The following is a 71,490-nucleotide window of genomic DNA, read 5'->3' as shown; positions in this document are numbered from 1 at the left end:
AGTGGAAACATCTAGGAGCAACAACGGCTCAGCCGCGAAGTGTTAGGCCACACAAGCTAACAGAATGGGACCGCCGAGTGCTGAAGCGTATAGCACGTAAAAATCGTCTGTCCTCGGTTGAAACACTCTACTGAGTTCCAAACTGCCTCTGGAAGCAAAGTCAGCACAATAACTGTTCGTCAGGGGAGCTTCATGAAATGAGTTTCCATGGCCGAGCAGCTGCACACAAGCCTAAGATCACCATATGGAATGCCAAGCGCTGGCTGGAGTGGTGTAAAGCTCACTGCCATTGGACCATGGAGCAGTGGAAACACGTTCTCTGGAGTGATGAATCACGCTTCACCATCTGGCAGTCAAACGGACAAATCTGGGTTTGGCGGATGCCAAGAGAATGCATAGTGCCAACTGTAAAGTTTAGTGGAGGAGGAATAATGGTCTGGGGCTGTTTTTCATGGTTCGGGCTAGGCCCCTTAGTTCCAGTGAAGGGAAATCTTAACTCTACAGCATACAATGACATTCTAGACGATTCTGTGCTTCTAACTTTGTGGCAACAGTTTGGAGAAGGCCCTTTCCTGTTTCAGCATGACAATGCCCCCGTGCACAAAGCGAGGTCCATACAGAAATGGTTTGTTGAGATTGGTGTGGAAGAACTTGACTGGCCTGCACAGAGCCCCAACCTCAACCCCATCGCACAACTTTGGGATGAATTGGATCGAGCCAGGCCTAATCGCCCAACATCAGTGCCCGACCTCACTAATGCTCTTGTGGCTGAATGGAAGCAAGTCCCCGCAGCAATGTTCCAACATCTAGTGGAAAGCCTTCCCAGAAGAGTGGAGGCTGTTATAGCAGCAAAGGGGGGACTAACTCCATATTAATGCCCATGATTTTAGAATGAGATGTTTGACGAGCAGGTGTCCACATACTTTTGGTCATGTAGTGTATGTTGTATGTAACATGTATGTATATATGTAACAAAAAAGCTATTTTTGTCCTCCGAAGAGGTGGGGTGGTGGATGGGTTAAACAAAATATTTTAAAACCCTTTCTCAACAGGCACCTACCACTCCCGGAAGTCTGAAGCCAATAGCCGCCGCTGCCTCCGGAGACAACCCGACTCGGTCGACTCCATCTTGTCCACTGCCGCCTCCTCGCTCTCCTCCTCCCCCAACTACCGCTTCCGGTCCTCCTCCTCCGGCCCCCTACTCTCCTCCTGCTCCTTGGGCCTTGGAGCCCCCTTAGTGGAGTCCGAGGGGGACCCGAGGGGCACTGTGGGGGTGAAGAGTCGCCACCGCATCCGGCTGAGTAGGAGCTCGCCGCGCGAAGCCCCCGAGGGCCACAGGAGGGAGTCGGACTTCAGCTCACTGCCCCAACAGCTGGTTCTGTATGGCAGTAACGAGTTTATGGTGTGAGGGAGAGTTGCGGGGAGACAAGACGTCTGAACCGCCTTCTATCCCCCGATAGTGTGGGGGGAGGGAGGGAGGGAGGAAGGGCTCCACCTCTATCCTCCTTCCCTGTGCCAGGAGGAACGCCGTCGTCCCACGATGCAGTTGGGCGCCATCCTCTCGGCCGGAGAGAGCTGAGAGTGAAGTGAAAGGTGATGGAGAAAGAAAAGGATAGAAAGAGAGATGGAATGATGAATAGATGAAAGAAGTAGAAAGCCTCAGAACTGAGATGGAGGACTGGCAAGAGGCTGTAATGGAATAAAAGAGTGACTGAAAGCGAGAAAGAGAGTGAGCAAAGGATGAGGGTGGCCGTCTTGACTCACCTGACCTTTGAACTTTGACCTCCAAGCCCCTTGACCCCTGCTGGAGCCTCGGGGGCACAGGGGGGCTAGAGATAAGAAAAGAGAGAAGCCAGTAGACAGCGTCCTCTTTTGAACGGAGGTCTACGGTGGCTTGAGCCAGAGTCACTGACTGACAGAGGACTATCGGCCATTTTGATCCCAACCAATCAGCTACTTTCACGTCCGCTTTCAAGTTTACACAATACAGCCTGTCCATGAGGCCGCATGCTCCTTCATTACAATTGTTTCCTATGCCAGTTAAAGAGACTGTGTTATAAATATGTATAATGTGACCTAATTATTATGTTATTAAAATATATAAATGGAAGGAACTCCAGTGCTGCTGGGGTCATCCAATGTATATAATAACCATCTCTTGTCTGGAGTCTTTTGCAAAGGGAAGTGAGATTCAGGTTATGGTTTAGTTTTTCATTTGTTTGTTTGTGTTTTGTTGATTTTAACATTGCAAAATGTTTTAAAGCGTTTTCTGTCGTATACCCTAATGAACATGACCAAGTGTTCCGTTGGTGCCACTCCTTCTCTTGTGAAATAATACAATTCAACAACAAGAGACTGACATCATTCCATTCAGTCACTTAAGTTATGATCATCACGACACTGTTGCCATTGTTGTTGATACGGCGACTCTGGTGTTCAATGTTTATCAGATATAATGTATTGTTATGCCTTTTCCATCTTTGGTCTGTGTTCCCCCACAATCCTAAGTTGATGTTACAATGATCCTACATTTGTTCTGAAACATCCATGTTAAGAGTAACCAAGAGTAACCAAATCAGGGCTTGAACATTCTTTTGTGCGTTATTATTGTTGCTGTTGTTATAGTTACCATTGACGCTATTGTCATTTGTATCGCCTATTTGTATCGCCTATCTCAACCAAGAGGTGTGTGTGTGTGTGTGTGTGTGTGTGTGTGTGTGTGGTTGGGTCTCCTACGCACACATACGGTCCTCTGCCATGTATATGTCCCATACATCCTTTGTGCCAGCCAGATCCTTCACCTCTGACCCTTCCTAGGTGTTTACATTGGTTCAAATATGAGTGAACCTTTCCATCCATTTACTCTGAGCTCAATGTGTATTTAAACGCCTCACATAGAAAAGGCCATCAGTTTCAACCGTCCAGTGTGTTTAAACAGACAACGACTATCTCTGGTACTCTGAAAAATACTTCTATACTCTCTCCGTCACTCTCTACACCGTGCAATATCCTGTGTGTCCTCTAGGGAGTCTGTATGTTCTCACCAGTGCTTAACCTGGGGTTAAATCAGTATTCTATTATCTTGCCGTTACTGTACTGTACTTGCCATCCCATGCTTTACAACAAGTACACATTTGAAACAACATAATCACGGTCTTGTCATGGGCAAGGGGTAGGACTTAAATGCAGAATAGTCATCATAATGAATAAGGAATATCATGTTGCCTATGTTTTTGTCACAAGCTTGCCTCTTCTTAAATGTGCCATCCGGATTGCCCACTCTGTCCGAAACAGGTAGACTGGACTTGCTGCTTGTGGTCTACTATTAGGGTGGAGCAGCGGAAATTTCCGAATCATGGTGGTGTTTTAGGGAGAGGCACCTTAACCATTCACAACCAAACTGTTTAGTATCAGACTGAAGAAAACATCCTGAAACAGGGAGGGACTACCTGAACTGACTACCAACCGCTTGTTTTTGTTTCTACGTTGCCAAGCATTTTGCTACGGTGTGCCTTAATGAATTCGACCCTGGTTATCAGAAACTCAGAAGTTCAGTTTGAGAGAGGTGCACTGGGGGTTGTTGAGCAGCATGGGAGAAAAATAACTATTCCTACTGGTCAAATACCCACAAGCTAAACTAAGACGGTATTTGTACACCCTGTAAGGCTACTATTGGCCAATGGTGTCCTGCTAAAGTGAATGTACCTATCACTGGAAGGCAATTCTCTGCTTTCTCTTGTCGTTTTCTTGTGTTTTATATACAGTATGTATGTTGTATTTATGATCATGCTTATGAGTGTACATTGTGTAAATGCCTGTTATAAAAAATATTGTCCTGTGTATGACTCCTTATATAATATTAATCATGTTCAGTTGTTTTTACAGGCTAAAAAAAAAAGACTCATGTTTGTGCTACAGAAAAAAATCCTACTTTAGCAATTGTATCTCTTTTTTGTGTGTGCTACTCTGGACACATTTGTTTGTATATAAGGGGCAGTTTGTGTAATATTTCTTCGTTTTTAAGATACAAATATATGTCTATGATTGTTAACTAAAATCATGGGCTTATTAAAAAAAGCGAAACTGGAGCCAAACTGGTGTGGATTGTGTCAATAAATTGTTGTCCTACAAAATGAGTTAGTTGCGTTTTCCAAGTCACTCAATTATTAAAATCGCAGGAATATGGTTGAATATATCAGACAAGTATTATGATTCGTTGTCATATGAAAACCTATAATTTGGATATGGACTACTGTGTTTTCTTTGTATGGTAAAACATGCATCACGAGTCATTCCAGCCAGGAGAATGAAACCAGGCGAACGGTGTGTGGAATATTCTACATTTGTTCGTTGTATTGACGAAATTCTTTTGAAAATAGTCATCTGACCGGTTGTTATTCTTCACTTCCTACTATCCCTTTTCTGTAGCAATGCCAGGGTGATTCAACAACGGAACGCATTTCTTTAAAATGGTTTAATGTTGAGAAGCGATGTCTGAAACGAAAGTAACGTTGTTTAAGTATCGGTTCGCGCTTACCGCTTGCCCCATCTCTTGTGGCCACACCTGTATTAACTATTATTTATGAGACTGCAATATAAAAGGGAACGTTACTTACTTCGACGGCAAACGGCATGATTTGAGAGACTACTTAGGATTTTGACAGTTTCGACGTCGTTATGCAGTCCTCTTCGGTAAAATGATATTCCATTGACCAGTTGTTGATTTTAATATCATTGACACATGATTGTTTTTAAAACGGTTTCGTGTTTAAAACAGAAACGGAAAATATTGCTATTATTTTAAACACTGAACGCCAAGTCATTCATTTATAATGACGATATCATACATGTTTGACTGACTGTACTTTGCTTATCCAGGGTATTGGAGCGGTGTCTGGTGATCACACCATAGTATTCTTTGACTTGGAGACTACCGGATTAGGTATTGTACAAAATATATGCTCTTGTGTTTAATATTGTTAGGTTGATAGAGTACTTTACCGTTTTGTGTTAAAAGCCTCTATAATAAAAAGAAAGTAGTAGACTTACAGTAGAATGAGGGTAATAACCGTTGGTGGAAAAAGTACCCAATCGTTATACTTGAGTAAAAGTAAAGATACCTTAATAAAAAATGGCTCAAGTAAAAGATAGTCACCCAGTAAAATACTACTTGAGTAAAAGTCTTAAGTATTTGGTTTTAAATACAGTATACTTAAATATCAAAAGTAAATGTAATTGCTAAAATATACTTAAGTATCAAAAGTAAAGTATAAATCATTTAAAATTCCTTATATTAAGCAAACCAGACGGCACAATCCTGATTTTTTTAAATTTACGGATAGCCAAGGACACACTCCAACACCCAGACATAATTTACAAATGAAGCGTTTGTGTTTAGTGAGTCCTCAAGATCAGAGGCAGTAGAGATGACCAGGGATGCTCTTTTGATAAGTGTGTGAATTGGACCATTTTCCTGTAAGAGTACTTTTGGGTGTCAGGGAGAATGTATGGAGTAAAAAGCCCATTATTTTCTTTAGGAATGTAGTGAAGAAATTTTTAAAAAATATATAAATAGTAAAGTAAGGTGCAGATACCACAAAAGACAACTTAAGTAGTGCTTTAAAGTATTTTTCTTAAGTACTTTACCACTGGAAATAACCGTTTTGTTGTTGTTGCATTTCCCCATTTAGTAGTAGACTAGACACAAAGTATTGTAAATGTTAGCTCTAAGAAACCCTGTATACAATTCAATAACTTTTTAAGAATTATGTATATACAGTATATGTGTGACAAAGATGTGCGTGGGTGTTTATAGCGTGACAGTTTGATCCCTGCTCTCTCTGAGGAAGTGGTGTGTGAAAACAAGTTACGCAATGTCTACTGGCTCACTTACATTTTTACATTTACATTTTAGTCATTTAGCAGACGCTCTTAGCCAGAGCGACTTACAGGAGCAATTAGGGTTAAGTGCCTTGCTTAAGGGCACATCGACAGATTTGTCACCTAGTCGGCTCGGGGATTAGAACCAGCGACCTTTCGGTTACTGGCACAACGCTCTTACCCACTAAGCTACCTGCCGCCCCTTGATGGACCAGGATAGCTATGTTCTTGTATTTATCGTTAATAAACCAATTCAGACTTAGAAAATGTACGCCTTTCCTACGCACTTCTCAGTAGCTGGTATTCAGACTTACCTTATGTAGGTGCGTAACGGGTTGCAGGCGTGGTTCCCTTGCGTGCGCTGATAAAATGTAATTCAGCAGCTGAAAACCCTCCCACTTGCTGGTCATCAGATTTTCTCATGGAGTTTTCATTCAGTAGGGTTATAAGTACATTTATCTAAAGCCATCCCTTTAAATTTGGTGTACCTTTTAATTTGAATTTTCTCAACAGACTCGTATACTAGAATATATGGAATGGGTCCGAATATTAGGGATCAATTAAAGAAAGGCATATAAAATCACGCATATTCGTAATCTTTTCGGCACCAATTGGTAGATAAAAAAATACTCTGATCTTGTATATTATTTAGGGTTCGGAAAGTATTTATGAATAATAATAAAACAGATTTGGAGAGCCTTTACAAACAAAATATAATGGTGAATCAAAAATAGTGGTTTGATTCATTCTGAATGTTGTTGCCATATTCAATTGTTCAACCCATGAAATATTGGAAGGTGAGAAAAGTGTACAATAAAAGTTGAACAGTATAATAAATAATGGAACTGTGATAATGGTCCAATAGTCATGGATCTTGCCCCAGGCTACATGATCTGCTTTCCATAATGATTCAAATAGGCTACATGTCCCAAATTATTGCACAACTTGTAATACGTTAGCCTTATATGATACACTATTGCTAGCGATCCCCAGGAACAACCACAGGAACGTGACAGAGGAAAGAAAGGTAAACTAACGATGTATTGGAATGATGCAAAATGTGACAGTTATAAATGTACTGTATATATAACTGACGGTGGCTACCGATAGTGGCTAATATTTAACATTATTCAAATTGGGAAAAAAAGATACTGTGAAAAGTCCTGACATTTAATAATACTGAAACAAAATATAAATGCAACATTTAACATGTGCTGAAATAAAAGATCACTGACATTTCCCATACACACAAAAGCGTATTTCTCTCAAATGTTGTGCACAGATGTGAGCATTTCTCCTTTGCCAAGATAATCCATCCACCTCACAGGTGTGGCATATCAAGAAGCTGATTAAACAATATGCTCATAACACAGGTGCACCTTGTGCTGGGGACAATAAAAGGCCACTGTAAAATGTGCAGTTTTGTCACACAACACGATGCCACAGATGTTTCAAGTTTTGAGGGAGCATGCAATTGGCATGCTGACTGCAGGAATGTCCACCAGAGATGTCTACCATAAGCTGCCTCCAACGTCGTTTTAGAGAATTTGGCAGTACGTCCAACCGGCCTCACAACCGCAGACCACGTGTAACGACGCAAGCCCAGGACATCCACATCCGGCTTCTTCACCTGCGGGATCGTCTGAGACCAGCCACTCAGACAGCTGATGAAACTGTGGGTTTGCACAACCAAAGAATTTCTGCACAGTCAGAAACCGTCTCAGGGAATCTCATCTGCGTGCTCGTCTTCCTAACCAGGGTCTTGACCTGACTGCAGTTCGGCATCGTAACTGAATTCAGTGGGCAAATGCTCACCTTTGATGGCCACTGGCACGCTGGAGAAATGTGCTCTTCACGGATGAATCCCTGTTTCAACTGTACCAGGCAGATGGCAGACTGCGTGTATGGCATTGTGTGGACGAGCGGTTTGCTGATGTCAATGTTGTGAACAGAATGCCCCATGGTGGGGTTATGGTATGGGCAGGCATAAGCTATGGACAACGAACACAATTGCATTTTATCGATGCCAATTTGAATGCACAGAGATACCGTGACGAGATCCTGAGGCCCATTGTCGTGCCATTCATCCGTGGCGGAATGTTTCAGCATGATAATGCACGGCCCCATATCGCAAGGATCTGTACACAATTCCTGGAAGCTGAAAATGTCCCAGTTCTTCCATTACCTGCATACTCACCAGACATGCCCCCATTGAGCATGTTTGGGATGCTCTGGATCGACATGTATGACAGCGTGTTCCAATATCCAGCAACTTTGCACAGCCATTGAAGAGGAGTGGGACAACATTCCACAGGCCACAGTCAACAGCCTGATCAACTATGCAAAGGAGATTTGCCGCAATGCATGAGGCGAATGGTGGTCACACCAGATACTGACTGGTTTTCTGATCCACGCCCCTACTTTTTTTTAAAGTTATCTGTGACCAACAGATGCATATCTATATTCCTATTCATGTGAACTCCATAGATTAGGGCCTAATTTATTTATTTCAATTGACTGATTTCCTTATGAACTGTAACTCGGTAAAATCGTAGGAATTATTGCATGTTGCGTTTTTTTGTTCAGAGTAAAACATTCTAGAAATCATAAAACAACTGTAGGTTTGGCGCTATACTGTCATTTGTGCATGGCTACAGAAGCTTATAGCTTGGATCTCCAAATTTCATCCTTGAAAGTTACAAGGCCAGAATTTCATAAACTTCACTGTGGAAAAGGTGATATGTTGGACCACCCATACACAAAAAATTTATGCACGTATGACTGTAAGTCGCTTTGGATAAAAATGTCTGCTAAATGGCATATTATTATTATTATATTATATGTTGATATGCTTTTGTTTGCTGCCATATGACTGGTTTCACATTTGTCTCCACATTTGTGTCCAGCAATCATAAGGTCATATTTACAATCCCCTTATCCAAATGGCTTACTCATTTATCTAGCTCTTATCAATAGCTCTCATCAATTGGTAAATTACAGTGCATGGAGAATGGTGTTATTGCTATCGGAAAAAAATAAAGTAGATGTTGTTCCACTTGGAACCGACAGGTTGCTTGCCTTTATAAAGGTGGTGGAATTATGAGGGAATTAAGTCAAGGTCAGAATGCGGTGTATCTGGAGACACCTCTGCCACACCTTCATTTATTTTATCTCCACCCCAAATGAATAGCTGATGAATAGCATGATATTCTCATGCTTAAGTTCGAGGTCAGAATAAGTGTAGAGAGAAAAGTGCATAAAAAGGGAATTAGGTTCCATTTATGTGCGCTTAACTCAGGTCAGAATTCCCCCCTTATTAGAATACAGGTGCTACGTTAATCATAAAGGGTTTCACATGGAACCAAAATGGGTTCTCCTACAGGAACAGCCGAGGCACACTTTAATTGTTCTAGGAAGCACCTTTTTTTCTAAGAGTGTATCGTTCATATCATCCATGTGAATCCAGCCTTGTCACAATACGGGCACGTATTAACCCTACTAACCCATAACCCTAACCCAACTGTGATAGAGTTTAACAGGGCAAAAGGATAAACAGTACTGTCCTTTAAATGTGACGGTATCTCTCATCTACCTCCATAGACACATCTGTGTGTGACATCATCCAGCTGTCTGCCATCAGCGGGGAGAGGATGTTCAACGTGTACGCTCTTCCTCACTGCAGCATGACGAACCAGGCCTCCATTGTCACAGGGTTCACCGTCAGGGACCACCAGACCCTGCTCCTACACGGTCAACCGGTGGACACCATCCCCCTCAGAGAGGCCCTCACCTCCTTCATCACCTTCCTCCGCTCCTTCCACAAGCCCCTACTGGCGGCCCACAATGCCCGGCGTTTCGACTGCCCCGTGCTGGCCAGGGCTCTGGGGGAATGCTCCCTGTTGCACGAGTTCCAGGAAGTAGTGTCTGGTTTCCTAGACACCTTCTTGATTAGTAAGGAGATGTTTTCATCCAGACTGACCAGGTACTCTCAGGAGCACCTGGTCAGTGTGTTCCTCCATAAAACGTACGAGGCTCACAACGCCTTGGAGGATGTCAAGGCCCTGCAGGAGCTCTATCAGAAATGGAGTCCCAGCCAGTTGGTGGTGCACCGTCAAACGTTTCCCCTGCAACACGCCTCTAACCCTAGAAGGGCTTTCTGATCGAGGGAAGCATCTGTGCAATTTATTTTATTTTATTACACACGCAGGTTGTGCTGTTTTTAAGTGTGTTTTCACGGTTACTTGTAGCTCTTCAATCTAGAGAAAGACATTAGGAAGTCCTTTGAATTTGCGGCATATCTGTGTGCCCTGGTCTTTCCCGTGCATATAGTACTTTTGTGGATAGTACTTTTGTGGATGATCATGTCCGCAGTATAAAAATAAAATAAAAACTTGTAACTGTAAATATTGTAATGTACAATTTTAGCAAACAATAATCATGTGGTAGTGTGTGAAAAATAAAAAACATGGTTTATAAAATTGTTACATTTGAAAATGTTTATTAATGAAAGAAACATGATATTTGTTTTCTTCTTGGCTGAAGAAATGAGAAACTGATGACTTTATTAAGTTGGATGGAAACTGGGGATAAAATCTAAAGAAATCTAAAGGGATTCTGTGCTTCTCAATAACGTTAATAGTGCTATATGAGAATCTCGGGGAAACGTTTTGGTTGGACAACTAATTAGTGGACTGCGCTTTTCAGGTCGAGAGGGGTCCAGCTTCTATATCATCTCCCAGTGCACCTCTCAGGAAAATGGGGGTTTCGAAAGGAGTGGTCGTTTTGAAAGGAACCATGTAAGGACGTGGGGGTTTCTAAAGTTGCCACTCAAGACGTAGTTTGGGTTATCGGATGTTAGTTAGATCTGCAGAGATGACGGTAAGGAATGTCAGTTATGAAAAAATATCTATTCACTCACTGCGAGCTGTGTCTTTGAACGGTACCTACCGGTAGTCATGTATGTACCTTTAAGTTTTTCGTAAATTAGCTACCTTAACTTATATTTTAAAAAAAAGCATGCATTATTTATTATTGAATATTTGAAATAATAATAATAATTGAAATATCAAGTCATGGCGGTTCTAGTTGTTATGGGATTCCAGCGCTCCTGACGTCTCCTCACATGGTTCCTTTCTAAACCCACACTTCTTATATGGTTCCTTTCGAAACCCACACTTCTTATATGGTTCCTTTCGAAACCCACACTTCTTATATGGTTCCTTTCGAAACCCACACTTCTTATATGGTTCCTTTCGAAACCCACACTTCTTATATGGTTCCTTTCGAAACGCACACTTCTTATATGGTTCCTTTCGAAACCCACACTTCTTATATGGTTCCTTTCGAAACCCACACTTCTTATATGGTTCCTTTCTAAACGCACACTTCTTATATGGTTCCTTTCGAAACCCACACTTCTTATATGGTTCCTTTCGAAACCCACACTTCTTATATGGTTCCTTTCGAAACCCACACTTCTTATATGGTTCCTTTCGAAACCCACACTTCTTATATGGTTCCTTTCTAAACCCACACTTCTTAGATGGTTCCTTTCTAAACCCACACTTCTTATATGGTTCCTTTCGAAATGCAGACTAAATTAGTCCTAAAATAGTGTATAAGAGATAATACATATGTGGATGATGTAAAGAATATTTGTTGATCTGATGTGATTAATAAGGAGCATCCAGACGCTGCACTTGATGAATTTATGAAATTGCTTCTTCCAATTATTGATAAACATGCACCTGTTAAGAAATTGACTGTTAGAACTGTTAAGACTCCATGGATTGTTGAGGAATTGAAAAATTGTATGGTTGAAAGAGATGGGGCAAAAGTAGTGGCTAATAAGTCTGGCTGCACATCTGACTGGTTGACTTACTGCAAATTGAGAAATGATGTCACTAAACTCAACAAAAAGAAGAAGAAACTGTATTATGAAGCCAAGATCAATGATATAAAGAATGATGGAAAAAAACTTTGGAGTACTTTAAATGAAATTGTGGGCAGAAAGACAAATTCAACTCCATCTTTCATTGAATCAGATGACCACAGCTAATGAAGTCACTGAAACCATTAACAAAGAGTTGCAGTCTGTTTTGGAATGGGTGGCCAGTAATAAACTGGTCCTGAACATCTCTAAAACAAAGAGCATTGTATTTGGTACAAATCATTCCCTAAGTTCTAGACCTCAGCTGAATCTGATAATGAATGGTGTGGCTGTTGAACAAGTTGAGGATACTAAATTACTTGGCGTTACCTTAGATTGTAAACTGTCATGGTCAAAACATATAGATTCAATGGTTGTAAAGATGGGGAGAGGTCTGTCCGTAATAAAGAGATGCTCTGCTTTTTTGACACCACACTCCAAAAAGCAAGTTCTGCAGGCTCTAGTTGAGTCTAATCTTGATTATTGTCCAGTCGTGTGGTCGAGTGCTGCAAGGAAAGACCTAGTTAAGCTGCAGCTGGCCCAGAACAGAGCGGGACCTAGTTAAGCTGCAGCTGGCCCAGAACAGAGCAGGACCTAGTTAAGCTGCAGCTGGCCCAGAACAGAGCAGGACCTAGTTAAGCTGCAGCTGGCCCAGAACAGAGCAGGACCTAGTTAAGCTGCAGCTGGCCCAGAACAGAGCGGGACCTAGTTAAGCTGCAGCTGGCCCAGAACAGAGCAGGACCTAATTAAGCTGCAGCTGGCCCAGAACAGAGCAGGACCTAGTTAAGCTGCAGCTGGCCCAGAACAGAGCAGGACCTAGTTAAGCTGCAGCTGGCCCAGAACAGAGCAGGACCTAGTTAAGCTGCAGCTGGCCCAGAACAGAGCGGCACATCTTGCTCTTCATTGTAATCAGAGGGCTGATATACAGTTAGTCGGAAGTTTACATACACCTTAGCCAAATACATTTAAACTCAGTTTTTCACAATTCCTGACATTTAATCGTAGTAAAAATTCCCTGTCTTAGGTCAGTTAGGATAACCACTTTATTTTATGAATGTGAAATGTCAGAATAATAGTAGCGAGAATTATTTATTTCAGCTTTTATTTATTTCATCACATTCCCAGTGGGTCAGAAGTTTACATACAGTGGGGAAAAAAAGTATTTAGTCAGCCACCAATTGTGCAAGTTCTCCCACTTAAAAAGATGAGAGAGGCCTGTAATTTTCATCATAGGTACACGTCAACTATGACAGACAAAATGAGACATTTTTTTCCAGAAAATCACATTGTAGGATTTTTCATGAATTTATTTGCAAATTATGGTGGAAAATAAGTATTTGGTCAATAACAAAAGTTTCTCAATACTTTGTTATATACCCTTTGTTGGCAATGACACAGGTCAAACGTTTTCTGTAAGTCTTCACAAGGTTTTCACACACTGTTGCTGGTATTTTGGCCCATTCCTCCATGCAGATCTCCTCTAGAGCAGTGATATTTTGGGGCTGTCACTGGGCAACACACTTTCAACTCCCTCCAAAGATTTTCTATGGGGTTGAGATCTGGAGACTGGCTAGGCCACTCCAGGACCTTGAAATGCTTCTTACGAAGCCACTCCTTCGTTGCCCGGGCGGTGTGTTTGGGATCATTGTCATGCTGAAAGACCCAGCCACGTTTAATCTTCAATGCCCTTGCTGATGGAAGGAGGTTTTCACTCAAAATCTCACGATACATGGCCCCATTCATTCTTTCCTTTACACGGATCAGTCGTCCTGGTCCCTTTGCAGAAAAACAGCCCCAAAGCATGATGTTTCCACCCCCATGCTTCACAGTAGGTATGGTGTTCTTTGGATGCAACTCAGCATTCTTTGTCCTCCAAACACGACGAGTTGAGTTTTTACCAAAAAGTTCTATTTTGGTGACATCTGACAATATGACATTCTCCCAATCCTCTTCTGGATCATCCAAATGCACTCTAGCAAACTTCAGACGGGCCTGGACATGTACTGGCTTAAGCAGGGGGACACGTCTGGCACTGCAGGATTTGAGTCCCTGGCGGCGTAGTGTGTTACTGATGGTAGGCTTTGTTACTTTGGTCCCAGCTCTCTGCAGGTCATTCACTAGGTCCCCCCGTGTGGTTCTGGAATTTTTGCTCACCGTTCTTGTGATCATTTTGACCCCACGGGGTGAGATCTTGCGTGGAGCCCCAGATCGAGGGAGATTATCAGTGGTCTTGTATGTCTTCCATTTCCTAATAATTGCTCCCACAGTTGATTTCTTCAAACCAAGCTGCTTACCTATTGCAGATTCAGTCTTCCCAGCTTGGTGCAGGTCTACAATTTTGTTTCTGGTGTCCTTTGACAGCTCTTTGGTCTTGGCCATAGTGGAGTTTGGAGTGTGACTGTTTGAGGTTGTGGACAGGTGTCTTTTATACTGATAACAAGTTCAAACAGGTGCCATTAATACAGGTAACGAGTGGAGGACAGAGGAGCCTCTTAAAGAAGAAGTTACAGGTCTGTGAGAGCCAGAAATCTTGCTTGTTTGTAGGTGACCAAATACTTATTTTCCACCATAATTTGCAAATAAATTCATTAAAAATCCTACAATGTGATTTTCTGGATTTTTTTTTCTTCGTTTTCTCTGTCATAGTTGACGTGGACCTATGATGAAAATTACAGGCCTCTCTCGTCTTTTTAAGTGGGAGAACTTGCACAATTGGTGGCTGACTAAATACTTTTTCCCCCCACTGTATATACAGGGGGGTACCGGTGCAGAGTCAATGTGCGGGGCACCGGCTAGTTGAGGTAGTTTAAGTAATATGTACATGTGGGTAGAGTTAAAGTGACTATGCATAAATTCGACCATGAAGGCCTGATTCACACAGTCTCCTCTGAAATGTGTCTTACTTGAACTCTGTGAAGCATTTATTTGGGCTGCAATTTCTGAAGCTGGTAACTCTAATGAACTTATCCTCTGCAGCAGAGGTAACTCTGGGTCTTCCATTCCTGTGGCGGTCCTCATGAGAGCCAGTTTCATCATAGCGCTTGATGGTTTTTGCGACTGCACTTGAAGAAACTTTCAAAGTTCTTGAAATTTTTTATTTAACTAGGCAAGTCAGTTAAGAACAAATTCTTATTTATAATGACCGCCTACACCGGCCAAACCCGGACGACGCTGGGACAATTGTGCGCCGCCCTATGGGGCTCCCAATCACGGTCGGTTGTGATACAGCCTGGAATCGTTGTGATACAGCCAGGGGGTCTGTAGTGACGCCTCAAGCACTGAGATGCAGTGCCTTAGACCGCTGCGCCACTCAGGAGCCACGTTCCATATTGACTGACGTTCATGTCTTAAAGTAATGATGGACTGTCGTTTATCTTTGCTTATTTGAGCTGTTCTTGCCATAATATAGACTTGCTCTTTTGCCAAATAGGGCTATCTTCTGTATACCCCCCCTACCTTGTCACAACACAACTGATTGGCTCAAACGCATTAAGAAGGAAAGAAATTCCACAAATTAACTTTTAAGAAGGCACACCTGTTAATTGAAATGCATTCCAGGTGACTACCTCATGAAGCTGGTTGAGAGAATGCCAAGAAGAAGAAAACTGACTACTTTAAAATGGAGATAGCCTCAATGACACTGCCCATGCTGTCACAGACGCTATAAAGATACAAAGACGAGTCCTCTATCTATCTCTATGGCCTGTTGTTCACACGCGTATCTGCCCTCTAGAATGGTCCCACCTGATCTCGCCTGCCTTCCATCTTTGAGAACATGTATTTCCATTGTTAGAGCGGTCACTTGACAGTCTTGTCAATATAATAGACAATCTTTGATAGTAGTCTCACTAGAGAAAGTGTCTGCAGAAGGGAAAAGCCTAGATGTCCATGTTGTGGAAGAGATCATCTCATGTGTTGTAAAAGTGAGGAGAATGTGAAGTGTTGCAATTGTGGTGGGAACCGTGAAGCGACATTTTTGGAATGTCCGACTAGGGCTCCCTGCCATCCAGGACCGCTATACCAGGCGGTGTCAGAGAAAGGCCCTAAAAATTGTCAAAGACTCCAGCCACCCAGGTCATAGGCTGTTCTCTCTGCTCTCTTGCTTCGTTATATATAACAACCCATACACCCTGTGCCATGGAACCAGCTATTTTGCAATCTGTATGGCACAGCTGTCAACATCCTGGTCCTCAAATGAAACTGGTATACTTCCCTATTTATGCTATTTTTATTCCTCCGCCAGTTTGGATCCTTTATATTGGGCAGACAGACCAGTTCCCTGCCTCCTCCATTTTGGGGTTAAGGCTGTAATCAAGTCTCTCCAGAGTTTCGTCATTCAGAGACTGTCTCCAAATATCCACTATTTCTAACGTGTCCATAATATTTGTGATCTCTTTAAGTCCACGGTGATGATAGTCTATCACCATAACAATTTGATCCTTTGTTGCCTGTAAGTTCAATAAATTGGTATAAATGTTTTCGAAGAAGTATGGATCATCCTGATTTGGACCATATAGATTAATGAGCCAAATCACTTTTTTCTTCCACTTTCATATTCAAAAGGGTCCACCTTCCTTGCGAATCATTCCTGACTGTTTGCACATACGGATCGGCATTTTTGCTAATTAATATCATCACCCCTTTTGAGTTCCTTTGTCCGTGACAGAAAATTATTTCACCACCCCATTCCGTTTTCCACACAACTTCATCTAACGATGTAGAGTTAGTTTCCTGTGTGTATCTATTATTACTTTTAGTATTATGTGTTTTACTTTTCTATTATTTCTCTATTTTCTTTCTATCTGCATTGTTGGGAAGGGCCCATAAGTAACCATTTCACTGTTAGTCCACACCTTTTGTTTACGAAGCAGGTGACAAATAAAATGTGATTTGATTTTTACCTTGTTTTTTCAACCCCGTCCAGCTGGTGGCGGCATTACATCTTTGGGGGATGTAGTCCGCCATGAAACGCACAAGAAGAAGAAGAAGAAGAAGAAGAAGAAGAAGAAGAAGAAGAAGAAGAAGAAGAAGAAGAAGAAGAAGAAGAAGAAGAAGAAGAAGAAGAAGAAGAAGAAGAAGAAGAAGAAGAAGAAGAAGAAGAAGAAGAAGAAGAAGAAGAAGAAGAAGAAGAAGAAGAAGAAGAAGAAGAAGAAGAAGAAGAAGAAGAAGAAGAAGAAGAAGAAGAAGAAGAAGAAGTCTATCCAGAGCTTCATCCCACAATGTTTGTGCTGTTGTCCTAGGTTTGGGATTCCCGACATTAGCTGCATAGTTTAAAATATAATGGTAAGATTCAAAGCAAAATAGCGAATTTCTTTGGTCTAATAATATGTATTGTTTCATTGTGAAACTCATTATCTTGTCTCTGGCAAATTGTTTGCTCTCATAACTTAATTCACGGCGCATCTATAGTAAGTTGTCAGTTTGAGCTCCATTTTCACAAGTCTTCTCTGATTCATAGACGTGATTAAAACTCATGGAAAAGGAGAACTCTCCCCTCGCTGTGGCTACCAGCCCTGGCCGAAGTTTGGTTTTCTTTGACTTGGAGACAACAGGACTTGGTCAGTCACTCGATATTCTAGCTACATTACTGCAGCCTGTCGTGTTGTTGATACCATTGTAGTAGTCAGTTGGTGGTCCCTACTTTCGATCTTGCAACAGTGTATCAAGAACCAACGTTATTGTCGCGATGTTTATCAACTTTCAATCAAAGACAACGTTTTTTCATAATCATTCAATGTAATCATGTAGGGCAGGTTATATTAATTCACCATATTAGTGTGATCAGTCCATCCTGGTTCTGGGGACCAAGAGAGTGTGCAGGCTTTTGGCTCAGGCAGCCCAGAACTAACACAGATAGAATCAAAGAATATCACTGATTTGAATTAACCTTGAATCAGTTGTGTAGTTCTGGGGTGGAAGAAAAGCCTGCATACCCTGTGGGTCTCCAGCACCAGGACTGAAAAACATCACCCACATTTATTTATTTTGTTATATGAATGTCTCAATTGTTTCTATACGGTCTGTCATGTTCTTTATAACGGATTGAGTGTTTGTAATGTGTTTGTAATGCTTGTCATTCCAACAGGTCAGAGCTGTGAAATCGTCCAGCTGGCTGCAGTAAGTGGGGGTCACTCCCTGAACCTCTACAGTGTCCCTCGATGTCGGATGCAGCGTGGCGCCGCCAAGGTCACCGGCTTCAGGGTCTGGAGGCACAGGCTGTACCACCATCGCTGCCCCGTCCGGACCAACTCCCTCGAAGAAGTACTAGTCTCCTTCATAGCCTTCCTGCGCATGCTGGACCGCCCGATGGTCGTCGGTCACAATATCCGTCGCTTCGACTGCCCTGTGCTAGCTAGAGCGCTTGACGAGTTTGACCTCAAAGCAGAGTTCCAGTTAGCGGTTTCTGGTTGCTTGGACACACTCCCGTTGGCGCGAGAGCTTCTGAAGGGACATGGTCTCCAGAGTTTTCGGCAGGAAAACCTTGTTCGGATAGTGGTTGGCATTTCCTACGAGGCGCATGATGCCTTGGAGGATGTGCGGGCACTGCAGAGGCTCTACGATGCCCTCGGACCCACGCCAGAGCAGGTCGTCAGGCATAGCTTCACCATGGCAGAGCCAGCACCCAAGCAGCCTCCTGCAGCCAAGGTCAAGGCCAAGGGGTCCTGTAAGGCACCGGGACAGCACCCCCTGTGGAAGAGCTTCAGACAGGCAGTGAAGGTCACAGAGGGGCCCGAAGGGGGCACCACAGGCCAGGGTAATGCAACTCTTATAACGGGTAATGGTTGTTAAGTGAAAATAAATGGACATTTTCACATGTTGTGGAGTTCTAAATTACTGCAGCTCATTTAAATAATGTAAGATTCTGACATTGTGATGGATTGTAATGTGTTTGTGTGATTATTCAAATTCATTACGTTTTCAGAAAATAAAGATGTTATTTTTTTGTAACACTTCAATCTATTAGGTAAATTCAACCAGAGATTGGTTAGAACGGTTACCTGCTGCCCTCCCATGGTAAGTGTTAGCCATAGCATTTACAAAGAGGTATCAAGCATCTTAGAATAGGAGTGCTGATTTAAGATCAGTTTAGCCTTTTAAATCCAAATTAATAATATTACAAGGACGGGGGACCTGATCCTAGATCAGCGCCACTACTCAGAGACGCTTGATGCATGCGGCCCCAGCGCTCCTTTCCAAATTCTACTTTACCAATTAAGTCATGGGCTTGTTACATTGCTGGGAGAAAAATGTACATTAAAAAGGCGTGTAGAAGACTATAAATATACATCTTTTGAGAAAGGGGATCGGCAAGATTAGTACCTGTGACCTTCTAGTCCCACTGTGTCAGTAGGGGGAAATGCACCACCCTTGTGATTTCACATATTTATAGAGACACCAACGTACTCACACAGGAGAGAAGCCATAACGTTGCTCCCAGTGTGGTAAGAGTTACACGCTGTCTGGTGTCTTAAAAAACCACCAGCGTACTCACACAGGAGAGAAGCCATGTCACTGCTCTCAGTGTGGGAAGAATTTCAGTGTCCGGTGTAATTTTAAGAGTCACCAGCTCACTCACACAGGTGTGAAGCCGTAAGTTTGATTTATTATTTATTAGGATCCCCAATAAGCTGCTGCCGAGACAGCGGCTACTCTTCCTGGGGTCCAAACAGGAAACACAACAAATAATATACATTTACATTACAATTTAGTCATTTAGCAGATGCTCCCATCCAGAGCGACTCACAGCTAGTGCATTCATCTTAAGCTAGCCAAGCGAGACAACCACATATCACAGTCGTATCCGAACCTTGTATCAGATACATAATAAATGTCTGTCTCTTCACAGTCCCTGTCATGCCGTAAGATGTTATTTTATCCGGTTTTTTTTTTTATCCGTTTTTTATTGCTAGCTTGAGTTACCTGGGGTGGCAGAGTTCCATGTAGTCATGGCTCTATTTAATACTGTGCGTTTCCCAGCCTCTGTTCTGGACCTGGGGACTGTAAAGAGACCTCGGGTCGCATGTCCAGTAGTTTAGTCTCCTCAACTTGCTCAATGGCCACATTATTCAAAAATGATGCTTTTAGTTTTTTTGAGGTATTTAGCACCAGCCTATTGCTAGTTACCCATTCTAAAACTGACTGGGGCTCTATGTTAAGGGTCAGTTATTTTATTTTATTGTTGTAGCCGACGTGTGTACTGTTGAGTCGTCAGCGTACATAGACACACAGCCTTTATTCAAGCGGAAGGTCATTAGTAAAAACAGAAAACAATAACAGCCAATCATCAGTCATTTGTGTCAGTGCCAAGCATGTTTAGTGCCCTTCCCAATAAGAATGCTGAAAGTCTGTTGTTGATTTGTTTTCTGTAAAATAACATTGTATTTGGTCGAACACGACTTTTTTCCAAAAGTTTGCTAAGCATCGGCAACAGGCTGATTGGTCAGCTGTTTGAACCAAGGGTGCTTTACGGAATGACCGTTGCCTCCCTCCAGGCCTGAGGGTACACCTTCTTCTCACAGTTCCTGGACAGCTGATGAAACTGTAGGTTTGAACAACCGAAGAACTTCAGAAACCGTCTCAGGGAAGCTCATCTGCGTGCTCATCGTCCTCACCAGGGTCTTGACCTTCAGTGGGCAAATGCTCACCTTCAATGGCCACTGGCACGCTGGAGAAGTGTGCTCTTCATGGATGTATGGCGTTGTGTGGGCGAGTGGTTTTCTGATCCACGCCCCTACTTTTTTTTTTAAGTATCTGTGACCAACAGATGCATATCTGTATGCCCAGTCATGTGAAATCCATAGATTAGGGCCTAATTAATTTATTTCAATTGACTGACTTCCTTACAGTGAGGGAAAAAAGTATTTGATCCCCTGCTGATTTTGTACGTTTGCCCACTGACAAAGACATGATCAGTCTATAATTTTAATGGTAGGTTTATTTGAACAGTGAGAGACAGAATAACAACAAAATAATCCAGAAAAATGCATGTCAAAAATGTTATAAATTGATTTGCATTTTAATGAGGGAAGTATTTGACCCCTCTGCAAAACATGACTTAGTACTTGGTGGCAAAACCCTTATTGGCAATCACAGAGGTCAGATGTTTCTTGTAGTTGGCCACCAGGTTTGCACACATCTCAGGAGGGATTTTGTCCCACTCCACTTTGCAGAACTTCTCCAAGTCATTAAGTTTTCGAGGCTGGCGTTTGGCAACTCCACAGATTTTCTATGGGATTAAGGTCTGGAGACTCGCTAGGCCACTCCAGGACCTTAATGTGCCTCTTCTTGAGACACTCCTTTGTTGCCTTGGCCGTGTGTTTTGGGTCATTGTCATGCTGGAATACCCATCCACGACCCATTTTCAATGCCCTGGCTGAGGGAAGGAGGTTCTCACCCAAGATTTGACGGTACATGGCCCCGTCCATCGTCCCTTTGATGCGGTGAAGTTGTCCTGTCCCCTTAGCAGAAAAAACACCCCCAAAGCATAATGTTTCCACCTCCATGTTTGACGGTGGGGATGGTGTTCTTGGGGTCATAGGCACCATTCCTCCTCCTCCAAACACGGCGAGTTGAGTTGATGCCAAACAGCTTGGTTTTGGTCTCATCTGACCACAACACTTTCACCCAGTTCTCCTCTGAATCATTCAGATGTTCATTGGCAAACTTCAGACGGGCATGTATATGTGCTTTCTTGAGCAGGGGGAACTTGCGGGCGCTGCAGGATTTCAGTCCTTCACGGCATAGTGTGTTACATGATCATTGCAACTCCACGAGGTGAGATCTTGCACAGAGCGCCAGGACGAGGGAGATTGACAGTTATTTTGTGTTTCTTCCATTTGCGAATAATCGCACCAACTGTTGTCACCTTCTCACCAAGCTGCTTGGCGATGGTCTTGTAGCCCATTCCAGCCTTGTGTAGGTCTACAATCTTATCCCTGACATCCTTGGAGAGCTCTTTGGTCTTGGCCATGGTGGAGAGTTTGGAATCTGATTGATTGATTGCTTCTGTGGACAGGTGTCTTTTATACAGGCAACAAACTGAGATTAGGAGCACTCCCTTTAAGAGTGTGCTCCTAATCTCAGCTCGTTACCTGTATAAAAGACACCTGGGAGCCAGAAATCTTTCTGATTGAGAGGGGGTCAAATACTTATTTCCCTCATTAAAATGCAAATCAATTTATAACATTGTTCAAATAAACCTACAATTAAAATTATAGACTGATCATGTCTTTGTCAGTGGGCAAACTTACAAAATCAGCAGGGGATCAAATACTTTTTTCCCTCACTGTATATGAACTGTAACAAGAATTTCGCTACACCCGCAATAACATCTGCTAAATATGTGTGTGAGACCAATAAAAGTTGATTTGATTTGAGAACTCAGTGAAATCTTTGAAATTGTTGCATGTTGCGTAAGTGTTTGTTACACGCAATATCCTTTGTGAATGTCACCGGACAGAGGTTGCGCTCCAGTTTTGTGATGAGACAAAGGTGTGGTTGAATTTATTCTGCCACTGTCTTCTTATTTTATTGGCCTTAGGCCTATATATCACAGTCGCAAGGCATATGAACTAACCGGTTATAGAGCAAACAACAAAATGATCACTCAACATAGAGTTTTGTCATGGGCGCAATTTCATAAATGCTTCAAGTGTGGCGTCAGGATGTTCCTCATTACACACATCAGACCAACACGTTTCACATTTTCAACATAGGAATCATTGCAAAACATCTTGTATGATCGCTTATACACTATTTTAGGTTCAGTCTTTGGAACTTTAAAAAAATATATATGGCTACTATATTGTGATCACTACATCCGATTGATCTGGATACTGCTTTAGAGCAGAGTTCTGCAGCATTAGTAAAGATACAATACCCGTGGATGATTTAGTTCCTGTTCTGTTTGTAAATACTCTGGTAGCGCTGGTTACAGTTTGAAGCTTTTTCTTGAGTGGACAGCTTGATGAAAGCCAGTCAATATTTAGGTCACCCAGAAAATATACCTCTGTTGATATCACATGCATTATCAAGCATTTCACACATATTATCCAGATACTGACTGTTAGCAATCGGTGGTCTATAGCAGCTTCCCACCAGAATGGGCTTTAGGTGAGGCAGGTGAACCTGTAGCCATATTCCTTCAACAGCATGAGATCCTCTAAGCCTTCACACTGATTTGTGTAACTGCACTCAGTGTGGGAAGAGATCAGCGTTATAGCGCTATTGACATTTAAAGGCAACGTTAAACTGCATTCACGGTAAATGCTACATTTGTCGAATCAATCGGAAATTACCTATACATTTTAACCGCGCTACAATGCCGATCTTCTGTGCTACAGATTTAAATCAAGACCCTCAATTTTTTGTAAACAATGTTTTCATTTCGTTTTTGGGTGTGGCCTCTGTAAGAATGTAATCCTACAGGTAATATCTGTAAATACATAAACAATGCATTGTATTATCACTGTTGCCCGGGGGACGACCGTTTCAGCAAAGTAGCAAAAATCCGCCCCGTTGTTCCCATCTGCAATATCTGTTTTCAATATACTGAGCACAACTCTTCACTCTGGGGATTAGATCGGCAGGTAGTTTAGTGGTTAAGAGCGTTGTGGCAGTAACCGAAAGGTCGCTGGTTCTAATCCCTGAACCGACTAGGTGACAAATCTGTCGATGTGCCCTTGAGCAAGGCACTTAACCCTAATTGCTCCTGTTAGTCGCTCTGGATAAGAGCGTCTGCTAAATGACTAAACATGTAAAAAACGTAGATCCCAATGAAAGCACTCAAAGCATATTGGTACAGAATGGGGATTTTTTTTATTCACATATAGACGCTCTCTGTAGAGATCCATGCTAGTCGTAGGCTATAGTCAAAAATGCAAAACCATGCCCTCTATTGGAAGAAACATTCTCATCATGTAAAATGAAATCACCAACAGTCTTGGAATAACAAACTATAATATACAACTTCAATAGTTACGGCTACATTGCAAAACTTTGGTCATAAAGAATTTCACCTTTAGGGAATGGTATTGTACGTGTTTGAGGACTACATTGCAGTCTGTGACTATCTGACTTCGTGCCACAAACATGCATAGGGATCTCAGCACTCTAAATGCCAAATGTTCCCAATACAGCTGATATGTTAAAATACTGTTTTTTGTCATATGATGTATTGTCTTAAAAGCAGTCATATTAAACAGAAGATTTCACCCACTGCCCTGGAAAAATATATATAATTCCGGCTTACAAGGTCATTAATTAGAACATGCTCAATCAGCAATAATACCCAGTACGTGACAGTTCTACTGAGAGGTGAGTTGAGACATACTGTACCAATGTAAACTCCATAATCACTCTGCCTCGATACTCTAGAAACGGTCACACAAACATGGGCAGAATGAGAGGACCACAGCAAGTAGACTAACCATACGGGCATATCACACACTAGCTGTTACTGTACCTATCAGGGTCTGAGAAAGAGGAATGGAAGAAGGAAACCACACATAGACCAGAGTTCAAACCGTTAGTAGGCCATCCTCAGTCTATCACCACTGGCATGGAGACTGGCACGGAGAACCACAGGTTGGGTTGACGTTGGAAGGAAATATTGATAAAACGTTATCAGAAGGCTCGGGGCTACAGGAGACTGCAGGCCCGATACATGGTCATTCCGCAGGGGGAGGTGACGTGCAGGGAGACGCTCTCGTTGGCTGAGATGAAGAGGACGGTACCCCGCCTCAGGGTGATGTCAGAGAGGGCAGAGGTGGCAGTGGCCTCACCCTCAATCACCAGCAGGATACCCGCACAGTCCACCGGGGCCACCGTGTACTGCTTGACAGAGACTGGTACCTGGTGAGGGAGAGAGGAACAGATGGGGGGAGGAGAGGGGGAGCAGGGATGGAGGAGAAGGAGGTAGAGATAGAGGGAGTAGGGGGCGGGAGAGAGATTGAGTAGGGAGAGGAGGAGGAAGGGAGAGAACATTACATGGGACGCCTACATTTTACATAATATGAGCCACACTGGAACAAATATGGCAACGGCTTACTACAAGAGAACCATTCAAACAAGAGATTACTGTCAAGGCGGAGTATAATTGATATAGAAACACAGGCATATAATCAAAGCTGCAATTAGACACACTGATTGAAGCCTGCTCCCAGATCTGTTTGTGTTGTCTGGCGTGACAATGATCAATGGAGTTGGCAAGACAGCACAAACAGATCTGGGACCAGGCTAAATAAGTAAATACCTGTATCCTCATGACAGTGAAGTCGGGGACAGGGGGGTCATAGAGGTAGACGAAGGGGTCTGAGGGGTCCTGTATGGAGGGGAAGATCTTGGCGCTGGCCGGAGCCGGGCTGTAGTTCAGCATCTCACACAGGGTGCTGACATCGATGAACTTGGTCGTCAGACCGGCGCGCACCGTGTTGTCTGAGCAGGCCATGCACTCGACGCAGTCTGAATAGCATGGAGAGCGATAGGGTGAGAAAGAGACAGGATAGGATGCCTTCTTTCAAGTTAATTTTCAAAAAAAGATTCAGAGAATTATCACAGTTCTGTATTTGAGATTCATTGTAACTTTACACAACATAAAATACTATAATGAATATAATAAAGACATATAATACGTCATATTATAAAAGGTATCATAAATGTATCATAAGATTCAATAGGTATTTCAATAGCTGATCTTATTATTGATTTAAAAAAACATACACACTGGTATAGCTCCCAAAGTTTAATCAGTTAAAGGCTCTACACTTTGGGACCATATACCAGTGAGGATTCGTTTTTAGTTCTACATTATCCTCTGACTAATCCAGCACCAGGGACAAGTGTTTTTATGGATGTGCGCATTACCACCCCAATAAACAATAGCTAACCTATTGTTTTATTATTATCCTCATCAATACACTACTTTAACACATCTAGTTAACTCTTTCCAAGAAGCTGATTGGTTGACCCCTGACCTCCATAGAGGTACGCGTGCGGCTCATTGGCTCCCAGAAACATAGCTTGGCCGGGCTCCAGCACCATGCGGTTCAGGAAGTAGATGGAGAAACAGCCGATGTCACCCGGATACTGGGAGTGGAGGCGGAGCAGCAGCTCTCCGTTACTGCCCGGTGTGTCCTTCCCTGCAGCAGCTGAACGGGGTACAACAGGTACAACTAAAGCCTTTAACACAGGGACACGTTCATTAGAACATGCAACGAAAACTGTTTTGCTACAGAAAATGAGTGTTTCTTATTGGACAAGTACCTCCCTATTTGAGTCACTTTTTTTCTCTCCCTGTTTAGTGCTTATTGAACACAACCCAGGTCTCTCTTGTGAAAGAGACGCGTATCTCAAGAAGACTAACCTGGATAAATGGTTGACTATTACACACACAAAGATGTATTGGTGCAAGAGGTCCTTTGGAAAACATGACTGAGCATTATGCTGTAGAAAATATACAATCGCAAGGAGAATATAATTTAGACCCACATTCATAGTCATGTATTATCGATTGTATAAAGAGAACACTTCATTGGAGCTTTTCGCAAAGAAAGTTGGGGCCTGGCCTGGTCACAGATCAGTTTTGTGCTTTTTTTGCCAACTCATTTGGTCGTTGTCATGCCAATAACCACAGAATGTGGCTATACAGCACAAAATGATCTGGGACCAGGCTAGTTGGGGTCTAGCTACATGAGGAAGTGTAAGGTGTCACAAAAATAAAATACTTGTATAATGCTCACCATCCTCAGTGACTCTTTTCACCAGCATGTTGAGTTGGTCCACAAACACCTTCTTCTCACAGTTCATCATGCGGGTGAAGCACTTCTTGAGGGCCAGCGAGATGCGGCGCGCCTCCCCGATACTGCTCTGCAGCTCCTGTGCAGCCTCATCTCCGACTAGGGCGAGAAACTCTGGGACAGCTGGACACACAGACAGACTGACACTCACTATTAACACACTTCAATTGTCTTTAAAGGATAATTGAGTGTCATTGATCTCTACTTTATCTTAAAGTGAAGGAAATCACTGAACTGAGCGGTTGAATAGATTTTAAAACATGGAATATGAAACGATGACAGTCTGCAAGATGTGATAGATTTTTTACCAGCCAAAATATTTTTTACGCAAATCAATAGATAAATAATCCCATGATTTGTAATGTTTCTAAAACAAGAAATGTATTAGTAAGAAGTAATGTGGTATATTGCTCAATTTAATTTAATTTTTTGTGACCGGAGTCTTTAAACCAAAATGTCACTTGAGACAAAATGTTCAGCTGCCCCTTTAAGGGCGGGAGGTTACCGTGGTAATGGGGCCACTCCAGTGGTGTCAGGCGTGTGTGAGAGATTTGGGTTCTGACTAGGGCGTCTCTTCACTATCAGTTGAGGCAGCAAACTCAAACTAACGTTGAAAAACAACTGAGCTTGTGAACAAAACAATGTAAATAGCCAAGAAACACGAGGACAAAGTATCACATTGTAGACTTTTGAGTAAATTAGACCTACTTTTATGCCTGTGCGCAGCGCCTCCAAAAATGAATCTATCAGCACTTCACTCAGAGCGCAGAGCTCTCCTGCCAAGCAGTGTTACTACGCGAGGTGGGACATAGGATTCGTATGTCTTTGTGCGATTAGCAGCTATGAAACAAAACAGCATAAAAACTTTGAAAACAGCTACTGCAGCATTTTTCTACAATAAATCGCAAGTCGCACGTGCTCATACTTGACTTTTGACTATTTGTATTTGTGAATGTGATGCTCTCACTGTAGAGCCCTGCAGATAGACAATCTTACCCGCCAATACCTAAAGCTACCCGCATTTATGCCCTGTATGCCACTCACATTTGAGAAAGCCAATGATCTCTTCCACAGGCCTGAAGCCACAGAGGCCTTCAAAGTGAGTAAGTGCGATGGCCATTTCAGGCTTGTGGTTGTTGTCAGGGTAATGCTCTGGAAACTGAGCATGGAGACGTCCAGCTAACTCCTGGTGTGTGGACCAATGGGGGAAGGACAATGTGATTACCAAAATGAAAATAAATTCAGAATGCATCAAATCAAGAAAACACACAATTTCTACTTGAGATAAATAAATGTAAACCCCTCCTCCCCTTTCTTTGGTTTCAGGGTTATTTAGTAGCCACTGAACGAAAGACAAAGGGGCGATACAATCTGAATTTGTCCAATAACAAACGCTTGTTAACGTTTTCCGCTGCAAAATGTTTTGCTACAGTGTGTCCTATGAACCCTTACCCTGTTGGGATGGGCCTGTATGGACAGAGCGGTGTTGACCGACAGGACCTTGAAGAGGAAGGGCAGCTGGCCCTGGAAAGTGTCTTTGACCTTTGACCCCAAACATGCTGGGTAGTCTGCGATCCACTGGCCCAGCGTCCTCTGGGCTATCCTGTTGTCCTTGATGAGGGCGTCTCCTTTTGGGTGAGCGCCCATCCACAGCTGATGGAAGACATAAGGTGGGGCCTCATTACTGACCAAGAGGAGTTTATTTTTTGTAATTGTACTTTTTTATGACAAACACTATAGCTAAATAAATAATGACTTGTGACAAGCCAGGCATTGAGAGTAAGAGACTTTCAGCCAAAGTCCTGAAGGGTCCAGTGAAAACCAATCTGCAGGACAGGAATAACACATTGGAGGGAGAGAGTGGGCTCACGGCCAGGTTCAGCCATTTTCAACGGCAATCCTGGAGCAATTAGGGTTAACTGCCTTGCTCAAAGGCACAGACAGATTTTTCACAAGCAACCTTTTGGTTACTGGCCCAACACTCTATACACTAGGCTACCTGGCGCGCTACACCCTACTGAAGGGTTCCCCAACTGGCGGGTGGTTTTATTTGGCCCCCCAAGTTTTCTGAGCATTTATTTTTAATTTTTTTTGTTGGACATAAGACTGTCAAAATACCAGCAAATGATTTTAATTTAAGAAATGTGTTCCCAAGTATTCCCACGCATAATAGAGAGACACGTGATGGTATACAAACGCAAACAAGGTTTGAAATGATTATGTTTTAGTCAAACATTATATCTATTTGGGCTTCTTGCAGTCTACAAATTATTTGTAATTATAAACTGGGTGGTTCGAGCCCTGAATGCTGATTGGCTAACAGCATCGGTATATCACACGGGTATGACAACATTTATCTTTACTGCTCTAATTACGTTGGTAACCAGTTTATAATAGTAATAAGGCACCTCGGGGGTTTGCGTCGTGAATAAAAACAGCCCTTAGCCGTGGTATATTGGCAATATACCACACCCCCTCGGGCCTTATTGCTTAATTATGTTCCGGCCCCCCGACCTCAAGAAAAAAATTACCTCAGCATAATGTTTGTCTGCTTCAATGACAGTAGAAGTATCCCCACCAACAACCAGTTTGGCCACCTCACTGTCCAGACCAACCTTACCCCATGCATAATTCTGTACCGCACAGGATAGTGGAAATACTGTAAAATGAGAAAACAGTGCCACAGTCAATAATTTTTCATTTTTGATTAAGTCCCTCTGCACTGCAACATTAATTGAAAGCAAAACATCAGCTACTTTATAGGTTATTTTGCCAGAAGATATCGACCCCATTGTTACGCTGGTTTACACTGAGGTTGGAACGCAATCATGGTTACATTAAGACACCATGGAGCCGTCGCGAGATATGGGTCAGAAAACGTACCTCCATGCAGGGATGGGATATGCCACTGTACTCCAAATTAAAATCAAATCACATTTTATTTGTCACATGCGCCGAATATAACTGGTGTAGACTTTACTGTGAAATGCTTGCTTAAGAGCCCTTCCCAACGATGCAGAGTTTAAAAATAAAATAGACAAGAATGGAGCTACAGTATATACAGAGAGTACCAGTACCAGATCAATGAGGAGCTATAAACAGAGAGTACCAGTACCAGATCAATGAGGAGCTATAAACAGAGAGTACCAGTACCAGATCAATGAGGAGCTATAAACAGAGAGTACCAGTACCAGATTTGAGGTAGATAATAGTACCAGTACCAGATCATGAGGGCATGGTACCCATAGAGCAAACAGTGATCTAGTGCATCAGAGATTGGAGCATAAATACCAGTAGCAGATATTGTCAAAGGTACAAGGTATTTGAGGTAGATATGTACATGAAGGCAGGGTAAAGTGATTAGGCATCAGGATAGATAATAATAAGGTATTTGAGGTAGATATGTACATGAAGGCAGGGTAAAGTGATTAGGCATCAGGATAGATAATAATAAGGTATTTGAGGTAGATATGTACATGAAGGCAGGGTAAAGTGATTAGGCATCAGGATAGATAATAATAAGGTATTTGAGGTAGATATGTACATGAAGGCAGGGTAAAGTGATTAGGCATCAGGATAGATAATAATAAGGTATTTGAGGTAGATATGTACATGAAGGCAGGGTAAAGTAACTAGGCATCAGGATAGATAAATAATAAGGTATTTGAGGTAGATATGTACATGAAGGCAGGGTAAAGTAACTAGGCATCAGGATAGATAAATAATAAGGTATTTGAGGTAGATATGTACATGAAGGCAGGGTAAAGTAACTAGGCAACAGGATAGATCATAATACAAGTAAAATAAAGAACAGAGCAGCAGCAAATTATGAGTTTGGAATGGCAGTGTCAGCCAATCAGCTCCTTTGTTCAACACCAAGTGCCATTCCATAATGGCTGCTGTGGCTACTGGTAGCTAGCATGAGGACGAAAAGGGAAGTTTTCCAGGAAAACCAGCAGTATTTCTTATTCAATTACCTTGACTAGCCGGTGCTCCCGCACATTGACTCTGTACCGGTACCCCCCTGTTTGTAGCCTCCCTACTGTTTTTAAAAAAACTTGTTCTTTAAAAAACGGCATTGTTGGTTAAGGGCTTGTAAGTAAGCATTTCACTGTAATGTCTACACCTGTTGTATGTGGCGCATGTGGCAAATAAAATGTGATTTGATTTGATTTGAGGTCAGAAAAACAGCCTTTCTGGAATGGCAACAAAGAAGCTGATTGGCTGACACTGCCATTCCAAAATGGCTGCAGTGGCTACTGCTAGCTAACATGAGGAAGAAAAGGGCAGTTTTCCAGGAAAACCAGCAGTATTTCAATCTTCTCGATGGAGCAGTGTAGATAAAGGTACAATTTGGAGTACAGTGGCATATCCCATCCCTTCATTGAGATACGTTCACCGACCCATATCTCACGCCAGGCTCCAAGGTGTCTTAATTGCAGATCACAGTCATTGTTAGCACGTCGGGGAGGTCATCGGGTAAGCTTGGCGTCGGGTAAGCTTGGCTTTACACATAGCTTGGGCTTTGTCGAGTAAGGCTTAAACTATGTATTTAGATTGTAGTTAGGTATTGTGGGTAGTTATTGTGGGTTGTTGTATGTAATTATTGTAGGTTAGTATTGTATTCGGCTGTGCCCAGCGTAGCCCAGCGTAGCACGAAGCTAGCTAGCTAACCCACCACCGGGACTAGCTGGCGAGTAGCTATTAGCAACGGTATATGCCTCTAACCCCCCCCCCCCTCTCTCTGTGGATGACTTCGTCAACCACTTTGAAAAGAAGGTTGACGACATCCGATCCTCGTTTGTTAAGTCAAATGACACTGCTGGTCCTTCTCACACTGCCCTACCCTATGCTTTGACTTCTTTCTCCCCTCTCTCTCCAGATAAAATCTTGCGACTTGTGACTGCAGGCCGCCCAACAACCTGCCCGCTTGACCCTATCCCCTCCTCTCTTCTCCAGACCATCTCCGGTGACCTTCTCCCCTACCTCACCTCGCTGATCAACTCACCCTTCCGTCTTCAAGAGAGCGAGAGTTGTACCCCTTCTCAAAAAACCAACACTCGATCCCTCTGATGTCAACAACTACAGACCAGTATCCCTTCTTTCTTTTCTCTCCAAAACTATTGAGCGTGCCGTCTTTAGCCAACTCTCTTGCTATCTCTCTCAGAATGACCTTCTTGATCCAAACCAGTCAGGTTTCAAGACTGGTCATTCAACTGAGACTGCTCTTCTCTGTGTCACGGAGGCTATCCGCACTGCTAAAGCTAACTCTCTCTCCTCTGCTCTTGTCCTTCTAGACCTGTCTGCTGCCTTTGATACTGTGAACCATCAGATCCTCCTCTCCACCCTCTCCGAGCTGGGCATCTCGGCGCGGCTCACTCTTGGATTGCGTCCTACCTGACCGGTCGCTCCTACCAAGTGGCGTGGCGAGAAGCTGTCTCCGCACCACGTGCTCTCACAACTGGTGTCCCCAGGGCTCAGTTCTAGGCCCTCTCCTATTCTCGCTATACACCAAGTCGCTTGGCTCTGTCATATCCTCACATGGCCTCTCCCTATCATTGCTACGCTGACGACACACAACTAATCTTCTCCTTTCCCCCTTCTGATAACCAGGTGGCGAATCGCATCTCTGCATGTCTGGCAGACATATCAGTATGGATGACGGATCACCACCTCAAGCTGAACCTTGGCAAGACGGAGCTGCTCTTCCTCCCGGGGAAGGACTGCCTGTTCCAAAATTAAAAGAAAAAAAAAGAACACATTGTAAAGTGGTTAGCCCACTGGCTATAAGGTGAATGCACCAATTTGTAAGTCGCTCTGGATAAGAGCGTCTGCTAAATGACGTAAATGTAAATGTTAATGTAACTAACTCCATTACCTCCCGAGTGGCGCAGTGGTCTAAGGCACTGCATCGCAGTGCTAGCTGTGCCACTAGAGATCCTGACTGAGTCTGTAATACCAACATGTTTCAAGCAGACCACCATAGTCCCCGTGCCCAAGGACTCTAAGATAACCTGCCTAAATGACTACCGACCCGTAGCACTGACGTCTGTAGCCATGAAGTGCTTTGAAAGGCTGGTCATGGCTCACATCAACAGCATTATCCCAGAAACCCTAGACCCACTCCAATTTGCATACCGCCCCAACAGATCCACAGATGATGCAATCTCTATTGCACTCCACACTGCCCTTTCCCCACCTGGACAAGAGGAACACCTACGTGAGAATGCTATTCATTGACTACAGCTCAGCATTCAACACCATAGTGCCCTCTAAGCTCATCACTAAGCTAAGGATCCTGGGACTAAACACCTCCCTCTGCAACTGATCCTGGACTTCCTGACGGGCCGCCCCAGGTGGTAAGGGTAGGTAACAACACATCTGCCACACTGATCCTCAACACGGGGGCCCCTCAGGGTGCGTGCTCAGTCCCCTCCTGTACTCTCTGTTCACCCATGACTGCATGGCCAGGCACGACTCCAACACCATCATTAAGTTTGCCGACGACACAACAGTGGTAGGCCTGATCACCGACAACGATGAGACAGCCTATAGGAGGAGGTCAGAGACCTGGCCGTGTGGTGCCAGGACAACAACCTCTCCCTCAACGTGACCAAGACAAAGGAGATGATTGTGGACTACAGGAAAAAAAAGAGGACTGAGCACGCCCCCATTCTCATCGACGGGGCTGTAGTGGAACAGGTTGAGAGCTTCAAGTTCCTTGGTGTCCACATCACCAACGAACTATCATGGTCCAAACACACCAAGACAGTCGTGAAGAGGGCACGACAAAGCCTATTCCCCTCAGGAGACTGAAAAAGATTTGGCATGGGTCCTCAGATCCTCAAAAAATTATACAGCTGCACCATCGAGAGCATCCTGACTGGTTGTATCACCGCCTGGTATGGCAACTGCTTGGCCTCCGACCGCAGGGCACTACAGAGGGTAGTGCGTACGGCCCAGTACATCACTGGGGCCAAGCTTCCTGCCATCCAGGACCTCTATACCGGGCGGTGTCAGAGGAAGGCCCTCAAAATTGTCAAAGACTCCAGCCACCCTAGTCATAGACTGTTCTCTTGCTACCGCACGCAAGCGGTACCGGAGTGCCAAGTCTAGGTCCAAAAGACTTCTCAACAGCTTCTACCCCCAAGCCATAAGACTCCTGAACAGCTAATTATGGCTACCCGGACTATTTGCACTGCCCCCTACCCCATCCTTTTACGCTGCTGCTACTCTGTTAATTATTTATGCATAGTCACTTTAACTCTACCCACATGTACATATTACCTCAACTACCCGGTTCCCCCCGCACATTGACTCTGCAACGGTACCCCCTGTATATATAGCCTCCCCTACTGTCACTTTATTTTACTTCTGCTCTTTTTTCTCTCAACACTTTTTTGTTGTTGTTTTATTTTTACTTTTTTTGTAAAAAATAAATGCACTGTTGGTTAAGGGCTGTAAGTAAGCATTTCACTGTAATGTCTGCACCTGTTGTATTTGGCGCATGTGACCAATAAAATTTGATTTGATTTGATTTGATTTGATTTGAATCCAGGCTCTGTCGTAGCCGGCCACGACCGGGAGACCCATGGGGCGCCGCACAATTGGCCCAGCGTCGTCCAGGGTAGGGGAGGGAATGGCCGGCAGGGATGTAGCTCAGTTTGTAGAGCATGGCGTTTGCAACGCCAGGGTTGTGGGTTTGATTCCCACGGGGGGCCAGTATGAAAAATACGAAAAATAATGTATGCACTCACTAACTGTAAGTCGCTCTGGATAAGAGCGTCTGCTAAATGACTAAAATGTAAAATGTAACTATGATTGCGTTCTGACCTCAGTGCAGCTCAGTGTAAACAAGCAACGGCAGGGTCGATATCGTCTGGCAATAAGGTTATTGAACCCAAACAACCATTTGAATGGAATATATGAATGTGTGTCGTATGAGTCATGTGTTTGTATTTTCAGAATACTTAAAAATACATGAGAAATAATGAACTTGTGTGTGCTTTACGAAGGTACGCTTGCGTGCTGTGTTTGTTATCGATGTCAATGGACGCTTACGAACTAAAGTTACCTTATTTCATATCAAACGCCGTAAACACGCACTTCTTTTTGATTCATTTTATATTGGCGACATTGTCGCTACATGTGAAAGTGTCGTTTAGGGTATTTTACGGATTAAATCAATACAAAAACGATAAATAGGTCTCACCTCTTACTTCCTCCATGGCTGCAACGTCGGCTTCCACAGTAGTTCTGACGTCATGATACACTTTGCAGCTCATCCTTGTCACTTTCAAACCACATGTATTTCTATATTTTCTCTGCTATAGTTTTGTTCAAATGAAAATATATATAAATATATATATTTTTTTATCTAACTGAAGCTACATTAGCTTAGAGAATGTTTCCAAATGATTGTGTTTTTAATTATTGGCCTAGCTAGTGCCATTAATATATATTGAATTGTGTCCTCATTTTGGTATTAAAAACATGTATATTTGGTATTAAATAAATCGCAGTCATCTGTGTCCCAAAACATCTATTTTGATCTACAGGTGGCGCACTTTACTTGACTATCCAACTGACGTAACTGTAATTCTCGTATGTAGCCGACGTCCGCGCGCACTTAACTCCATTTGAGGAAATAACCTGTGAAAGAAAAAGCGGAGCATAGCAAGCGATAGGAGGACTATATTGTTTATACTTTGAGGATATATTATAAAACGCAATTAAAATGTCGGGATTTGATGATAACCCATTTGCAGAGTCGTCCAATATTAACCCTTTCCAGGTAATACACTTTTATTTTACACACGAGTTGATACAAAGTTGCCGCTAACTTTTGACCAAGACTTGCTACAAAGTAACACACAGGACACGTGTTGGTTGTATCTGGGTTTGTCTTGATTCAAGCAACATGGTATTTGACAAGGGTTTAGCCACTCATTTGTCCCCATTGTCTGCAAATCAGGGTGGGTTGTCGCCATCTCTCTCAGATACAGGAAGTTGCAAAAGTAACAGTACAAATCTGATAAAGTAAATAGCTTACAAATTAATAAATAAGACTGTTAGTCTACTATGCTTTCTCAGCAAAGACTGCTAAATGGTTACAAAGTAGGGCCTATGAAATTCCACAAGTGAATGCAACAATGTCTTGTCATCTTTTTTTCATGAACCTACACAATGCGGTTTACCTTTAATATAATATGCCATTTAGCAGACGCTTTTATCCAAAGCGTGTGCATACATACAATGTGTGCATACATTTTTATGTATGGGTGGTCCCGGGGATCGAACCCACTACCCTGGCGTTACAAGCGCCATGCTCTACCAATTGAGCTACAGAGGACCACTTTTAGAGGGGAACAGACGTCATAGCCTCCAGGATGTCTAGGCTTACAGTTCAGTTGCACCTTTTACAAAGGGCATATCTCAGAACACCAATTAGGCTACAAAGTGTCTTCACTCCAACACAGAATGTGGGTGTAAAATGTAACGGAACAAATTGTAGCCTCTAACAGATCGGGTTAAAGGATCTCTGGCCACCAAGAAGAGATCGGGTTAAAGGATCTCTGGCCACCAAGAAGAGATCGGGTTAAAGGATCTCTGGCCACCAAGAAGAGATCGGGTTAAAGGATCTCTGGCCACCAAGAAGAGATCGGGTTAAAGGATCTCTGGCCACCAAGAAGAGATCGGGTTAAAGGATCTCTGGCCATCAAGGAAGTGTGAGAGGGATAGTCTGAACAAACTCTATTGCACATCAGCGAAAAAATTGTATACACAGGCTAGGCATGAATATCAATTCTCAGTTCTATGCTCAAGAGTAGTAGCCTGAATTTCACTCAGAATGTAGGCTACAGCTTTTTGCAACACTGCAAAACTGGGAAATGTTTCCTGTGAATACTGTAGCACATTCTGCTTTATTGACTAGAGACACAGCTGGGAACTCCATTAAACAGGAGGTTAAATTGTCCTATTTCAGCATCTTACCTCCACAAGTCTGGTTCATCCATGGGAGCAATTTCCAAACGCCTGAAGGTACCACGTTCATCTGTACAAACAATAGTACGCAAGTATAAACACCATAGGACCAAGCAGCCGTCATACCGCTCAGGAAGGGAAGGAGACACGTTCTGTCTCCTGGAGATGAACTTACTTTGGTGCGAAAAGTGCAAATCAATCCCAGAACAACAGCAAAGGACCTTGTGAAGATGCTGGCGGAAACAGGTACAAAAGTATCTATATCCACAGTAAAACAAGTCCTATATCGACATAACCTGAAAGGCCGCTCAGCAAGGAAGAAGCCACTGCTCCAAAACCGCCATTAAAAAAGCCAGACTACGGTTTGCAACTGCACATGGGGACAAAGATTGTACTTTTTGGAGAAATGTCCTCTGGTCTGATGAAACAAAATAGAACTGTTTGGCATAATGACCATCGTTATGTTTGGAGGAAAAAGGGGGTCACTTGCAAGCCGAAGAAAACCATCCCAACCGTGAAGCACAGGGGTGGCAGCATCATGCTGTTGGGGTGCTTTGCTGCAATAGGGACTGGTGCACTTCACAAAATAGATGGCATCTTGAGGAAGGCAAATTATGTGGATATATTGAAGCAACATCTCAAGACATCAGTCAGGAAGTTAAAGCTTGGTTGCAAATGGGTCTTCCAAATGGACAATGACCCCAAGCATACTTCCAAAGTTGTGGCAAAATGGCTTAAGGACAACAATAGATCATTTGTGGGCAGAACTGAAAAAGCGGGTGCGAGCAAGGAGGCCTACAAACCTGACTCAGTTACACCAGCTCTGTCAGGAGGAATGGGCCAAAATTCACCCAACTTATTGTGGGAAGCTTGTGGAAGGCTACCTGAAACGTTTGACCCAAGTTAAACCATTTAAAGGCAATGCTACCAAATACGAATTGAGTGTATGTAAACTTCTGACCCACTGGGAATGTGATGAAAGAAATAAAAGCTGAAATAAATAATTCTCGCTACTATTATTCTGACATTTCACATTCTTAAAATAAAGTGGTGATCCTAACTGACCTAAGACAGGGAATTGTTACTAGGATTAAATGTCAGGAATTGTTAAAAACTGAGTTTAAATGTATTTGGCTGAGGTGTATGTAAACCTCAGACTTCAACTGTATGTTCATTATTGAAAGCAGGTGTGTCTCCTCATCCTTGGGAATGTGTCCAGGTGTGTCAATAAAACGCCAATCAGAGTATAAGGCCAATGTATGTCACGTCACTTCCTGACCTCGTGTGTGACACATAATCATGTGCTGTCGGCATCATGTGCTGGGAACACACTGACTCTCCCACCTGTTTATATCAGCACAATGACCCAGTCAGAACACGCTGACTCTCCCACCTGTTTATATCAGCACTATGACCCAGTCAGAACAGACTGACTCTCCCACCTGTTTATATCAGCACTATGACCCAGTCAGAACGCACTGACTTTCCCACCTGTTTATATCAGCACTATGACCCAGTCAGAACACACTGACTCTCCCACCTGTTTATATCAGCACTATGACCCAGTCAGAACAGACTGACTCTCCCACCTGTTTGTATCAGCACTATGACCCAGTCAGAACGCACTGACTCTCCCACCTGTTTATATCAGCACTATGACCCAGTCAGAACAGACTGACTCTCCCACCTGTTTATATCAGCACTATGACCCAGTCAGAACAGACTGACTCTCCCACCTGTTTATATCAGCACTATGACCCAGTCAGAACAGACTGACTCTCCCACCTGTTTATATCAGCACTATGACCCAGTCAGAACACACTGACTCTCCCACCTGTTTATATCAGCACTATGACCCGGGTCTCTCCTGGATTCTGTTTGTATTACTCTCTGCAGTGCTCTCAGACCAGCTCTGAGCCATTGGGCTTTACATAAAATGTACTTAACGGTCCCGTAAAGTGTTAGCGTAGCCTTACAATCTTCTTCGTCTTAGCTCTCTCTCTCTCTCTCCCTCACTCAACCCCTCTGCCTTTGAGGAAAGAGTTAATGAATGTTTAGCACTGCCTTTGTCGTACAGCTGTTAGTCAGTGATTCCATAACTGTGTTCCAAATGGCACCTTATAGTACACAACTTATGATCACTATGTAGGGAGTATGGTCACTATGTAGGGAATATGGTCACTATGTAGGGAATATGCTCACTATGTAGGGAATATGGTCACTATGTAGGGAGTATGGTCACTATGTAGGGAATATGATCACTGTGTAGGGAATATGATCACTGTGTAGGGAATATGGTCACTGTGTAGGGAATATGATCACTGTGTAGGGAATATGATCACTGTGTAGGGAATATGATCACTGTGTAGGGAATATGATCACTGTGTAGGGAATATGATCACTGTGTAGGGAATATGGTCACTATGTAGGGAATATGGTCACTATGTAGGAAATATGATCACTATGTAGGGGATATGATCACTATGTAGGGGATATGATCACTATGTAGGGAATATGGTCACTGTGTAGGGAATATGATCACTATGTAGGAAATATGATCACTATGTAGGGGATATGATCACTGTGTAGGGAATATGATCACTGTGTAGGGAATATGATCACTGTGTAGGGAATATGATCACTGTGTAGGGAATATGGTCACTGTGTAGGGAATATGATCACTGTGTAGGGAATATGATCACTGTGTAGGGAATATGATCACTGTGTAGGGAATATGATCACTGTGTAGGGGATATGATCACTGTGTAGGGAATATGATCACTGTGTAGGGAATATGATCACTGTGTAGGGAATATGGTCACTGTGTAGGGAATATGATCAATGTGTAGGGAATATGATCACTGTGTAGGGAATATGATCACTGTGTAGGGAATATGATCATTGTGTAGGGAATATGATCATTGTGTAGGGAATATGATCACTGTGTAGGGAATATGGTCACTGTGTAGGGAATATGGTCACTGTGTAGGGAATATGGTCACTGTGTAGGGAATATGATCATTGTGTAGGGAATATGATCACTGTGTAGGGAATATGATCACTATGTAGGGAATATGGTCACTGTGTAGGGAATATGATCACTGTGTAGGGAATATGATCACTGTGTAGGGAATATGATCACTGTGTAGGGAATATGATCATTGTGTAGGGAATATGATCACTGTGTAGGGAATATGATCACTGTGTAGGGAATATGATCACTGTGTAGGGAATATGATCATTGTGTAGGGAATATGATCACTGTGTAGGGAATATGATCACTGTGTAGGGAATATGATCACTATGTAGGGAATATGATCAAACTCAAACTGGACTCGGGTTTGAAACTTCAAGTCCAACTGGACTTGGGGGTTGAAATATCAAGTCCAACTGGACTCGGGGTTGAAATATCAAGTCAAACTGGACTCGGGGGTGGAAATATCAAGTCAAACTGGACTCGGGGGTGGAAATATCAAGTCAAACTGGACTCGGGGGTGGAAATATCAAGTCAAACTGAAATCCGGGTTGAAATATCAAGTCAAACTGGACTCCGGTGTCACGGTTTACTAAGCCAGAACCCAGAAGCAGACCAGGACAAGGTGAGTTGAAACGAAGGTGAGTATTTATTTAACAGATTCAAAAAAACGATGTAGAATAATCCAGGGGACAGAGTGGACGGCGGAGATGAGTTGGTGGAGGTGCAGTGGTAGATCCAAGAATGGCTCGGCAGCCGCCGACAACCAGGCAGGGGTTGGGTGAAGGTTCCGGGAGATTGACTGCAGATAGAAACAAAACGGAGGTAAGTACACGGCAAGCCAACAAGGTGCAAAACAACAAAACTAACGCTAGAAACTCCAAGGCTGATACACTGACAAACATACTGTTCATGGCTAACGATCCGGCAGGGAATGGATGTCAGGTCAGGGCTTAAGAAGGGTGATGATCAGGACCAGGTGTGCAGACCGCTGATGAGATGCAGGTGCGGTTAATCGGGAGATCTCCCGCCTAGCAACGTCGCCCGGTAACCAGGCCGGGAGCGTTCACGAACCCTCAGGAAACTGGAGATTCCGAGCAGAAAAATGGCAACACAGGCAGGAACCAACTCAGGATGCAGGGTTCATGACAGTACCCCCCCTCCGACGAACGCCACCGGGCGGACTACCCGGAGCGCCAGGATGGAGGCGGTAGAAGTCACGAAGGAGGTCAGCATCCAGGATCTGGCGCCGAGGAATCCAACTCCTCTCTTCAGGACCATCACCTCCCAGTCCACGAGATACTGGAAACCCCGGCCCCGCCCGTCTGGAATCCATAATGCGGCGCACCGTGTAGGCAGGACCACCTCCGATCATCCGAGGGGGAGAGGAGGAGGCGGAGGGGGTAACAGAGGACTGAGGAGAACAGGTTTGAGGCAGGAGACATGAAAGGTGGGATGGACTCTGAGCGTTCTAGGTAACTTGAGTCGAACCGCCACAGGATTGATCACCTTCTCCACCACAAACGGACCAATGAACTTCGGTGACAGTTTCTTAGACTCAGTCCGCAGAGGAAGATCCGGTGTGGCCAACCAGACCCTATCTCCGATGGTATAGGTGGGGCGGGAATCCGCGGCGATTCGCCTGGAGCTGATACCGGTCAGAAACTCTAAGGAGGGCCTTTCTGGCCCGATGCCAGGTCCGGTGGCAACGACGAATGTGGGCCTGAACAGAGGGCACTGAGAGATCCTTCTCCTGAGAAGGGAAACAAGGGAGGTTGGTAGCCATACAGGCACTGGAAGGGAGACATCCCAGTGGCAGATGTAGGGAGAGTATTGTGGGCATACTCAACCCAAGGCAACTGAGAGACCCAGGAGGTGGGGTTGGAGGAGACAAGGCAGCGTAGCGTGGATTCCATCTTCTGGTTGGCTCTCTCCGCCTGACCATTAGATTGGGGGGTGAAAACCAGATGTGAGACTGACTGTAGCTCCAATGGCCAAACAGAAAGACTTCCAGACAGCAGAGGTAAACTGAGGGCCACGGTCGGAAACTATGTCACTGGGCAACCCGTGGACCCTGAAAACGTCCCTAACCAGGATCTCGGACGTCTCAGAGGCCGAGGGGAAGCTTGGAAATGGGCACAAAGTGGGCGAACTTGCTGAATCTGTCCACGATAGTCAGAATGACCGTGTTCCCCTCAGAGGAGGGCAACCCAGTGACAAAGTCCAGGGGCTAGATGCGACCATGGTCGCGGGAAATAGGGAGGGGGTGAAGTAGTCCAGAGCTGGGCCGGTTGGCACTCTTATTCTGCGCACACACTTGACAGGCAGCAACAAACCTCAGAGTATCTTCTCCCATGGCCGGCCACCAAAATCGTCTCGCGAAGTAACGCCATCGTCCGGGCCACGCCAGGGTGACAAGCCATCTTGCTGGCGTGGGACCATTGGAGGACAGCAGAACGAACCGACTCAGGCACAAACAAACGACCGGGTGGACCGTTACCGGGACCGGGCTGCGTCCCGAAGGGCCGCCATAACCTCCTCCTCAATCCTCCACATAACTGCTCCCACGACACAGTTCCGGGAAGAATCGTCTCGGTCTTGGCCCCACTCTCCTCCGTCTTGGAGAACATCCGGGACAAGGCGTCCGCCTTGCCGTTCTTAGACCCAGGTCGGAACGTCAGGGAAAAATTAAAGCGTCCGAAAAACAAAGCCCACCTGGCCTGACGGGAGTTGAGATGTCTAGCCGATTGCACGTAAGCAAGATTCTTGTGGTCGGTCCAGACAATAAACAGTTGCTCCGCCCCCTCCAACCAGTGGCGCCACTCCTCCAAGGCAAGCTTCACCGCGAGAAGCTCCCGGTTACCCACATCGTAGTTCCTCTCCGCAGACGAAAGACGACGAGAGTAGTAGGCGCAGGGATGGAGTTTCCCGTCAGTGGAGCATCGCTGGGACAGGATGGCGCCAACCCCCACATCAGACGCATCCACTTCCACGACGAACTGACGTGTCAGGTTGAGAGAGAATCGGTGCGTTGGTGAATCGCCTCTTCAAATCCAGGAACGCTCGGTCCGCCTCAGGGTTCCAACTGAAGGTCCTGGTACTGGAAGTCAGGGCAGTTAAAGGAGCGGCCACACGGCTGTAATCCCGGATGAATCTGCGATAGAAATTCGCAAACCCCAGAAACCTCTGGAGCTGCAATCTCGTACCGGGCTGGGCCCATTCCAGAACCGCCCTAACCTTCTCCTGGTCCATCCTGATCTCTCCCCTGGAGATGATGTACCCGAGGAAGGATGTAGTGTGGGCGTGAAATTCGCACTTCTCGGCCTTCACGAACAGGCGATTCTCCAACAATCGCTGCAGAACCTGCCTGACATGCTGGACGTGGCTGGAAGGTTCCTTCGAGAAGATAAGAATGTCATCCAGGTAAACAAACACAAAGAGACCGATCATATCTCTCAGGACGTCATTCACCATACTCTGGAACACTGCTGGAGCATTGGTCAGTCCAAACGGCATCACCTGATACTCAAGTGACCCATCGGTGTATTGAAACCCGTCAACCACTCGTCCCCTCTCTGATCCGGACCAGGTGATACGCATTGCGTAGGTCTAGCTTGGTGAACACAGTAGCACCCTGTAAGGAGTCGAAGGCAGAGCTCATCAAGGGCAGGGGATACTTGTTCTTGACCGTGATATCATTCAACCCCCGATAATCAATACACGGTCGAAGAGAGCCATCCTTCTTACCCACAAAGAAGAATCCTGCCCCAGGGGTGATGATGAGGACGAATGAGACCAGCCGCTAGGGACTCCTTGATGTAGGTCTCCAACGCCTCACGTTCAGGTCGGGGAGATGCTGTATAACCGTCCTTGGGATAGACAGCTCCAGGGAACAGGTTTATGGCACAGTCATATGGTCGGTGGGGGAGGGGAGTGACAGAGCCCTCTGCTTACTGAACACTTCCCCCAAATCGTGATATGTCTCGGGAACCAGGGACAAATCTGGGGTCTAGCCTCAATCACCTGACTGGGAACAGAATGGGAACAGGCAGTCTTGAGGCAGTTAGCATGACACTCAAGGCTCCAACTAGTTACCTTGCCAGTCACCCAATCGAACGTGGGATTGTGTTCTTTCAGCCAGGGGTATCCAAGGACCAGAGGAACATGGGAAGAAGGCAGAATGAAGAATGAGATCACCTCAGAATGATTCCCTGACAACAGCATCTTAACCGGTTCAGTCCTCATCGTGATACGTGCCAGACTACTGCCGTTCAGAGTGGTAGCTTCAATGGCTTCGGTAATCGCTCCTTGGAAAGCCCCAGCTGTTCCACCACTTCGGCATCAATAAAGCTTCCATCGGCACCTGAATCGACGAAAGCGTTAATCGCTAGACTCTGATTCCTATTCATGAGGGTAGCCGGAAACGGGGTCTGACAGAGGTATTGAGAGGTTGAAACTGGCTCGCTAAAAGTCCTCCCAACTTTAGCGAGCCGAGCAGTTTGACGACCGCGGGAACAAGTGGACGGGGCCCCATTGCTTCTCCCTCCTTCTCTCTCGAACTCGGTTATCCACCCGAATAGACAAGGCTACCAAGCTGTCCAGGTCACTAGGCTCCGGATAGGAGATCAACTCATCCTTGAGCTGCTCCGACAGCCCCTGGTAAAAGGCCGCTTGCAGAGACTCCTCATTCCACCCACTCTCCACAGCCAAAGTCCTGAACTCGATCACGAAGTCGGCAACGCTCCGCAGTTCCTTGGGCGAGCGAAAACAGGCGCCTAGCTGCGTCCATACCTCGGACGGGATGGTCAAATAGCTTCCTCATCTCGGCCGTGAACTCCTGGTATGAGGCCATGCAGGTGTCCTGTTGTTCCCAAACGGCTGAAGCCCACTCCAGAGCTCAACCACGCAGCAACTCAATGACAAAGGCTATCCTAGCCTTGTCTGTGGCATAAGAGTGGGGCTGTAGATCGAACACTAATCCACACTGCATAAGGAAAGAACGGCATCTTCCCAACTCCCCCTCATATTTATCAGGCGCTGGAACCTTGGGCTCACGGAAGGGCACAGCTCCAGAAGCGGCAGGCGAGATGGGTGAAACCGGTCGTGGATTCTCCACCGGCAAACTGAGCTGAGCCTGGATCTTCGTCAGACTGGTAGAAAAGTTCAGAACGGACAAAGCTATCTCCTGTAGCGCCGTGCTATGTTGTCCCAACATCTTCTCCTGATGGGTAATGGCATGGCGAACAGAGTCCAGGTCCGCTGGGTTCATTTCTGGCCGGATCGTTCTGTCACGGTTTACTAAGCCAGAACCCAGAAGCAGACCAGGACAAGGTGAGTTGAAACGAAGGTGAGTATTTATTTAACAGATTCAAAAAAACTATGTAGAATAATCCAGGGGACAGAGTGGACGGCGGAGATGAGTTGGTGGAGGTGCAGTGGTAGATCCAAGAATGGCTCGGCAGCCGCCGACAACCAGGCAGGGGTTGGGTGAAGGTTCCGGGAGATTGACTGCAGATAGAAACAAAACGGAGGTAAGTACACGGCAAGCCAACAAGGTGCAAAACAACAAAACTAACGCTAGAAACTCCAAGGCTGATACACTGACAAACATACTGTTCATGGTTAACGCATCCGGCAGGGAATGGATGTCAGGTCAGGGCTTAAGAAGGGTGATGATCAGGACCAGGTGTGCAGACCGCTGATGAGATGCAGGTGCGGTTAATCGGGAGATCTCCCGCCTAGCAACGTCGCCAGCAACCAGGCCGAGCGTTCACGAACCCTCAGGAAACTGGAGATTCCGAGCAGAAAAATGGCAACACAGGCAGGAACCGACTCAGGATGCAGGGTTCATGACATCCGGGTTGAGCGTGGTTGTCCCGACTGACCTTCCATACACTGTTTTACTTCAGGAAATGAAGCTTCTTGAGCTATTCGGCCTCTCGAAATATCACAAGAATTGATAAGCAATCTCTTTTATATGAGTTCTGGTATTAAAGGCTACGTACGTCACATGTGAACGCCGCCATTGTTGCAACACATTCTTTCTGCAATGGATGGATAGTCCTATTAGATGAGACTATAATTACGTTGAACGTAATGCTAATGAGAATGAGCTGATTGTTGCATATACAGAATAACAATTTGTTGTTTTGTTTCAGGATCCCTCGGTTACAGAAGTGACCAACTCTGGCGTAAACCACATTGAGCAATTGAACCCTTTCCCATACCATCATACGGTAAAATCACCTGCTTTTTACCCCTGCACGCGCACACACACACACACTCACTCACTCACTGATCAAAACTACAGTAACTGACGTTGAATAGATTGATGCCCCTTTGATCACAGATTGCTGTATTGTGTGTTGGCTTTTGTTCCGCCTTTTCGCAGTCTGCCATGTGTATTTCCTGTTTCAGGATAGCCTATCAGGGCCCACCATTCCGGCCTCCACGATCCTTTCCCAGCCTGCCGTGCTGCAGCCGTCAACAGAGCCCAGCCCACAGGTCAGTGATGTCACTGGACGGCGCTTGTCACTAGTTTTACTATGGAACCAAAAGCCATCAATGTCTTCACATAAGAATGAAAATATGTACTGTACTCTACTTGTCCATACTGACTTAAAGAAGCTATATGGAACGTTTTGCTTCTGGGTGTTAGAGTAAGCCAAAAGGGTTCCCTTAAATCTGCAGATATATGGTCCATAAATGAGCTGATTGGCCAGAAAGGGACGCACCTCTCCACACCCATGAGCAAAAGTATATATTGTTTGCCTCAAACTATTTGTGTGGTTACATGTGATTAGAAATGGAATAGCCTAGTATTGGTCTTCACAAAGTTTGCTGCTTCAGTGTTATGAGATATTATTGTCAGATGTTACTATGGTATACTGAAGTATAATTACAAGCATTCCATAAATGTCAAAGGCTTTTATTGACAATTACATTAAGTTTATGCAAAGAGTCAATATTTGCAGTGTTGACCCTTCTTTTCAAGACCTCTGCAATCCGCCCCAGGCATGCTGTCAATTAACTTCTGGGCCACATCCTGACTGATGGCAGCCCATTCTTGCATAATCAATGCTTGGAGTTTGTCAGAATTTGTGGGTTTTTGTTTGTCCACCCGCCTCTTGAGGATCGACCACAAGTTCTCAATGGGATTAAGGTCTGGGGAGTTTCCTGGCCATGGACCCGAGCCACTTAGTTATCACTTTTGCCTTATGGCAAGGTGCTCCATCATGCTGGAAAAGGCATTGGTTGTCACCAAACTGTTCTTGGATGGTTGGGAGAAGTTGCTCCCAGAGGATGTGTTGGTACCATTCTTTATTCATGGCTGTGTTCTTAGGCAAAATTGTGAGTGAGCCCACTCCCTTGGCTGAGAAGCAACCCCACACATGAATGGTCTCAGGATGCTTTACTGTTGGCATGACACAGGACTGATGGTAGCGCTCACCTTGTCTTCTCCGGACAAGGTGTTTTCCAGATGCCCCAAACAATCGGAAAGGGGATTCATCAGAGAAAATGACTTTACCCCAGTCCTCAGCAGTCCAATCCCTGTACCCTTTTGCAGAATATCAGTCTGTCCCTGATGTTTTTCCTGGAGAAATTGGCTTCTTTGCTGCCCTTCTTGACACCAGGCCATCCTCCAAAAGTATTCGCCTCACTGTGCATTTAGATGCACTCACACCTGCCTGCTGCCATTCCTGAGTAAGCTCTGCACTGGTGGTGCCCCGATCCCGCAGCTGAATCAACTTTAGGATACGGTCCTGGCGCTTGCTGGACTTTCTTGGGCGCCCTGATGCCTTCTTTACAACAATTGAACCTCTCTCCTTGAAGTTCTTGATGGTCCGATAAATGGTTGATTTAGGTGCAATCTTACTAGCAGCAATATCCTTGCCTGTGAAGCCCTTTTTGTACAAAGCAATGATGACGGCACGTGTTTCCTTGCAGGTAACCATGGTTAACAGAGGAAGAACAATGATTTCAAGCACCACCCTCCTTTTAAAGCTTCCAGTCTGTTATTCTAACTCAATCAGCATGACAGAGTGATCTCCAGCCGTGTCCTCGTCAACACTCTCACCTGTGTTAACGAGAGAATCACTGACATGATGGCAGCTGGTCCTTTTGTGTTTTTTGGGGATTAAGTTCAGTTTCATGGCAAAGAGGGATTTTGCAATTAATCTGATCAGTCTTCATGACATTCTGGAGTATATGCAAATTGCCATCATCAAAACTGAGGCAGCAGACTTTGTGAAAATTAGTATTTGTGATATTCTCAATTTTTTTTACCACGACTGTATGTATGTGAACCATACAGCCAACAATCAAGCCAAAATGCCACCTGTCCTCTCTCTCCACTCCAAAATGCCACCTGTCCTCTCTCTCCACTCCAAAATGCCACCTGTCCTCTCTCTCCACTCCAAAATGTCACCTGTCCTCTCTCTCCACTCCAAAATGCCACCTGTCCTCTCTTTCCACTCCAAAATGCCACCTGTCCTCTCTCTCCACTCCAAAATTCCACCTGTCCTCTCTCTCCACTCCAAAATGCCACCTGTCCTCTCTCTCCACTCCAAAATGTCACCTGTCCTCTCTCTCCACTCCAAAATGTCACCTGTCCTCTCTCTCCACTCCAAAATGTCACCTGTCCTCTCTCCCCTCCTGTCCCTGCAGGCCACGGAGCGCAGAGAGCAGGAGTTGCAGAGCAGGGGCGGCTCAACAGGTCACTCCCTTCTCCTCACACCATATACCTCTGAACAAATCCTAGCCTCTCCTTCTCCCCACACCATATACCTCTGAACATATCCTAGCCTCTCCTTCTCCCCACACCATATACCTCTGAACATATCCTACCCTCTCCTTCTCCCCACACCATATACCTCTGAACAAATCCTAGCCTCTCCCTTCTCCTCACACCATATACCTCTGAACATATCCTACCCTAGACTCTCCTTCTCCCCACACCATATACATCTGAACATATCCTACCCTAGACTCTCCTTCTCCCCACACCATATACCTCTGAACATATCCTACCCTACCCTACCCTCTCCTTCTCCCCACACCATAGACCTCTGAACATATCCTACCCTACCCTCTCCTTCTCCCCACACCATAGACCTCTGAACATATCCTACCCTAGACTCTCCTTCTCCCCACACCATATACCTCTGAACATATCCTACCCTAGACTCTCCTTCTCCCCACACCATATACATCTGAACATATCCTACCCTAGACTCTCCTTCTCCCCACACCATATACCTCTGAACATATTCTACCCTCTCCTTCTCCCCACACCATATACCTCTGAACATATCCTACCCTAGACTCTCCTTCTCCCCACACCATATACATCTGAACATATCCTACCCTAGACTCTCCTTCTCCCCACACCATATACCTCTGAACATATCCTACCCTAGACTCTCCTTCTCCCCACACCATATACATCTGAACATATCCTACCCTAGACTCTCCTTCTCCCCACACCATATACCTCTGAACATATCCTACCCTAGACTCTCCTTCTCCCCACACCATATACATCTGAACATATCCTACCCACTCCCTTCTCCCCACACCATATACCTCTGAACATATCCTACCCTCTCCTTCTCCTCACACCGTAGACCTCTGAACATATCCTACCCTAGACTCTCCTTCTCCCCACATCATATACCTCTGAACATATCCTACCCTAGACTCTCCTTCTCCCCACAGAAGCCTCTTATTAGGTTTGGATCAACCCGTTTCAATTCAATCAAATCAGGAAGTAAACTGATATTCCTGGAGTCAATTCAGGAAGTAAACTGAAATACCTATCAGGAAGTAAACAGAAATTCCAGGAATTTCAGTTTCCTTTCTGAATCAACTGAATTGAAATGGAATTGACCCCAACCTCAGCCTCTTAGACACCCATTCACACCTCTACTTCAATTCAGTCAAACCAGGAAATTAATTGAAATTGTAATTCATGAATGGAAACATCTTCTTGGGAAATAGATGAGGATCAACAAGGATACATTTTACATTCTTGCAATAGAGCTTTTGAAAAAAGTGAATGATGACATATTAATCAATTAATTTGTATTTTAATAGGGAAGGAAAACAACTGGCCACCTCTTCCCAAGGCTTTTCCCATAAATCCTTGCTTCTACCAGGACTTCTCGGCAGAGATTCCCATGGAGTATCAGAGGGTCTGCAAGATGGTGTACTATCTGTGGATGTGTAAGTACACTGTGTGTGTGTGTGTGTGTGGTACTATCACAGAGACTGGTTAGTTACTTTGTTAAATACAGCAAAGATGCTAACTCATGGTATAGTTAAGCAATAAGGCCCGAGGAGGTGTGGTATATGGCCAATATACCACGGCTAAGGGCTGTTCTTATGCACGACGCAACGCGGAATGCGTGGATTCAGCCCTTAGCCGTGGTATATTGGCCATATATCACAAACCCCCGAGGAGCCTTATTGCTATTATAAACTGGTTACCAATGTACACTGCTCAAAAAAATAAAGGGAACACTTAAACAACACAATGTAACTCCAAATCAATCACACTTCTGTGAAATCAAACTGTCCACTTAGGAAGCAACACTGATTGACAATACATTTCACATGCTGTTGTGCAAATGGAATAGACAACAGGTGGAAATTCTAGGCAATTAGCAACACACCCCCAATAAAGGACTGGTTTTGCAGGTGGTGACCACAGACCACTTCTCAGTTCCTATGCTTCCTGGCTGATGTTTTGGTCACTTTTGAATGCTGGCGGTGCTTTCACTCTAGTGGTAGCATGAGACGGAGTCTACAACCCACACAAGGGGCTCAGGTAGTGCAGCTCATCCAGGATGGCACATCAATGCGAGCTGTGGCAAGAAGGTTTGCTGTGTCTGTCAGCGTAGTGTCCAGAGCATGGAGGCGCTACCAGGAGACAGGCCAGTACATCAGGAGACGTGGAGGAGGCCGTTGGAGGGCAACAACCCAGCAGCAGGACTGCTACCTCCGCCTTTGTGCAAGGAGGAGCAGGAGGAGCACTGCCAGAGCCCTGCAAAATGACCTCCAACAGGCCACAAATGTGCATGTGTCTGGTCAAACGGTCAGAAACAGACTCCATGAGGGTGGTATGAGGGCCCGACGTCCACAGGTGGGGGTTGTACTTACAGCCCAACACCGTGCAGGACGTTTGGCATTTGCCAGAGAACACCAAGATTGGCAAATTCGCCACTGGCGCCCTGTGCTCTTCACAGATTAAAGCAGGTTCACACTGAGCACATGTGACAGATGTGACAGAGTCTGGAGACGCTGTGGAGAACGTTCTGCTGCCTGCAACATCCTCCAGCATGACCGGTTTGGCGGTGGGTCAGTCATGGTGTGGGGTGGCATTTCTTTGGGGGGCCGCACAGCCCTCCATGTGCTCGGCCAGAGGTAGCCTGACTGCCATTAGGTACCTAGATGAGATCCTCAGACCCCTTGTGAGACCATATGCTGGTGCGGTTGGCCCTGGGTTCCTCCTAATGCAAGACAATGCTAGACCTCATGTGGCTGGAGTGTGTCAGCAGTTCCTGCAAGAGGAAGGCATTGATGCTATGGACTGGCCCGCCCGTTCCCCAGACCTGAATCCAATTGAGCACATCTGGGACATCATGTCTCGCTCCATCCACCAACGCACCACGTTGCACCACAGACTGTCCAGGAGTTGGCGGATGCTTTAGTCCAGGTCTGGGAGGAGATCCCTCAGGAGACCATCCGCCACCTCATCAGGAGCATGCCCAGGCATTGTAGGGAGGTCATACAGGCACGTGGAGGCCACACACACTACTGAGCCTCATTTTGACTTGTTTTAAGGACATTACATCAAAGTTGGATCAGCCTGTAGTGTGGTTTTCCACTTTAATTTTGAGGGTGACTCCAAATCCAGACCTCCATGGGTTGATACATTTGATTTCCATTGATCATTTTTGTGTGATTTAGTTGTCAGCACATTCAACTATGTAAAGAAAAAAGTATTTAATAAAGATTATTTCATTCATTCAGATCTAGGATGTGTTATTTTAGTGTTCCCTTAATTTCTTTGAGCAGTGTAATTAGAGCAGTAAAACTAAATGTTTTGTCATACCCGTGGTATAAGGTCTGATACAGTGGCTTGCGAAAGTATTCACCCCCCTTGGCATTTTTCCTATTTTGTTGCCTTACAACCTGGAGTTAAAATTGTTTTTTTGTGGGTTTGTATCATTTGATTTACACAACATGCCTACCACTTTGAAGACGCAAAATATTTTTTCTTGTGAAACAAATAGGAAATAAGACAAAAAAACAGAGAACTTGAGCGTGCATAACTATTCATCCCTCCAAAGTCAATACTTTGAAGAGCCACCTTTTGCAGCAATTACAGCTGAAAGTCTCTTGGGGTATGTCTCTATAAGCTTGGCACATCTAGCCACTGGGATTTTTGCCCATTCTTCAAGGCAAAACTGCTCCAGCTCCTTCAAGTTGGATGGGTTCCGCTGGTGTACAGCAATTTTAAGTCATACCACAGATTCTCAATTGGATTGAGGTCTGGGCTTTGACTAGGCCATTCCAAGACATTTAAATGTTTCCCCTTAAACCACTCGAGTGTTGCTTTAGCTAATTTTTTTTCTTTAAGTAATGGTGTTTTCATTCCACTCTTCCGTAATGGCCAGCTCTGTGGAGTGTATGGCTTAAAGTTGTCCTATGGACAGATACTCCAATCTCCGCTGTGGAGCTTTGCAGCTCCTTCAGGGTTATCTTTGGTTTCTTTGTTGCCTCTCTGATTAATGTCCTCCTTGCCTGACCGTGAGGTTTGGTGGGCGGCCCTCTCTGGGCAGGTTTGTTGTGGTGCCATATTTTTTCCATTTTTTAATAATGGATTTAATGGTGCTCCGTGGGAAAGTTTCCGATATTTTTTTATAACCCAACCCTTATCTGTACTTCTCCACAACTTTGTCCCTGACCTGTTTGGAGAGCTCCTTGGTCTTCATGGTGCCGCTTGCTTGGTGGTGCCCCTTGATTGGTGGTGTTGCGGACTCTGGAGCCTTTCAGAACAGGTGTATATAAACTGAAATCATGTGACAGATCATGTGACACTTAGATTGCACACAGGTGGACTTTATTTAACAAATGATGTGACTTCTGAAGGTAATTGGTTACACCAGATCTTATTTAGGGGATTCATAGCAAAGGAGGTGAATCCATGTGCACGCACCACTTTTCCATTATTTATTTTTTTGAAACAAGTTATTTTTTTTCATTTCACTTCAATTCACTTCATTCCACCAATTTTGACTATTTCGTGTATGTCCATTACATGAAATCCAAATAAAAATCCATTTAAATTACAGGTTGTAATGCAACAAAATAGGAAAAACGCAAAGGGGGATGAATACTTTTGCAAGGCACTGTATACCACGGCTGTCAGCCAATTAAAATTCAGGACTCAAACCACCCAGTTTATAATGTAATGTCAGGCCTGCAGGTGCACAGAGCTAATATATACCTGTACCATCTATATCTATATATATCTATGCTTATCTATACCTGTACCATCTACAGTGGGGAGAACAAGTATTTGATACACTGCCGATTTTGCAGGTTTTCCTACTTACAAAGCATGTAGACGTCTGTAATTTTTATCATAGGTACACTTCAACTGTGAGAGATGGAATCTAAAACAAAAATCCTGAAAATCACATTGTATGATTTTTTAGTAATTAATTTCCATTTTATTGCATGACATACAGTGGGGAAAAAAAGTATTTAGTCAGCCACCAATTGTGCAAGTTCACCCACTTAAAAAGATGAGAGAGGCCTGCAATTTTCATCATAGATACACGTCAACTATGACAGACAAAATGAGAAATAAAATCCAGAAAATCACATTGCAGGATTTTTTATGAATTTATTTGCAAATTATGGTGGACAATAAGTATTTGGTCACCTACAAACAAGCAAGATTTCTGGCTCTCACAGACCTGTAACTTCTTCTTTAAGAGGCTCCTCTGTCCTCCACTCGTTACCTGTATTAATGGCACCTGTTTGAACTTGTTATCAGTATAAAAGACACCTGTCCACAACCTCAAACAGTCACACTCCAAACTCCACTATGGCCAAGACCAAAGAGCTGTCAAAGGACACCAGAAACAAAATTGTAGACCTGCACCCAGGCTGGAAGACTGAATCTGCAATAGGTAAGCAGCTTGGTTTGAAGAAATCAACTGTGGGAGCAATTATTAAGAAATGGAAGACATACAAGACCACTGATAATCTCCCTCGATCTGGGGCTCCACGCAAGATCTCACCTCGTGGGGTCAAAATGATCACAAGAACGGTGAGCAAAAATCCCAGAACCACACGGGGACCTAGTGAATGACCTGCAGAGAGCTGGGACCAAAGTAACAAAGCCTACCATCAGTAACACACTACGCGCCAGGGACTCAAATCCTGCAGTGCCAGACGTGTACCCCTGCTTAAGCCAGTACATGTCCAGGCCCGTCTGAAGTTTGCTAGAGTGCATTTGGATGATCCAGAAGAGGATTGGGAGAATGTCATATGGTCAGATGAAACCAAAATATAACTTTTTGGTAAAAACTCAACTCGTCGTGTTTGGAGGACAAAGAATGCTGAGTTGCATCCAAAGAACACCATACCTACTGTGAAGCATGGGGGTGGAAACATCATGCTTTGGGGCTGTTTTTCTGCAAAGGGACCAGGTTGACTGATCCGTGTAAAGGAAAGAATGAATGGGGCCATGTATCGTGAGATTTTGAGTGAAAACCTCCTTCCATCAGCAAGGGCATTGAAGATGAAACGTGGCTGGGTCTTTCAGCATGACAATGATCCCAAACACACCGCCCGGGCAATGAAGGAGTGGCTTCGTAAGAAGCATTTCAAGGTCCTGGAGTGGCCTAGCCAGTCTCCAGATCTCAACCCCATAGAAAATCTTTGGAGGGAGTTGAAAGTCCATGTTGCCCAGCGACAGCCCCAAAACATCACTGCTCTAGAGGAGATCTACATGGAGGAATGGGCCAAAATACCAGCAACAGTGTGTGAAAACCTTGTGAAGACTTACAGAAAACGTTTGACCTGTGTCATTGCCAACAAAGGGTATATAACAAAGTATTGAGAAACTTTTGTTATTGACCAAATACTTATTTTCCACCATAATTTGAAAATAAATTCATTTAAAATCCTACAATGTGATTTTCTGGATTTTTTTTCTCTCATTTTGTCTGTCATAGTTGACGTGTACCTATGATGAAAATTACAGGCCTCTCTCGTCTTTTTAAGTGGGATAACTTGCACAATTGGTGGCTGACTAAATACTTTTTTTCCCCACTGTAAGTATTTGATACATCAGAAAAGCAGAACTTAATATTTGGTACAGAAACCTTTGTTTGCAATTACAGAGATCATACGTTTCCTGTAGGTCTTGACCAGGTTTGCACACACTGCAGCAGGGATTTTGGCCCACTCCTCCATACAGACCTTCTCCAGATCCTTCAGGTTTCGAGGCTGTCGCTGGGCAATACGGACTTTCAGCTCCCTCCAAAGATGTTCTATTGGGTTCAGGTCTGGAGACTGGCTAGGCCACTCCAGGACCTTGAGATGCTTCTACGGAGCCACTCCTTAGTTGCCCTGGCTGTGTGTTTCGGGTCGTTGTCATGCTGGAAGACCCAGCCACGACCCATCTTCAATGCTCTTACTGAGGGAAGGAGGTTGTTGGCCAAGATCTCGCGATACATGGCCCCATCCATCCTCCCCTCAATACGGTGCAGTCGTCCTGTCCCCTTTGCAGAAAAGCATCCCCAAATAAATGTTTCCACCTCCATGCTTCACGGTTGGGATGGTGTTCTCGGGGTTGTACTCATCCTTCTTCTTCCTCCAAACACGGCGAGTGGAGTTTAGACCAAAAAGCTCTATTTTTGTCTCATCAGACCACATGACCTTCTCCCATTCCTCCTCTGCATCATCCAGATGGTCATTGGCAAACTTCAGACGGGCCTGGACATGCGCTGGCTTGAGCAGGGGGATCTTGCGTGCGCTGCAGGATTTTAATCCATGACGGCGTAGTGTGTTACTAATGGTTTTCTTTGAGACTGTGTTCCCAGCTCTCTTCAGGTCATTGACCAGGTCCTGCTGTGTAGTTCTGGGCTGATCCCTCACCTTCCTCATGATCATTGATGCCCCACGCAGGTGAGATCTTGCATGGAGCCCCCAGACCGAGGGTGATTGACCGTCATCTTGAACTTCTTCCATTTTCTAATAATTGCGCCAACAGTTGTTGCCTTCTCACCAAGCTGCTTGCCTATTGTCCTGTAGCCCATCCCAGCCTTGTGCAGGTCTACAATTTTATCCCTGATGTCCTTACACAGCTCTCTGGTCTTGGCCATTGTGGAGAGGTTGGAGTCTGTTTGATTGGAGTGTGTGGACAGGTGTCTTTTATACAGGTAACGAGTTCAAACAGGTGCAGTTAATACAGGTTATGAGTGGAGAACAGGAGGGCTTCTTAAAGAAAAACTAACAGGTCTGTGAGAGCCGGAATTCTTACTGGTTGGTAGGTGATCAAATACTTATGTCATGCAATAAAATGCAAATTAATTACTTTAAAATCATACAATGTGATTTACTGGATTTTGGTTTTAGATTCCGTCTCTCACATTTGAAGTGTACCTATGATAAAAATTACAGACCTCTACATGCTTTGTAAGTAGGAAAACCTGCAAAATTGGCAGTGTATCAAATACTTGTTCTCCCCACTGTATATCTAGTATATCTATATATATATATATATATATATATATATATATACACCTATCTAAACTTATCTATACCTACCAGCCTCCGTCCCCGCAGGAGGCCTTTTGGTAGTCCGTCATTGTAAATAAGAATTTGTTCTTAACTGACTTGCGTAGTTAAATAAAGAAATAAAAAATAAAAATATATATGTCTATACTGATCTATACTATACATATCTATATACAGTACCATTCAAAAGTTTGGACACACCTACTCATTCAAGGGTTTTTCTTTATTTTTACTATTTTCTACATTTTCTACAATAATAGTGAATCAAATCAAATAAAATAAAATGTTATTTGTCACATACACGTGTTTAGCAGATGTTATTGCGGGTGTGGCAGAATGCTTGTGCTTCTAGCTCCGACAGTGCAGTAATATCTAACAAGTAATATCTAACAATTTCACAACATATACCCTATTCACACAAATCTAGTAAGGAATTGAATTTAAGAATATATACATATATGGACAAGCAATGACAGAGCGGCATGGACTAAGATACAGAAGAATATTATAGAATAGGATGCAGTATATACATATGAGATGAGTAGTGCAAGATATGTAAACATTATTAAAGTGACTAGTGTTCCATTTCTTAAAGTGGCCAGTGATTTCAATAGGCAGCGGCAGCCTCTAATGTGCTAGTGATGGCTATTTAACAGTCTGATGGCCTTGAGATAGAAGCTGTTTTTCATTGTCTCGGTCCCAGCTTTGATGCACCTGTACTGACCTCGCCTTCTGGATGATAGCGGGGTGAACAGGCAGTGGCTTGGGTGGTTGATGTCCTTGATGATCTTTTTGGCCTTCCTGTGACATCGGGTGCTGTAGGTGTCTTGGAGGGCAGGTAGTTTGCCCCCGATAATGAGTTTGGCAGACCGCACCACCCTCTGGAGAGAACTGCGGTTGCGGGCGGTGCAGTTGCCGAAACCAGGAAACTGAAGACATCAAAACTATGAAATAACACATATGGAATCATGTAGTAACCAAAAAAGTTTTAAACAAATCAAAATATATTTTAGATTTTAGATTCTTCAAAGTAGCCACCTTTTGCCTTGATGAAACTTTGCACACTCTTGGCATTCTCTCAACCAGCTTCATGAGGTAGTCACTTGGAATGCATTTCAATTAACAGGTGTGCCTTGTTAAAAGTAAATTTGTGGAATTTCTTTCCTTCTTAATGCGTTTGAGCCAATCAGTTGTGTTGTGACAAGGTAGGGGTGGTATACAGAAGATAGCCCTATTTGGTAAAAGACCAAGTCCATATTTTGGCAAGAACAGCTCAAATAAGCAAAGAGAGACTTTTGGACTGTCCAAACTTTTGACTGGTAGTGCCTTCGGAAAGTATTCAGACCCCTTGACTTTTTCCACATTTTGTTATATTACAGCCTTATTCTAAAACGGATTAAATAAAATAAATTCATCAGCAATCTACACACAATACCCCATAATGACAAAGAGAGGTTTAGACAGTTTTGCAAATTTATAAAAAACATCAAAAACTGAAATACCTTACAAATGTATTAAAAATAAAAATAAACGTATTTACATAAGTATTCAGATCTTTTGCTATGAGACTTGAAATTCAGCTCAAATGCATCCTGTTTCCATCTATCATCCTTTAGATGTTTCTACAACTTGATTGGAGTCCACCTGTGGTAAATTCAATTGATTGGACATGATTTAGAAAGGCACACACCTGTCTATATAAGGTCCCACAGTTGACAGTTCATGTTAGCACAAAAACCAACTTTGGCCTGAATGCCAAGCGTCACGTCTGGAGGAAACCTGGCACCATCCTTACGGTGAAGCATGGTGGTGGCAGCATCATGCTGTGGGGGTGTTTTTCAGCGGCAGGGACTGGGAGACTAGTCAGGTTCGAGGCAAAGATGAACGGAGCAAAGTACAGAGAGATCCTTGATGAAAACCTGCTCCAGAGCGCTCAGGACCTCAGACTGGGGCGAAGGTTCACCTTCCAACAGGACAACGACCCTAAGCACACAGCCAAGAAAACGCAGGAGTGGCTTCGGGACAAGTCTCTGAATGTCCTTGAGTGGCCCAGCCAGAGCCCAGACTTGAACCCGATCGAACATCTCTGGAGAGACCTGAAAATAGCTGTGCAGCAACGCTCCCCATCCAACCTGATAGATCTTGAGAGGATCTGCAGAGAGGAATGGGAGAAACTCCCCAAATACAGGTGTGCCAAGCTTGTAGCTTTATACCCAAGAAGACTCGAGGCTGTAATCGCTGCTAAAGGTGCTTCAACAAAGTACTGAGTAAAGGGTCTGAATACTTATGTAAATGTGATATTTCCGTTTTTTTCTGTAAATTCACACAAAAATCTAAAAATCTGTTTTTGCGTAGTCATTTCTTAAATGTAATTACATTTCTTTTTTATTTAGCCTTTATTTTTCTAGGCAAGTCAGTTAAGAACAAATTCTAATTTACAGTGACGGCCTACTCCGGCCAAACCCGGACGACGCTGGGCCAATTGTGCGCCGCCCTATGGGACTCCCAATCTCGGCCGGTTGTGATACAGCCTGGAATCTAACCAGGGTCTGTAGTGACGCCTCAAGCGCTGCCTTAGCCACTCAGGATCCCAAACATATGGGTATTGTGTGTAGATTGATGAGAAGAAAAAAAATGGAATCCATTTTAGAATAAGGCTGTAACATAACAAAATGTGGAACAAGTCCAGGGGTCTGAATACTTTCCAAATGCACTGAACTCAGAAAGTATTGGGACAGTGACCCATTTTTGGTTCTTTTGGCTCTGTAAGTGCTGTAATTTCTAAACGGTTCACCCGATATTGATGAAAATACCCTCAAATTAAAGCTGACAGTCTGCACTATAACTCATAGCCATTGTATTATTAGGGGCGCATTCATTAGGGACGTGTTCACATTAAAAGCTGCTACGGAAAACAAGAGTCAAGGTCGCCCAACCCTGTTTCAGTCAGTTTTCTTCAGTTTTCTTCCGTTTGGTACCTTATGAACACAACCCCCTCTCTTTCTCCCTCCCTCTAGTCCACTGTGTGACTCTGTTCCTCAACCTACTGGCCTGTCTGGCCCTCTTCACCATGGACGCGTCCTACGGCGTGGACTTTGGCCTGTCCATCCTTTGGCTCATCCTGTTCACCCCCTGCTCCTTCCTCTGTTGGTACAGACCTGTCTACAAGGCCTTCAAGTGAGTACAACAGGACCTACTGATCTACAGTTGGCTTGCAGACAATTATGTCATAGCTTAAAGGGATATTTTTCCTCTTTTATTTTTACACCTCAGTCTTAATCAATGTCTTACTTAGAGAAGTTATTTCTTTAATTAATGTATTATCTTGAGAATAAATTGTATAGTCTTTCATGTTTGCATAAAGCTAATTTTGGCATCCAATTGGTTTGCATGTCACTGTGCTTTGGCTTACAACAAGGCTTTGTTTATCTGGTGGATCACAAAGAACATTTGAAAGTCCCTCCAGGATTTCAGTGTGTTTTTTGTGTGTGATATTTGCATGCAGAAATAGTTGATTTTCCAATTCTGACATTTTGCATGGTAATTTGCGATTATGTTTTTCAGATTTGTCACTAAAATGCACTGACGTGAGGAAACGTTTGTTGAAGTGTGGCTTGATTGAACCATTTTATGTGGTAAAAGTGAGGTGATTGGTTAAAATTGCGAGCCTTCTTTTTGTAGTGCGGTGATTGGTCAGTTTTATGCGGTAATAGTGCGGTGATTGGTCAAATGTGCAAGCTGTTGATTTAGCTAAGAAAAACTAATGCAATCACTAAATCCTGGAGGGACTGATTTGAAACATATCAGTGTGTTGTAGCAAGGTTTAAAATATTATTATATATTATAAACTGGGTGGTTCGAGCCCTAAATGCTGATTGGCTGACAGCCGTGGTATATCAATCAATCAATCAATCAATTTTATTTTATATAGCCCTTCTTACATCAGCTAATATCTCGAAGTGCTGTACAGAAACCCAGCCTAAAACCCCAAACAGCTAGTAATGCAGGTGTAGAAGCACGGTGGCTAGGAAAAACTCCCTAGAAAGGCCAAAACCTAGGAAGAAACCTAGAGAGGAACCAGGCTATGAGGGGTGGCCAGTCCTCTTCTGGCTGTGCCGGGTGGAGATTATAACAGAACCATGCCAAGATGTTCAAAAATGTTCATAAGTGACAAGCATGGTCAAAAAATAATCAGGAATAAATCTCAGTTGGCTTTTTCGTAGCCGATCATTAAGAGTTGAAAACAGCAGGTCTGGGACAGGTAGGGGTTCCATAACCGCAGGCAGAACAGTTGAAACTGGAATAGCAGCAAGGCCAGGCGGACTGGGGACAGCAAGGAGTCACCACGGCCGGTAGTCCCGACGTATGGTCCTAGGGCTCAGGTCTCTCAGTTGGCTTTTCATAGCCGATCATTAAGAGTTGAAAAACAGCAGGTCTGGGACAGGTAGGGGTTTCGTAACCGCAGGCAGAACAGTTGAAACTGGAATAGCAGCAAGGCCAGGCGGACTGGGGACAGCAAGGTGTCATCATGCCCGGTGAGTCCTGACGTATGGTCCTAGGGCTCAGGTTCTCAGAGAGAAAGAGAGAACGAGAGAATTAGAGAGAGCATACTTAAATTCACACAGGACACTGGATAAGACAGGAGAAGTACTCCAGGTATAACCAACTAACCCCAGCCCCCCCCCACACATAAACTACTGCAGCATAAATACTGGAGGCTGAGACAGGAGCGGTCCGGAGACACTGTGGCCCCATCCGAAGAAACCCCGGACAGGGCCAAACAGGAAGGATATAACCCCACCCACTCTGCCAAAGCACAGCCCCCGCACCACTAGAGGGATATCCTCAACCACCAACTTACAATCCTGAGACAAGGCCGAGTATAGCCCACAGAGGTCTCCACCACAGCACAAACCAAGGGGCGCCAACGCAGACAGGAAGATCACGTCAGTAACTCAACCCACTCAGTGACGCACCCCTCCCAGGGACGGCATGAAAGAGCACCAGCAAGCCAGTGACTCAGCCCCTGCAACAGGGTTAGAGGCAGAGAACCCCAGTGGAGAGGGGAACCGGCCTGGCAGAGACAGCAAGGGCTGTTCGTTGCTCCAGAGCCTTTCCGTTCACCTTCACACTCCTGGGCCAGACTACACTCAATCATATGACCTACTGAAGAGATAAGTCTTCAGTAAAGACTTAAAGGTTGAGACCGAGTCTGCGTCTCTCACATGGATAGGCAGACTGTTCCATAAAAATGGAGATCTATAGGAGAAAGCCCTGCCTCCCGCTGTTTGCTTAGAAATTCTAGGGACAATTAGGAGGCCTGCGTCTTGTGACCGTAGCGTACGTATTGGTATGTACGGCAGGACCAACTCGGAAAAGATAGGTAGGAGCAAGCCCATGTAACGCTTTATAGGTTAACAGTAAAACCTTGAAATCAGCCCTTGCCTTAACAGGAAGCCAGTGTAGGGAAGCTAGCACTGGAGTAATATGATCAAATTTCTTGGTTCTAGTCAGGATTCTAGCAGCCGTATTTAGCACTAACTGAAGTTTATTTAGTGCTTTATCCGGGGTAGCCGGAAAGTAGAGCATTGCAGTAGTCTAACCTAGAAGTAACAAATGCATGGATTAATTTTTCTGCATCATTTTTGGACAGAAAATTTCTGATTTTTGCAATGTTACGTAGATGGAAAAAAAGCTGTCCTTGAAACAGTCTTGATATGTTCGTCAAAAAGAGAGATCAGGGTCAAGAGTAACGCTTGAGGTCCTTCACAGTTTTATTTGAGACGACTTTACAACCATCAAGATGAATTGTCAGATTTAACAGAAGATCTCTTTGTTTCTTGGGACCTAGAACAAGCATCTCTGTTTTGTCCGAGTTTAAAAGTAGAAAGTTTTCAGCCATCCACTTCCTTATGTCTGAAACACAGGCTTCTAGCGAGGGCAATTTTGGGGCTTCACCATGTTTCATTGAAATGTACAGCTGTGTGTCATCCGCATAGCAGTGAAAGTTAACATTATGTTTTCGAATAACATCCCCCAAGAGGTAAAATATATAGTGAAAACAATAGTGGTCCTAAAACGGAACCTTGAGGAACACCGAAATGTACAGTTGATTTGTCGGAGGACAGACCATTCACAGAGACAAACTGATATCTTTCCGACAGGTAAGATCTAAACCAGGCCAGAACTTGTCCGTGTAGACCAATTTGGGTTTCCAGTCTCTCCAAAAGAATGTGGTGATCGATGGTGTCAAAGGCGGCACTAAGGTCTAGTAGCACGAGGACAGATGCAGAGCCTCGGTCTGACGCCATTAAAAGGTCATTTACCACCTTCACAAGTGCAGTCTCAGTGCTATGATGGGGTCTAAAACCAGACTGAAGCATTTCGTATACATTGTTTGTCTTCAGAAAGGCAGTGAGTTGCTGCGCAACAGCTTTTTCTAAAATTTTTGAGAGGAATGGAAGATTCGATATAGGCCGATAGTTTTTTATATTTTCCTTTTTTTTATATCAGAGCGTATACCATGTGTATGACAAAAAATTGTATTTTTAATGCTCTAATAACATTGGTAACCAGTTTATAATAGCAATAAGGCACCTCGGGGGATTTGTGGTATATGGCCAATATACCACGGCTAAGGGCTGTATCCAGGCACTCCGCGTTGCGTCGTTATATAATATTTCTTACCAACTGAGCTATAGAGGACCATATCGTAGGCTGGCTTGCCACAAAGCAAATAGGGAAATATTTTGCAGTAGGTTGTTTACTGTTTTATAATGGGTATCGATGCCCAGTCATCGTGGTAATGATGTTCCTTAATTAAACTATTTCAATTAAACAGACATGCTATGATAATGATATTGTAATGTTGTTGACATCCTGTCCAATAGCCAAACACGGAGGAACAGTGTAGTGTGCAAAAAAATGAAGGGTTTTATTTCTCAATGTACTGCCAGATTGTGTTATTTAATCCAATGCGTTTTCTAAACCCTGGGTCTCTGCAGGTCGGACAGCTCCTTCAGTTTCTTCTTCTTCTTCTTTGTGTTCTTCTGCCAAGTGGTGGTGTTCATTATCCAGTCTGTGGGCATCCCCAGGTGGGGAAACAGGTGGGTCTGAGTGAATGAGATGCTATGGATGTCAAATTGATGTATTTTTCTGTTTCGCATATCTTCAATCTGTACGTGTGGAGGGGGTTGTGTGTGTGTGTGTGTGTGTGTGTGTGTGTGTACACTACAGCCTGAGTGAATCTGCATGCCAGTCAATGAGCTTTCTCTCTATCTCTATTATTTCTTCCATCTCTTTCTTGCTCTTCTTGTCATCTCTGACGGATGCCTTCCTACTTCAGTGTATCTCGCTGGCTGTCTCTTGTTGTCTCCCTTCTTTTGGTGTAATCACAAATGTCTTTTTTGCTGGATACGTGACTAAGGGCTTTCACCAGTCCAACCAGGGCCCGTATTCACCAGTCCAACCAGGGCCCGTATTCACCAGTCCAACCAGGGCCCGTATTCACCAGTCCAACCAGGGCCCGTATTCACCAGTCCAACCACATATTCACCAGTCCAACCAGGGCCCGTATTCACCAGTCCAACCACATATTCACCAGTCCAACCAGGGCCCGTATTCACCAGTCCAACCACATATTCACCAGTCCAACCAGGGCCCGTATTCACCAGTCCAACCACATATTCACCTGTCCAACCAGGGCCCGTATTCACCAGTCCAACCACATATTCACCAGTCCAACCAGGGCCCGTATTCACCAGTCCAACCACATATTCACCAGTCCAACCAGGGCCCGTATTCACCAGTCCAACCACATATTCACCTGTCCAACCAGGGCCCGTATTCACCAGTCCAACCACATATTCACCAGTCCAACCAGGGCCCGTATTCACCAGTCCAACCAGGGCCCGTATTCACCAGTCCAACCACATATTCACCAGTCCAACCAGGGCCCATATTCACCAGTCCAACCAGGGCCCGTATTCACCAGTCCAACCAGGGCCCGTATTCACCAGTCCAACCAGGGCCCATATTCACAAAACGTCTTAAGATTAGGAGTACTGATCTAGGATCAGTTTTCCCTTTAAGATCAGAATAAGTACGAGTGTATGGCAATGAGGAACCTGATCCTAGATCAGCACTCCTACTCTGAGATACTTTGTGAATACGGGCCCAGGTCAGATATGTGAGGGAGGGAGGTAGAATGCACTTGTAAAGAATTGGAACAGGGCCACTGTTTGCTTTGAGTAGTTGATAAGTAAATCAGAAAATATTTTGATCAATGAAATATAATATTTTGTCAAATATTGTGAATTCTATAAATATTGTGAATACAAACCATAGAATCGTTCAATGGTGAATAACATATACGTTTTATAACATCATTTCTAAGGAAAATGCATTCACGTGTTAGACTAAATGAAACAGCTTACCGTGTATTGATTCCTTCTTCTTCATTCCAGTGGTTGGATCGCCTCGTTGTTCGTCATTTTCTCCAACAAGGCGGTGGGAGCCATCATGATGGTGGTGGCCTACTTCTTCACCAGCTGTGCTGTGCTGTCAATCATTCTGCTTAGATTGGTACGTGGCGTTGCCGTAACTCCCTGGGAGAATCTCTATCGCATTTCCTTGATATCCATTGCGTCCTCACCTCCTCCTCCTCCTCAAAACCCATTGGATGAGAAGGTCAGAGGGGCGGGACATCTGACCTTCTCATCCAATCAGAGGGTCGGGACATCTGAACTTCTCATCCAATTGGTTTTAGGAAGGAGGCTAGGAGAGAGGACACGAGGAATCAAGGAAATGCAATTGAAATGATCCCCCTGTGTGCTGTGTGTTATAACTGTACAAATCCAGTTTTTTGACTGAGCAGTTTTGTTTTCAGTATGACCATGACTGGTGCTTTACTATAAAGCCAGTCTAGTTCAGTTCAATCCTGTCTATTGTTTTCAGTATTTCCATGACTGGTGCTTTACTATAAAGCCAGTCTAGTTCAGTTCAATCCTGTCTATTGTTTTCAGTATTTCCATGACTGGTGCTTTACTATAAACCCAGTCAAGTTCAGTTCAATCCTGTCTATTGTTTTCAGTATGACCATGACTGGTGCTTTACTATAAAGCCAGTCTAGTTCAGTTCAATCCTGTCTGTTTTGGGTCGCCTCTGGGATTAGTATTAACATAAACACTTACTCGGTGACTGGGTTCATCAGGAAGTGCATAGAGGATGTCTTCCTACTGTGACGATTAGAACTTATCCAAACCAAAAAAACGTGGATAAATGGCAACATTTGCACAAAACTGAAAGCGCAAACTACCGCATTTAACCACGGCAAGGTGACTGTATTCATTTAACGAAACAGAATGTAAGCTGGCGAGATCAGGATTGTTCGTACGGGGCTAAGTTGTAATTAACCTGATTCATTTTATCAACCAGCTAATTATTAGAATCAGGTGCGCTAGATTAGGGTTGGAGTGAAAACCTAGAGGACGGTATCTCTCCAGGAACAGGGTTGGAGAGAACCTAGAGGACGGTAGCTCTCCAGGAACAGGGTTGGAGAGAACCTAGAGGACGGTAGCTCTCCAAGAACAGGGGAGGACGGTAGCTCTCCAGGAACAGGGTTGGAGAGAACCTAGAGGACGGTAGCTCTCCAGGAACAGGGTTGGTGAGAACCTAGAGGACGGTAGCTCTCCAGGAACAGGGTTGGAGAGAGAACCTAGAGGACGGTATCTCTCCAGGAACAGGGTTGGAGAGCCCTGCTATACATTCTATACTATAGCCCCTAATGACGTGGTGTCCTCTCCCAGGTGCACAGCCAGTACCGGCGTACCGGGGCCAGCTTCCAGAAGGCCCAGCAGGAGTTCTCCCAGGGTGTGCTCACCAACAAGACCTTCCAGACGGCCGCCGCCTCCGGAGCGTCCTCCGCCGCCTCTGGAGCCTTCCAGGGGAACAGCTAGACCCAGGCTGGGTTAACTCAACCCCCAGATACCCCCTTCACCTCCTCCATCCAACCCCCACCACCGCACCACCTTTTTGGGATGGATCCCCCTCCCCAAACCCTGCTGTCACCATCCAGTGCAGGTCCCACCATGGTGCTCATTTCATATATGAGCTGTGGTCATCGGACAGCAAGAAATGGTTGCTTGAGTAGGAAACTGTCCCAACTGTGGTTTTTGGGAATTGGAAGCCTGATGTCAAATGGTTGTGAATCTTGTGATGCTCTTCAGTATGTGTTTGTGTGCACTTTTTTTGCGATGCTTGTGTATGTGTGGATATTCTCTTTTAGCGATTCTCTCCTGTGTGTGTGTTTTGTGTGTGTGTGTGTGTGTGTGTGTGTGTGTGTGTGTGTGTGGCGCTCCTGATAGTGTCTTGCATGTCTGGCTGTTGTAAAGTAACCACCGGTTGAGACTCTGTTGTAAAGTAACCACCGGTTGAGACTCTGTTGTAAAGTAACCACCGGTTGAGACTCTGTTGTAAAGTAACCACCGGCTGAGACTCTGTTGTAAAGTAACCACCGGTTGAGACTCTGTTGTAAAGTAACCACCGGTTGAGACTCTGTTGTAAAGTAACCACCGGTTGAGACTCTGTTGTAAAGTAACCACCGGCTGAGACTCTGTTGTAAAGTAACCACCGGTTGAGACTCTGTTGTAAAGTAACCACCGGTTGAGACTCTGTTGTAAAGTAACCACCGGCTGAGACTCTGTTGTAAAGTAACCACCGGTTGAGACTCTGTTGTAAAGTAACCACCGGTTGAGACTCTGTTGTAAAGTAACCACCGGCTGAGACTCTGTTGTAAAGTAACCACTGGCTGAGACTCTGTTGTAAAGTAACCACCGGTTGAGACTCTGTTGTAAAGTAACCACCGGTTGAGACTCTGTTGTAAAGTAACCACCGGTTGAGACTCTGTTGTAAAGTAACCACCGGTTGAGACTCTGTTGTAAAGTAACCACCGGTTGAGACTCTGTTGTAAAGTAACCACCGGTTGAGACTCTGTTGTAAAGTAACCACCGGCTGAGACTCTGTTGTAAAGTAACCACCGGTTGGGACTCTGTTGTAAAGTAACCACCGGTTGAGACTCTGTTGTAAAGTAACCACCGGCTGAGACTCTCAACAATGGTGGCTTTTCAGCATCCTTTAATTTCAATGTACAAATGAAGACAATGAGTGTTGCTTTTAGTAGGGTGAAACCTGAATGAAAAATATGAAGTTTAAAGTGTGTACTCTGTCTAATAAGACTATGATAATCACCTAGGTTATTAGTTACCATGGCTACTGTAATTATTAGATGCACATTTTCCATTATACTTACAAATCACCTCAAACTAACGGACCTTTAGAGTCACACCATTAGCCTTTTAGAGTCACACCATTAGCCTTTTAGAGTCACACCATTAGCCTTTTAGAGTCACACCATTAGCCTTTTAGAGTCACACCATTAGCCTTTTAGAGTCACACCATTAGCCTTTTCAGACCTTTAGTCACACCATTAGCCTTTTAGAGTCACACCATTAGCCTTTTAGAGTCACACCATTAGCCTTTTAGTCACACCATTAGCCTTTTAGAGTCACACCATTAGCCTTTTAGAGTCACACCATTAGCCTTTTCAGACCTTTAGAGTCACACCATTAGCCTTTTAGAGTCACACCATTAGCCTTTTAGAGTCACACCATTAGCCTTTTAGAGTCACACCATTAGCCTTTTAGAGTCACACCATTAGCCTTTTCAGACCTTTAGAGTCACACCATTAGCCTTTTAGAGTCACACCATTAGCCTTTTAGAGTCACACCATTAGCCTTTTCAGACATTTAGAGTCACACCATTAGCCTTTTAGAGTCACACCATTAGCCTTTTAGAGTCACACCATTAGCCTTTTCAGACCTTTAGAGTCACACCATTAGCCTTTTCAGATAGTTCTCGTCAAAATGAGGTACTTTGTTTCCAATCTTTTCATGTTCTAAAAAGTGCCTGCTGTATGTGTGAAGTATTGGCTTTGACAATGAGAGACTGGTGTTGTGTAAGAATGGGTTGAATATTTGATAGCAGGTTGGTTTGTCAGTATAGGCTGTCCCATTCACCTTAAAGGGACAGTTCACCCCATTGTCAGTATAGACTGTCCCATTCAACTTAAAGGGACAGTTCACCCCATTGTCAGTATAAGCTGTCCCATTCATCTTAAAGGGACAGTTCACCCCAGAACCCAAGTTTGTTTGTCATTTTCATACCCCCAAAGTGGTCTGTTTCACGATGTCTATATCCCACTACACATGCATTCAAAGAAACGTGTAGGCATTCATCTCAAACCAATGAAAACAATGGTAACCTTAGTACAGATCGTATGGAATAGACTGCTTTTCTTACACTTAAAGGCCCATTCTGTGATAGTCACCGCTGTTAGGGTATGATGGAGTCTGGCAAACTTGGATTTTGGAGTGGACTACACCTTTGACCAAAACCTTGACGTGTGCCTTGACCAGTGCCTTGCAGAAGTGTCGTCTCTCCAGTTTGCCACTGTAGCCATTGGTTCCTACGGTAACCAACCCTTAACCATATTATGGGAGATATTCCGTTATTAAAGAACAATACTTTTCATACTATCGTGTCGACCCAAATCGTGCTGTACTCATATTTTCATTTCACGTTGTTCTTTCCAGCACGGTTCAGGCAACTATGCTGGATGCATAACCAAGCCAGTGCAGTACAGCTCTGTTCAGCTTAGCTCAGTAGTGTGAAAAGGGTGTCAATTAGATTGACATTCTCACCTACAAATGATTGCTATATTCTATTCTATGGATTTGCCACTAACAGACTAAATGAGAACAATGTGAAATAGCTTTTAGCTCTATTTAGGATTATTTTTTATACTTCAGGCGGGAAGCGCTTGTCAGTCAAAATTTGAGCTGGATAAAGTAGAGCTGAGTGGTGAAAAAATAAGATAAATGCTCTTATTTGAGATTCTTTCTTACTGTAACACACATTTCTTCCCTAAGCTTCCTAGACGAAGACCAGCACTTAAATTATTTGTGAATGGATTGATGTAAATTATCTATTTTGTCAGTTTGATTTGCCACATTCACAGGAGTATATATTCATTTCTATAAGTGTTGGTTTAAATGTAAGAATTGTCTGAGATCAACAAAGCAAATCAATACTGAAGAATGTAATATTTGATCGAATGGTTTACTAAAGGTTAAAAAAAGTATTATCTAAATCATTGTTTCTTAAAATGACTATTGATACTGAAATAGATTGTGTTTTCTTAATTCATATCTGTGTGAATATGACCATTGACATGCATTGTATTGGGAGGGGAGAATTTTATATTGGCTTTTGTAATAAAAATGTTTGCTTTAACTGATACAATTCTTGTGTTTTAAATTAAGATAAGTTAACTAACATAACAACAACATTCTGTGAAATCCTGTGTGATGTTTCAAAGGACTTATTTTGATTCAAATCCTTTTCTCCCGTCCTTGAAGTGATCACTAATCTAACATAATTGGACATGTAAGAGCAAGACCTTCACCAATCCAGTCATATCAGTACCGAGATTAGGGCTGTCCTAAATGGCACCCTATTCCCTACAACGTGCTCTCCTTTGGACTAGAGATGCAGCCTACTTTCACGAAACTAGGAAGGAAGGATGCAATTCTGAAGTATTTGAATGGGATCAATATTGAAATGCACCGTGGCCTTTTTAAAATGTCCTCCACCTTCCCCTTGACCCACTCCACCACTCCGCTGTCTGACGCTGCAGTGACTTTGCAATAAAGAACAAACCGCAGCAGCTGACGCTCTCCCCTCTCCAGGGTGCAGGCCAGAATAACAACCCAGCCTCCAGCCCCTCCTCTTTCTCCTCCTCCTCCTCTTGCTCCTCCTCCAGCTCCTCCTCTTTCTCCTCCTCCAGCCCCTCCTCTTTCTCCTCCTCCAGCCCCTCCTCTTTCTCCTCCTCCAGCCCCTCCTCCTCTTTCTCCTCCTCCAGCTCCTCCTCTTTCTCCTCCTCCAGCTCCTCCTCATCCTCTTGCTCCTCCAGCTCCTCCTCTTTCTCCTCCTCCAGCCCCTCCTCTTTCTCCTCCTCCAGCCCCTCCTCCTCTTTCTCCTCCTCCAGCTCCTCCTCTTTCTCCTCCTCCAGCTCCTCCTCATCCTCTTGCTCCTCCAGCTCCTCCTCTTTCTCCTCCTCCAGCCCCTCCTCTTTCTCCTCCTCCAGCCCCTCCTCCTCCAGCCCTCTCCTCTTTCTCCTCCTCCAGCTCCTCCTCCTCCTCTTTCTCCTCCTCCAGCCCCTCCTCCTCTTTCTCCTCCTCCAGCCCCTCCTCTTGCTCCTCCTCCTCCTCTTTCTCCTCCTCCAGCCCCTCCTCTTGCTCCTCCTCCTCCTCTTTCTCCTCCTCCAGCCCCTCCTCCTCTTTCTCCTCCTCCAGCTCCTCCAACTTCTTCTCCTCCAGCTCCTCCTCCAGCTCCTCCTCTTTCTTCTCCTCCAGCTCCTCCTCTTTCTCCTCCTCCAGTTCCTCCTCCTTCTCCTTCTACTCCACCTTCATCAAATGGGCCAGACAGTGTCCCAGCCATCACCAGCCAACCACCTGACCCTGCACACCGCTCATTCAGATCACAGTCTGTAAGACACAGAGACCCAGTGGAATTCTCCTGACGCTTTACAGGTACATATTCACGGCAGGGGAGCTAGCTATTTAAAAGTCCAACAAAGCAATCAAGGTCGACGAGGAGAGGAGCAGTCTGAGTTTGAACAGCTTTGGCAAGTCGATGAAGGGAGGGATGCAAGAAGGAGGCTGTACCTGTTGTATTGATGGAACAGATTGTTGTGGTTTTCTTTGCAGGAACTTATAGACAATAGTCATAACCAAGGCTTGGCCTGGACCCAGATCTGTTTGTACTGTCTTGCCAACATCTAAGGTAATTGATGGCCATCAATGACCATAGGAGTTGGGAAGACAGCACAAACAGATCTGGGACCAGGCTAGTCAAGGCCTATCTTGTCTAATAGATAGATTCTGAATGTACACAGTGCCGTTTTAGAGGTGTTGATTGACTGGTATCAGAAAGAGAAAGTGCAATTTTAGAAAACGAAACAAAATATGCTTCGAAAAGTGACGTATGTG

At 44.3% G+C, this 71,490-nt stretch overlaps 5 protein-coding genes across 6 annotated transcripts in view; 4 read left to right on the top strand and 1 right to left on the bottom strand.

The window, feature by feature from the left end:
• The window catches only part of LOC121540804 (unconventional myosin-IXAa), a 228,503-nt gene extending 224,367 nt beyond the window's left edge, over positions 1-4,136 (top strand). The window contains exon 42 of the mRNA XM_041849910.2: positions 1,053-4,136. Coding sequence (XP_041705844.2) covers positions 1,053-1,408 — 356 coding nt within the window. The 3' untranslated portion in view covers positions 1,409-4,136. The remainder of the gene's footprint in view (positions 1-1,052) is intronic.
• A 197-nt stretch (positions 4,137-4,333) lies between these two features.
• Positions 4,334-10,358, top strand: LOC121540009 (protein PML). Its single transcript, XM_041848658.2, has 3 exons — positions 4,334-4,692; positions 4,879-4,942; positions 9,481-10,358. Exons 1-3 carry the CDS (start codon positions 4,678-4,680, stop codon positions 10,038-10,040), a joined length of 639 nt encoding a protein of 212 aa, XP_041704592.1. The 5' UTR covers positions 4,334-4,677; the 3' UTR covers positions 10,041-10,358.
• A 6,602-nt stretch (positions 10,359-16,960) lies between these two features.
• Positions 16,961-18,759, top strand: trex4 (three prime repair exonuclease 4). The gene is made up of 3 exons (XM_041848659.1): positions 16,961-17,092; positions 17,268-17,367; positions 17,895-18,759. Exons 2-3 carry the CDS (start codon positions 17,283-17,285, stop codon positions 18,596-18,598), a joined length of 789 nt encoding a protein of 262 aa, XP_041704593.1. The 5' UTR covers positions 16,961-17,092; positions 17,268-17,282; the 3' UTR covers positions 18,599-18,759.
• A 4,844-nt stretch (positions 18,760-23,603) lies between these two features.
• LOC121540805 (mannose-6-phosphate isomerase) lies at positions 23,604-34,865 on the bottom strand. 2 transcript variants are annotated; one of them, XM_041849911.2, is made up of 8 exons: positions 34,817-34,865; positions 29,136-29,263; positions 28,057-28,257; positions 27,649-27,790; positions 26,548-26,727; positions 25,783-25,956; positions 25,062-25,270; positions 23,604-24,661 (listed from the first exon to the last, which is right to left on the bottom strand). In XM_041849911.2, exons 1-8 carry the CDS (start codon positions 34,830-34,832, stop codon positions 24,449-24,451), a joined length of 1,263 nt encoding a protein of 420 aa, XP_041705845.2. In that variant the 5' UTR covers positions 34,833-34,865; the 3' UTR covers positions 23,604-24,448. The 2 variants fall into 2 exon arrangements, with proteins under 2 accessions (XP_041705845.2, XP_041705846.2); XM_041849912.2 differs by lacking the exon at positions 29,136-29,263 and having other exon boundaries at positions 34,817-34,847.
• A 399-nt stretch (positions 34,866-35,264) lies between these two features.
• On the top strand, positions 35,265-66,350 carry LOC121540807 (secretory carrier-associated membrane protein 2-like). The gene is made up of 9 exons (XM_045207687.1): positions 35,265-35,398; positions 45,721-45,798; positions 45,980-46,066; positions 48,230-48,278; positions 49,658-49,786; positions 59,401-59,560; positions 63,388-63,489; positions 64,849-64,966; positions 66,190-66,350. Exons 1-9 carry the CDS (start codon positions 35,342-35,344, stop codon positions 66,337-66,339), a joined length of 930 nt encoding a protein of 309 aa, XP_045063622.1. The 5' UTR covers positions 35,265-35,341; the 3' UTR covers positions 66,340-66,350.
• The last annotated feature ends 5,140 nt before the right edge of the window (positions 66,351-71,490 follow it).

Source organism: Coregonus clupeaformis, chromosome 26, assembly GCF_020615455.1.
Source record: "Coregonus clupeaformis isolate EN_2021a chromosome 26, ASM2061545v1, whole genome shotgun sequence".
Lineage (NCBI taxonomy): Eukaryota > Metazoa > Chordata > Actinopteri > Salmoniformes > Salmonidae > Coregonus > Coregonus clupeaformis.
The sequence above is the reverse complement of the archived record's forward strand: the minus strand, read 5'-3'. Positions and strand labels throughout refer to the sequence as shown.

Excerpts from the sequence above, each read along its gene's own strand:
- LOC121540807 (XM_045207687.1), top strand. The coding sequence starts at position 35,342 with ATGTCGGGATTTGATGATAACCCATTTGCAGAGTCGTCCAATATTAAC. Across the intron at positions 59,561-63,387 it reads CCTGTCTACAAGGCCTTCAA|GTCGGACAGCTCCTTCAGTT; the intron begins GTGAGTACAACA and ends GGGTCTCTGCAG. Across the intron at positions 64,967-66,189 it reads CAATCATTCTGCTTAGATTG|GTGCACAGCCAGTACCGGCG; the intron begins GTACGTGGCGTT and ends GTCCTCTCCCAG.
- trex4 (XM_041848659.1), top strand. The coding sequence starts at position 17,283 with ATGGAAAAGGAGAACTCTCCCCTCGCTGTGGCTACCAGCCCTGGCCGA. Across the intron at positions 17,368-17,894 it reads CTTGGAGACAACAGGACTTG|GTCAGAGCTGTGAAATCGTC; the intron begins GTCAGTCACTCG and ends TCATTCCAACAG.
- LOC121540009 (XM_041848658.2), top strand. Across the intron at positions 4,943-9,480 it reads CTTGGAGACTACCGGATTAG|ACACATCTGTGTGTGACATC; the intron begins GTATTGTACAAA and ends CTACCTCCATAG.
- LOC121540805 (XM_041849911.2), bottom strand. Across the intron at positions 26,728-27,648 it reads GATCATTGGCTTTCTCAAAT|CTGTCCCAGAGTTTCTCGCC; the intron begins GTGAGTGGCATA and ends CTGTGTGTCCAG. Across the intron at positions 25,957-26,547 it reads GAAAAGAGTCACTGAGGATG|CTGCTGCAGGGAAGGACACA; the intron begins GTGAGCATTATA and ends TACCCCGTTCAG.